Source organism: Paramormyrops kingsleyae, chromosome 18 (assembly GCF_048594095.1).
Source record: "Paramormyrops kingsleyae isolate MSU_618 chromosome 18, PKINGS_0.4, whole genome shotgun sequence".
Classification (NCBI taxonomy): Eukaryota; Metazoa; Chordata; class Actinopteri; order Osteoglossiformes; family Mormyridae; genus Paramormyrops; species Paramormyrops kingsleyae.
This window is the reverse complement of record NC_132814.1, coordinates 20164040-20236128: the sequence shown is the minus strand read 5'-3', so window position 1 is coordinate 20236128 and position 72089 is coordinate 20164040. Positions and strand designations below refer to the sequence as shown.

The 72089-nt window shown below is 46.3% G+C and overlaps 2 protein-coding genes across 8 annotated transcripts; one reads left to right on the top strand and one right to left on the bottom strand.

The window, feature by feature from the left end:
- Positions 1-14042: 14042 nt before the first annotated feature.
- Positions 14043-26716, top strand: calcoco1a (calcium binding and coiled-coil domain 1a). Of its 4 annotated transcripts, none has more exons than XM_072702292.1 (15): positions 14043-14212; positions 16049-16214; positions 16501-16603; positions 17350-17552; positions 17702-17914; positions 18007-18134; positions 18239-18308; positions 18406-18561; positions 19866-20099; positions 20290-20415; positions 21287-21382; positions 22221-22308; positions 22841-23097; positions 23212-23330; positions 23536-26716. In XM_072702292.1, the coding sequence occupies exons 2-15, from the start codon at positions 16083-16085 to the stop codon at positions 23624-23626; spliced, it is 2016 nt and encodes a 671-aa protein (XP_072558393.1). In that variant the 5' UTR covers positions 14043-14212; positions 16049-16082; the 3' UTR covers positions 23627-26716. The 4 variants fall into 4 exon arrangements, with proteins under 4 accessions (XP_072558393.1, XP_072558392.1, XP_023654543.1 ...); XM_072702291.1 differs by having other exon boundaries at positions 14044-14212; positions 23209-23330; XM_023798775.2 differs by having other exon boundaries at positions 14045-14212; positions 23599-26716.
- Positions 26717-28609: 1893 nt separating this feature from the next.
- Positions 28610-70625, bottom strand: rarga (retinoic acid receptor gamma a). Of its 4 annotated transcripts, XM_023798831.2 has the most exons (10): positions 70268-70625; positions 61375-61416; positions 60776-61116; positions 36529-36677; positions 36084-36225; positions 34692-34855; positions 33968-34144; positions 32449-32653; positions 31750-31908; positions 28610-31162 (listed from the first exon to the last, which is right to left on the bottom strand). In XM_023798831.2, the coding sequence occupies exons 3-10, from the start codon at positions 60942-60944 to the stop codon at positions 30828-30830; spliced, it is 1500 nt and encodes a 499-aa protein (XP_023654599.2). In that variant the 5' UTR covers positions 60945-61116; positions 61375-61416; positions 70268-70625; the 3' UTR covers positions 28610-30827. The 4 variants fall into 4 exon arrangements, with proteins under 4 accessions (XP_023654599.2, XP_023654598.2, XP_023654601.2 ...); XM_023798830.2 differs by lacking the exon at positions 61375-61416; XM_023798833.2 differs by lacking the exons at positions 60776-61116; positions 61375-61416; positions 70268-70625 and adding an exon at positions 52286-52518.
- Between the last annotated feature and the right edge of the window lie 1464 nt (positions 70626-72089).

Sequence of the window (72089 nt, the reverse complement as noted above, 5' to 3'; positions counted from 1 at the left end):
AGTGACATTGTGATTGTGTGACAGTGAGTATGTGTGAGTGTGTGACAGTGACAGTGTGTGTGTATGTGAGTATGTGACAGTGACAGTGTGTGTGTGTGAGTGTGTGACAGTGACAGTGTGTGTGAGTGTGTGACAGTGACAGTGTGTGTGTGTGTGAGTATGTGACAGTGACAGTGTGTGTGTGTGACAGTGACAGTGTGTGTGTGTGTGAGTATGTGACAGTGTGTGTGTGTGAGTATGTGACAGTGACAGTGTGTGTGTGTGAGTATGTGACAGTGACAGTGTGTGTGTGTGACAGTGACAGTGTGTGTGTGTGTGAGTATGTGACAGTGACAGTGTGTGTGTGTGTGAGTATGTGACAGTGACAGTGTGTGTGTGTGTGTGACAGTGACAGTGTGTGTGTGTGTGACAGTGACAGTGTGTGTGTGTGACAGTGACAGTGAGTATGTGTGTGTGTGTGACAGTGTGTGTGTGTGAGTATGTGACAGTGACAGTGTGTGTGTGTGACAGTGACAGTGTGTGTGTGACAGTGACAGTGTGTGTGTGACAGTGTCCTCCAATCTGTTAGCAGTGGACTCTGGGCCTCTGCCAGAACTAGCATCAGACTGTAGGGAAGTAGCAGTAGCTAATTTACGGTCACAGGAGCGATGGGGGGGAGGGGGGGGGACCCAGGGGCCCAAGGAGGCAGCTTGATCCATGATTAATATCAGCTGCTTTTGAAGATGCTCATCAGAAGGGGCCATTGGCTTAATGGCTTCATTACAGCTTTAGCGCTGCTGGTGGACGGTGCTGGACTGGAATCTGCTTTATAAGAGAAAAATGAAAATGGGGTGAAGGAAGCTCTTACAGATTCATAGGTGTCTGAGGCTCCTGCATCGCTGTGGGGGTGGAGAGTTGGCCCTGGCAACACCGACCATGAGTCCTTGGGTAAATCATACTGACTTATGGTCCATGAACTAATGCTGCAGAACCTGTGCTATTTAGCATTCTCATCACGCTTATTCCGGCATTAAGAGACTGGGAGCCTGATGGAAATGCAATGAGAAGGGATGTGACAATGGGAGAAGTCACAGAAACACATCCAAAAACTGAGCTTCACACATCTCAACCTACAGAAACAACATTATGCAGTATGTGTCACCTTCTCTGTCACCTTCTCTGTCACCTTCTCCCCACCTTGGCCTGTCACCCTCTCTGTCACCTTCTTGCCACCTTGGCCTGTCACCTTCTCCCCACCTTGACCTGTCACCTTCTCTGTCACCTTCTTGCCACCTTGGCCTGTCACCTTCTCCCCACCTTGACCTGTCACCTTCTCTGTCACCTTCTCCCCACCTTGGCCTGTCACCTTCTCCCCACCTTGACCTGTCACCTTCTCTATCACCTTCTTGCCGCCTTGGCCTGTCACCTTCTCTGTCACCTTCTCCCCACCTTGGCCTGTCACCTTCTCTGTCACCTTCTTGCCACCTTGGCCTGTCACCTTCTTTGTCACCTTCTCCCCACCTTGGCCTGTCACCTTCTCTGTCACCTTCTCCCCACCTTGGGTTGTGTCACCTTCTCACTACCTCCTTGCTGCCACATTTGAAAAGTCTTTTTGTTTTAAGTCCATTCCTCATTCAAGTGAATATTATTATGGAGAAATGGAGAGATGAAGAAATGTGCTGGATCCTTTAAACGGGCTCTTTCATGAGAATCGTTACTTTTTGCAGTTCCCCAGAGACTCGTAACCCACAGCCTACACCAAGAGACGTGGTGCTGTGGAGATTCATCTCAGAGCTGAAAGGTCAGCGAGCCAGAGGACTGCAAAATAGAGGGATGAGAACGACACACCGAGATGAAGGACGACAAAAAACTAATAGAGGAAGACGAAAAGATGCTGGTGTGAGAGATGAGGGAAAGGCTTAGTAAGGAGCGGAGTAGAGAAGGAGAACCATTAATGCACCTTCACATTTCACTTCATTGCTGGTTTGTATATAACAGTTCAGCCTGAGCAGCAGGCTGTGGCGAAAATGCACAAGGATGACATCCTGCAGTCCCAGTTCAAAACAGAAGGGGCACTGCGAACAGGGGCACTGCAAAACACAGTTTTTCCAAAACACCAAAAGAACAGTTTATTATTAGAACACAATTAAACATGAAGAATAATACTATGCATGTAAACAATGAGTTTGTACTTCGACCTCAACTTGAGTCCACAGTCCTGTAATTTATCAAAAACAATTTAACACAGGAAGAATTCAGGATGAGCCCCCATTCGTCACAGTTTGCCTCAGGACTGGGGCAACCAGGAGTCACCAACGTTAAGTTGCCAACCTCCAGAATACTTTTATTTAAAAAGGAAGACTAAGCCAGTCAAAGTCAAAAACACAAGTACAGGATCAGAACTGGGGACCAGCAAAAGGCAGGGAGTGAAACACATCGCCACTTTCATCCCGCACTGGTTTAAATGGGTCCACTGGCACACTGGTTCAGGTGTGTCTCATACAACCATCGAGCAGAGGTGGAAAGTTCAGGTCCGGAAAGCACAAATCCAGATCATGATTTTGTTCCAACCAACCAACCTAACCCTAACCCTAACCAACTAACCCTAACCAGTGACTGTGACTCATTATGCTCAACTGGTTGGTTGAAACAAAAACTCGGTCTGGATTTTTACTGGTGAAAGAGAATTTCTTAAAGATGCAATTAGCTGGGCAACTTATTTAACTAGCATAACAAAATAAAATCAGGAGAAATCAAATTAAATTACCAAACTCCCCAAAAATACTGAAATCACCTTTTATGTTTTCTAAGGAATGACGTAAATCTTTCTCCCCGGCCTCAGTAAAGTACATCTTTGTTCTGGGCCACATTCCTAGTGTTTTGATTGCCTATAAAAACTACAGCTTCTCTGTTCCTCATGCAGTCATGGGTCACAGTGGTTGTGTATTATATAGAGGAGACCAGAGTGGTTGTAAACTAACATTTGTCAGATAGCATGGATACACACATATAGTGCTGCCATTAAATACTATTTTTAGAATTACCACAAAATGTATTATGTATGAATCGTTGGGTGAACTAAGTGACTGTCATTAGTACTAGCATACTGATTATATTCTCACTAATAATGTTCTTACTAAAAATAAATATCTAATGTATATCAGCTACCAAGAGCACATATATAGTGTTTAATTTCTAGCATTTCATTTCCGCTTCTGACAGTGTCCTGGTTATTTTTGCTTGCAAACACTAATGATGTTATGGAGCGCCCTCTAGAGTTCAAAATGCAGATCGGCTAAGATGAATCACCGCAAGTGCGCAGTGAGCGTATTTGAATCACACCCTCACAGTGCCAGGCTGCCTGATCATGTTTTCTACCAAAGGCTACAGGACACTGCAACTCCATTCCGAAAAAGCGCTTATCGACAATAGGTCAAAAATCCAGGAATATTCAACCTTCATTCTATTGGTCAGGTCATTATGCTATTAAATGTAAAATGTAACAACTAAGTATCTTGCAGCTATTTCATCTGCTACTCCTGCGGATATTCGTCAGTTCTTATGTGAATATGAACTAAACATATGTAATGTGTGTCTGTAGAACAGCTATTAAGATTAAGCTGGATGATATAATGCATTCCAGAGCGATTCGGCGTTGTGTGCACGACTTGGAGAGCTTCCTTTAAAATGCCTGAACATCTGAGATATATAAATTGCTGACAGGATTTACTGCTTGCCAGAAACCACCTGAAATGTTTATTGCAGGAGCTCATCAATTTCAAGAAATATTCTCTGATTTTCCGGAACAGAACGTTTTCTATTTAATTGACAAAGTGCCTAATATATATTTACTCTATTTCAGTTTTCATTCATTTGAAAGTTGAGACATAATTTTGGTGCAGTTTATTAAAACTGATCGATTCATTTCCTGTGTTCTTCTTGCATCCCTGCTCTTGCGTCACTGCTCTTGTTGCCCCTGCTCTTTTTGCGCCTATTCTTGTTGCCCCTGCTCTTGCGTCACTGCTCTTGTTGCCCCTGCTCTTGTTGCCCCTGCTCTTGTTGCCCCTGCTCTTGCGTCACTGCTCTTGTTGCCCCTGCTCTTGTTGCGCCTATTCTTGTTGCCCCTGCTCTTGCGTCACTGCTCTTGTTGCCCCTGCTCTTGTTGCCCCTGCTCTTGTTGCCCCTGCTCTTGCGTCACTGCTCTTGTTGCCCCTGCTCTTGTTGCCCTTGCTTGTTGCCCCTGCTCTTGTTGCCCCTGCTCTTGTTGCGCCTATTCTTGTTGCTCCTGCTCTTGTTGCCCCTGCTCTTGCGTCACTGCTCTTGTTGCCCCTGCTCTTGTTGCACCTATTCTTGTTGCCCCTGCTCTTGTGTCACTGCTCTTGTTGCCCCTGCCTTTGTTGTCCCTTCCCCTGCTCCCCTGCTGTTGCCCCTGCTCTTATAGCCCTGTTCTATTGCCTCCGCAGCGCCTCCACTTGGTAAGTCCCCTCTTCCTACGGCACCTGTGTGTGAAGCGGCTTGCAGCGCGCTGATCAGACACAAGCTTTGATGCACCCCCAGACGGCTCGTAAAGAGCGATGGCTGCCTGCTTGTAAATGCTGCAGCCTGGGAGGCAGGCGGGGCTGGTGGGGGCAGGAATCCAATTCCATCTGAAAATAAACCCCCACAGTTAACATCAATTCCTGCTCTTTCAATCTAGAGTTGATGCCCAAATTCTGTATGAGGTTGCAGCTGCACTACAGCCTCCCCCCCCATTAAAGTCGGCCTGGTCACAGCACCACCCCCCCCCCCCCCCCCCCGAGAAAGCCAGTCCGGCTACAGCCGCTCAATCCCCCCCCCCATTAAAGCTGGCCTGGTCACAGTTCTCCCCCCGCCCAAGAAAGCCAGCCTGGCTAAAGCCCCCCAACCCCCCCCCCATTAAAGCTGGCCTGGTTACAGTTCCTCTCGTTAAAGCTGGCCTGGCTAAAGCCCCCCCCCCCATTAAAACCGGACTGCCCACAGTGCACCTCCCACAGCACGGGCACCAGGTATCCGATCAGATGGACGATCAAACACTAATCATTCCCTGCCGGCCCATCCTGTGGAAAGCCACCATTAATTCTGCGGAATTACATGGAAATCGGAGTCATCCTTTACGCGGCCGTGCTGCCGAGACAGTTATACGACGGGCCCGCTGCACATGGCAGATGGACCGACCCGGCTGTGCATATTAAACACCTCCCCAGCGAAGATGCCCTTGCGCTCCGGTACATCCTCTCTCTCCTTCTCCTTCGCTCCCTCCTCTCCTTTGTCTTCTCTCTCTTCCTTACCCTATCCGAAATTCCTCCTAGTCTTTCTGGCATTTAAAGCTCCCCCTGGATCTTCGTAATGTTTCTAATGCATATGGATTGTTAATCTGCATGATAAAAAAGAGCCATTATTTTTGCTGTGTGGTAAAAATCGAGGTGATCTGATGTTGCCTTCAGGACTCGTCGCCTTTCCTCCCCCGATTCCCCTCATCATAACTTGTACATGTGCTGACATGTCGATCCAGCCCCATGGTAAGATGCTTCTACAATGTATCTGACTTCTCTGAATATCACTATGTGTGGAAATGCTGGATAAAATATATTACAAGTCACAAAATCAAAAACAAACACTATTTTTCTCTGTGAAACTGATTCAGGACAGCAGGAATAACATGACAAATACACTCTCCATGTAACTGAAAATTACTAAACAAAATGTTGACGTTCACATACTGATAGACCTACCCATTTATTGTAACATGAATAAACATATGTGTAAAAAACAAGAAATAAAGTCATATTTCGCTGGCCCAGCATCACTGTGGCCCTGCAGGCCAGCGGGTCCCCGGGCTGCCGGCCACAGCTCGGAGCCGTTTCTCTGATATAATGAAGGGCTTCATGTTTCAAGGTCCAGCAGAAGGAATTCCAGCCCGTTTTTATTGCCGCTTATTTTCTCTGCAGGATCATTTACAGCAGCAGTTCAGACAAATCGCCGTGGTCAAGGGTAGAAATTCCAGAGACCCTGGATGACAGAGGCTCACGGCATCTCCTCATGGGTCCAAGACAATCAGCCAGAAACAAGCTGTGACATACGGTGACACCCGGTGACACCCATGATGAGCCCGAGAGATTAGGTGGTGCAGAAACATCATTTCAGGATCTTTGTGTCCCACTAAAAAGCAGTGCGACCTCTGACCCTGTTACCAAATATATTGAAGCAGAAGATTGGATATCTTCAGGATTAGCACCAGCTCTCTGTATTAACACTCTTAAAATTGAATTGTGTTGGAATAGAATGGCAAGCAGTGATAGATGGTGATTTTTAACCAGCTGGCAGAATGACCAAAATAGTCGGTCAGCTACTTTTATGCAAATTCTACTCTCCTTTCTTTTTGTAAGAAGTGATCTATTACCCTGTCAAACCAGCATGGATCCTTCTCATGTGATCTGAGCTGACGCACACAGCATAGCTGGAAAGCTATCAAACAAGCAAACAAGTCTACTTTTATTGAAAACTACACAAACGATCAAACTCAAAACTCAGTACTAATGGCTATTTACAATATGTACAAATGCCAATGGCAAAAGATCATATGAAATAATAAATTAGCAATCTGGGTTGAAATAAGATGCTTCTGTGCTCCTGCATGTGACAGAATGAATGAAAACTGCACTCCTGCAAAATCGTGCGAAACTTATCAGTCGTGAGCATTATCATTAAAACCTTTGTACGACCCCATTTCCAAAAGAGTTGAGACGCTGTGTAAAATGTAAATAAAAATCGAATGCAATGTTTTATAAGTCGTATAAACCTGCATTTAATTGAAAATAAAACAAAGATAACATATCAAATGTTGAAACTAAGAAATTTTATTGTTCTATTTTTTGCTTCAGCAAGACAATGGAAAGCTTCATTCTGCTCATCTTACAACAATATGGTCGACCCCGTAGTAGAAGAGTCCAGGTGCGAGACTGGCCTGCCTGCAGTCCAGACCTGTCACCCACGGAAAACATTTGAAGCATCGTGAAATGAAAAATACGACAAAGGAGACCCTGAACTGTTGAGCAGTTAAAATCCAATATCGGATAAGATTGAGACAACATTTCACTTTCAAAACTCCAGCACTGGTCTCCTCATTTTGCAGAGAGCTGATGCAACGCAGAGGTAAACATGGTCCCAACATATTTGAAACGTTTTGCTGGTCAAATTAAATTGAGCATATATTTGTCATAAACAATAAAAATTCTTATTTTAAACATTTGATATATTATCTTTGTTCTATTTTCAATTAAATTATAAACATTATGTGATTTATTATATGATTAAAAATGATATTATTTGCAAATAACTGCTTTCTGTTTTTATTTACATTTTACACAGAGTCGCAACTTTTTTGGAAGCGGGGCTGCGTGATGTTCTCTCTGCCCAGTGCAGCACGATGTCCAGGGTGGGCTCTGGAAACACACAATCACAGCATATTCATCAATAAGCTTTCATCTATTCTCCATGTAGACAAAAAATACATGAATCTTGCATAGACTTACAGTGAAGCACTGCGTCAAGGGGCGTCTTTGGGCTGAATTTAAACTGGTTTCAAAAGGAAAAATTAATGTATACGTTGTCAACAGCAACTCTAGACTAGGAGAGATACTGTAGTACTATAAAAGGAGCAGGACCGATGTCAGGAGACAGGAGGACAGGAGGCAGTTGGACTCACCAGAGATCAGTACGACTTACCAAATGACCAGTGCACCATGATTCCTGGCCATAAGTGGCCAGGAATCAGGTTTCCTGTCATTTATATATATCGGGCTTCTACGCTGGGGAAATGCACTGCCTCAACTGGCTTTGTGGAGCAGCCCCTTGTAAGGAAATCTAGGTTGGTCTTGGCTAACTAACACTATCTAACCATCCCACACTTTGTCTGTAGAACACAAGGCTCATCATGGATGTCTTTTAAGAAACGCCAGCACTCTGAAAGGTGTAATACGATGAGGAGTGAACACCGTTTTTCTGTATTTCTTAATAAATGCTGACAAAAACTTTACAGTTAAAAAGAATGTAAATGAATGATTCAAAACACTTACTTAATGATTAGTCATCACAATATATAATTTGGTGTGATTTTACCCAAAAATCCAACATCATTGATATGGAATGACAATCGCAAATTCACATTTCAGAGCCTGGATTCCAGCTGTTTCGGCGGATTACAGAGTTCCATTTACATCTCTTTTCTTTAGTTTTCGGCACTCTGTAAAAAGAAAGCTCAGAATTCTTGTTAAATCGATTGTACAATCAATGGCACGACAGCTCTTTCCCATTTTAAATGTGTTTTTGCGACATTCAAGCTGAACGCTAATGCTGCCACTCAGTGTGAGCGCAGTGACTTCCCCCTGCAATGACTTCCCCCTGCAGTGACTTTCCCCCGCAGTGACATCATGTGCATACCCTTTATTGGCCAGCTCAAGGCTCTAAATCAAGGTTCTTCAAATCTGGACCTCGATTCCAAATCCAGGCCTTGTTTTCAGTTCTCCCAGGTAGTAAGTGTAATAACTACTGATTCTGATTGGTCAGAGGCTTCACACCTGGCTCACAGGTAAAGGAAGGCTGGAAAACCAGCAGTGCTGGGACCTTGAGGACCGTGATTTGAATAATAGGGCTCTAAATGCATGCTGGTCCAACTTTCTAAGGAGCTTCAGGTCTTTTTATGTGTGTGTCAAGCTGCCGAGCACGTTTTATCAGTCTGCAGTGGCCAGCGTGCTTTTCTACACTGGGACCTGCAGGCGATGCCAAACACCTCATCCAACACATTAGGAATGTCATCTCCATCACAGGACTGACCCTGGACACAGGAGACAGCAGCAAAAGAAGAGGATGTTGGCAAAACTGGACAATATTATGAACAATTCAGCCTGTCTGCTTTAGGGGACGCTATCCTTGAACACATTTAACCACCAGCTCATTCCTAGAAAACGCTACTGGGAGCCGTGTCTGCCACCAGTCACCACAGCGCCTCCGCCTTGCATGCCATCGCCCGCCATAACATGTCAGGAAGCAGCTCATCTTGCAGTAGTAATGTCCGGTGCTATCTGCTTTCTGGCACATTACCTCCACTGATTTATTTATGGATTACTGTTTCCCGTCTTAATATTTATTTCATTAATATCTGTATTATCCTGTTTCTCAGGATTCTATTTCTGTGTATCATTAAATCTGTTTGCACGTTGCATGTAACTGTTTCTTGTTTTGTTTGCACTTTGTATACTGTCTTGCACCTTGTCGTTTCCACAGAATGTATGTTTGTCTGTGCTCTACATGCTCACTGCTGAATGCACTAGAATTTCCCTCTGGGATCAATAAAGTTAATTGTAATTGTAATTGTACTTGTAATTGTAAGTCTAATCCGACGCATTCCCGGCTCACACATGGCATTCACACCGTCCTCAGCCCCTGACCAGCACAGTAGTTGTAGGATGTCCTACTTACCTCGTCAACAAGCTGAATGGAGGCTGTCAGGTCTGGGTCTCCTTTCATTTGCGTCTAAATGCGGCTTCAATAATAATAATAAAAATGTCACACAGGGGAGATGTTAACAATGCAGTTAGTTAATACTGCCAATATGATAATATACTGACATAGCTGGATGGCAGTGAACCATAATCCCTCAAAGAATTTCCACTACACCGAGACGTCCTGGTCATAAATCATGATACAGTCAAATTAAAACTGCCAGCATGTTTGTGATTTTTTATTAATTATTATTATTATTTTTAATTTAATTATTATTATTATTTTTTTTTTTTTACTGAATCACAATTACAAAGAAGGGCTCCATCAAAAATGGACCCATAACATGAAAGTCAGTGGTGTTTAGTGGGCTTGGAGTGTCTGCATCAGCAATGTACTGTAGAAGCCCACCAGCACGTCATACTGGCTTATATCCACAGTTTGAGAATAACTCAGATTTTAGCAGATAATTTGGCAGACACACCTCAGTTGCTTGTATTTTTTACCAGCATATATGCTAACTTATCAGGATATATCCACATATTTTCTCTCTATCCCAAAGGCTATAGACACAAAGCAGGGAACAACCCAGGATGGGGTGCCAACCCATCACAGGGCTCGCTCACACATGCACACCTATGGGCAATAGCCTCAGCAATTTCCTGCAGGAAACCCCACAATGACATGGGAAGAACATGCAATCTCCACATATATGGAACCCAGGTAGAGACACAAACCCAAGACCCAGAGGTGTGAGGTAATATAGCTAACCAGTGCACCACCATGCCACCCCTTAATGGTATGCAGATATATTTTATATGTGTGTGTGTGTATGTGTGTGCTATGACAGCATGGTACATTTAAAATTTCAGCAAAGGAGCACTGGGACCCTCAGTAGTTAGCTGAGTACAGAGTCATCGATTCTTCACATATAGTTATACTCAGCACAATACTGAATACAGACACTCCTCTACTTACGAATGCGATACGTTCTGAATGGCTGCTCATAACTTGAAGTGTTCTTAAGTTGTTATTCAACATCATTTTAAGGGTATACACAAGTACAAAGAACTAGGATGCTGGGAGTACGCACGCTACGCTGCTGCGCGGCGGGAGTAGCGGCCAGAAGTCGTGCCGGGCGGAATTGGTGCGCAGAAAAAGAAATTGATGTTGCGGACAAGAAACGGGAGCCCAATGAACACAATTTGGACCTGCAGTCCTCTTCGTTCGTATGTCTGAAAGTTCGTAAGTAGAGGAACGTCTGTATAGTGCTTGTTTGCGTAACTGCAAGAACTGCAAAAAGTATCAAGCGATAAGACATTAAATGGTAACACTTTGCGGGGTGGCACAGTGGTGCAGTGGTTAGCGCTGCTGCCTAACAGCAAGAAGGTTCCGGGTTGGGTTCCGGGTCGGGTCCCGGGTTGGGTCCCAGGTCGGGTCCCAGGTCCTTTCTGTGTGGAGTTCACACACTCTCCCCGTGTTTGTGTGGGTTTCCGCCGGTGGCTCCGGTTTCCTCCCACGGTCCAAAAGTGAGCAGGGCAGGTTGATTGGCAAGTCTAAATTTGCTCTGTGGTGGCAACTGCCCAGGGTTGGTTCCCACCTATGCCCTTTGTTCGTGGGATAGGCTCCTGCAACCCCAGTCGGGATTAGGCAGTTACAGTGATGGATGGTAACACTTCACTCGAAGGGGCACAAGTAACTTCATCAGTTACTACTGAAACACAAATATAGTAACTGCATGAAATACATGAAGCATTACCACTGATTAATCATAAACGAACATGGGATCAGTATATAACTAACACTTAGTTTCTGGTTAATTAATGCATTAAGTAAGGGTGTGCTCCTACGTTATTTGTGTCCCCTCAACTAAAGTGTTACCAATCAAACAATAAACAATAATCAAATGTAACCTTTCGCAGTGTGCATTGGAGTAGTAGGGTGTCAGGTGGTATGCAAAGAGTCTAATGAATGAGTCAGTATTTCCATACATGAGGTGCACTATGGCAGTAGATATGGGACTGGATGTGTGCATGGTGAGCAGGCTGATGTTAAGTGTGGGTCGTAGACACTCAACTCATGGAGGCCCCAAATTGACCGGAGAATCAGCTGTTCCTCAGCTTTGCTGTGCTGGCTTTCAGGCAGTGGTGACATTTAACATTTACGCCACACTCTGGCTGGGGGGGTGTGGATCAGAGGTTCCTGTTCACGTATGACCCCTTCTGTAAGAAGGCCGGTTCGCACAATTCTCTCCATTAAAACATACACAAACTGCTGCTTTCCATGTCAGGTTACATTAGAAAAAAACGTAGTCTGTAAACTGCTCAAAAATAAAATGCTTTGCTGAAATTTGTTACACCGTATATTTACTGAAGATGCAATATTATCAGGCCATGCTGTGATTAATGCTGAATTTTAGCCTACAGCTGCATTGAGGGTGCTAAGCATTCTGGGAAACATCTACATATTTCAACAGCAGCCAGGTCAATAGAGCGTGCAGCAGTGATATCAGTCAGGCTGGAGCCCACGGTAGCAAAGTTCCTACCTACAGCTTGGTGTATTCAATAGGTCAGTGTGCCTTTCCCTGATGTTTACATCAGGATATCGTTAAGTATCTGTCATACTGGAGAATGGGTTGCTCATAAGTGTAGCGCATTAGTCTTATTAATAAAAAATAAAGCTGAATGTAGAGATGCCAGAGATGCACACGTGCATATAGAGACAGACACATTCTGTCACGCAGATTTCTTTGGCCAGGAAAGCTGCAAGCCAGTCGTTGCCAAGAATGTGTATTTCTTACTTTCATTTGGTATTTGGGTTGTTTCGTGAACTAAGTGAAGCAGGGTTTTGGTCATTCTTACTGTTCTGTTACAAAAATACATCTAAGTTTCTTGGTTCCAGTTCATGGAAAGGAGAGACACATTCCACTATGTGTTTAGTAACTGGCCACAGAAACCAAAACACAAAGCAGGCAATGGCCAAAACCTTACAAACCTAAATTGGAAAGTTCAAACATTATAAATGGCCAATCCATGGCACTTTGCCTCCAAGAGCCCCAAGGAACAAAGAAACAAATAAGAAATGAGTCAGTTACAAAAACCTCAAACAATTAAACAGTGAACTTCAGCTTTGAAACTTATTGTGCACAGATGATCCAGCCATTTTGTCTCTACAGTTGTAAAAGTATGTAATTGACATTTCAGATTAATATAATGACCAAAAGCTATGACTGAAGCCAAACTTTAATGAAAACAAAGGCTGGTCCTCCAAGTATTTACAATCTCCATACAACAACAGATTAAAGCAAAGCTGTAGGTGGTAAACATGAAACAATCTATGGAATTTGACACTGGAGCTGTATACTATTTAATTCTATTGTCAGACCGCTGACCTGTTGAGTTACAGTGAAGGTATGGCATGAATTACCCATTGATTAATGAGTAATGAGTTTCAGCTCAGGACGGACAAGGAACGGGCCAGATGCACTTTTATCAACAACAGCAAAATGGAAAGGCCCTACACAGCATTATCAGAACTGTGTATGCACTAAATCAACACCAGCAAAGCAGAACAGCACCACCACACTTCTCGAAGATTCACATAGTTGCCATGCCGCAAATCTTTTATTACCGGGTGTCAAGCAAAGATTTAAGCGCAGCGCCATCTGGTGGCCACATGAGAAAATATAACTTGGGAAAATATAACAATTTATTTAGGAAAATAAACGTTTAGGGTGCACGCATTGCAAAGCAAAGGGGAAAAAACAGAGAAAAGCTCTGAGTATTCATTCTTCTAGCCACAGTGATAAGTATACAATTAATGGCCCTAAGCATACTGAATAAGGCAGACGCACTTTGCCGTTTGAACTGGGATACACGCTGTGGTCTGAAAAACAGATGTGGACGCATTGTTCTTTGAATAACAGACATACATTCACTGGTCTTTTAAAAACACACAACTGACAATGAAAAAATATGCAAGACAGAGACACGTTAAGGTCTGAATAACACACGACAGAGACATAGAGACGCAGACACTCGGTGCCGCGTTAATGATGAAATCCGGCGGCCCCCCCACTCTCCGGTCTCAGGTTACCGAGCGTCAGCTGCAACCCGACACGCTGTTTACCAAGGTCATGTCTCTGCTTTGATTTTTTATTCGAATTTAAAGCTGATTTTTGTTTTGACATTTAAGGATATATTTTTTATAACGGTGTAATTTATGATGACGATGGTGTATTTCCAAAAAAAATGCATTAGTTTATTGTTCGCAGCTGCTAAAGTGGTTAAGTTCGTTCTCTGAGAAAAAGGAGAACATCACGTTTGTATTAAACTTCACCCAGCGTGAGTAACATTAATTCGGAGGGTACGTAGGGGATAAATGCACAGATCACACTTCATACTCCAGAGACGTCAGGGCCGGACACAGCACTCTGCTTCCGGCCTTTTGCCTTACTTGGAAACTGTAGTCTTTATAGGGATATTATATACGTCCTACGGCTAATTTAAAACTACATTTCCCATTCTTCCTGAAACGCACAGTGCCGTCATATCAGTGTTTTTGTTATTGTTGTTATAGGCGCTGAGTTAGAGCAAGTGATACTTCGAGGACGAGATCTGCTCATTTTTGTTTATTCTGGAGAAACCCTGAAACAAAGGATCATTTATAGTGTTGAATGATTTTACTTGTAGTTGGTTTATAAGTCTGTCTACGACGGGTGAGTATTTCGTGATCTTGTTAACATTGCTTGTATGAATTTTGTAATAAGCTGCAGTGAGGTTATATAAGGTTTTATGCATCTCAGAGATTGCTGTTGGTTGGCGTAGGATTTTGGGAGACCACCGGCAGATTCTAGCTTCGTACCGTCCCGCCGGTGCGGAGTAGGACTGGTCGTTGATGTGCATTGATAAGTGAGGATACCGGTGGCATTTTCCTATAACAACGTCATGTAACAATTATAAAAACTGTGCTGCCGCTGCTCAGTCCTCCCGGTAGAGTGACCGGGCAGCATCTCCCCCCGTCCTACCGAGCTTCCCACACACATGTGTGTGTTTATCAAGGTCATCATGGCAGATCGGGCCCAGAAATCTAATTGAAGTATAATGTATCCGTTTTTAAATTCCTTTAGGCTGCATGATTAAAACTTCGTATTACTGATTTAGCTGTGGCCCATGTGATCCCTGTTGTAACGTACCGGCCGGTCATCCGCGGGCTGGTGTTTTGGGCCGATCTGTTTATGACAGACGTGGCTTCTCGGTCATATGGCAGAAGCTCGATGATCTTCTCAAGTTGCAGCATCCCCCCTTACTCCTTCTCAGAAAAAAACACCCCAGGACTCCTGGGAGTGTTTCCCAACACTTTACCTTTCACCCATTTTCCAACTGTTCTTCCCCTCCTGATGGGCTGCATATGGACGCTGAGCCGCTTCTGTGCCGTCAGCAGCCCAGAGTAACTGAGCACCATGAAACAAAGTTAATATAAATAAAAACATCAGTTACCTGAATCAATGAGTGCTTTGACCACCATGAGACCAGGGAACATAACCATCAACTGCAAGCATCAGTACTATATTGCTTTTTGGTAATCATAACTTGAATCTGAGCTCGTTACTGAATCAGATTGGTCTTTTACCCAGGATTGATGAACGTGTGTATGAAGATATATTATTTCATCTTTTGTTGACTGTAAACAAACTTCCCTGCTGTCCTGCATTATCTTTTTGGCTGTTTTGTTTCTTTTTTGAACAAATACATGAAATGACATTATAGGTGATTAACAGTGTGAGCAGAGGTACCGTACCTTCCCTCTACCGTGATAGTCATCGACCCCAAAAGTGTTAGCCGTTAGCCAGTAAGCGGTTAGTGAGATTGTGAAATGAGCCTTCATCTTTTGGCTGCTCCAGCCATTGGGAATTGCCCACAGCTTCCCCTGTTGGATGTTCAGCACTGACAATTTAAGTCGGATGCGCAAAAACAGGAAAGTTGAATTTTTTGCTTGTAAGAGTTTTACATACACAAAAATATTCTGAGAGCAGAAGAAAAAATGATTGGTTCAGAGAGATAACCAATAAGATTATAGAAGAGGTGGGTCCAAGCAACTAGAGTAGGTGCGACCAAGACATCTGATTGCTGATCTATTTGCTTGGACCCACCTCCTCTACAGTCTGATTGGTTATCTCTCTGAACCAGTCATATTTTGTTCTGCCCTCAGAACACTTTTGTGTAAGCAAAACTCCGATGGACTTTATTTGTGTCTTTATTATCGGTAATCCTTACTCAGGTTCGTGTGGAGTCTGTTTGGGGGCAGGTGCTAGATGGTAAAAGTTGTCAACTGGGGAGGTGTGGCGATTTTGGAAGAAGCACAAAATGGGCACAAGATGCCTTTGAAAGGAGGCTTTAGTGCTCAGGTCCCCAGCACCACCATCTGCTCCCATCTTCTTGTTGCTGCATTAATTGTCCTGCCCTATGATAGCTGAGTGTGTGTTTGCTTGCAGGGACGGCATGTCTGTTGTGTGAATGACTGTGTTTATTTCTCCCCTTCCTCCCTCACGCAGCTGGAAGTGCCTGGGCTCAGGTTGCATACTCACCATGGAGGGGACCTGGAAGGTGGAGTTCAGGAACGTGGGGCGGACCTACTTTCCCCAAAGCCGAGTCGAGTGCCATTACAGCTTAGGGGCCCAGCATCTCTGGAGCAGCAGTGACTGGATCGGGCTTTTTAAGGTATGGATCTTTTGTGCTGGCTTGCTCAGATGGAACGAAAAAGACGCTGTTTGGCTCGACATGGCGGGCCTGTGATCAGAAGGTCGCCGGTTCAAATCCCAGGAAGCTCCAGGAACTGTCTGACCCTATTTTCTCAATAAAAAATATTGCTTTGGATAAAAGCATTTGCTAAATAAATAAAAATGTGAAGTGGATGGCATTATGTGCTGGTCTGTTCAGTGTGGAGGCATTACTGTAATGGAATATTTGGCTCGTGAGGCTGACAGTGTCCCTGCGTGTCCCTCAGGTGGGCTGGTCATCGGTGAGGGATTACCACACGTTTGTCTGGGCCCTGGCTCCGACTGGGTACCAGGCAGGAGCGGCTGTGAACTGCTGTGTGCATTTCCAAGGTACTGCTTCGCTTTACTCCAGAGCCGAAGGCACTACCGGGGTTAGAGCACCACGGGAGTCTGGCTCCACGCTGATTGAGTGGTTTTAGATTTCGCTCTTCATTGAGGGGTCTGTGCAGGGCTCGTTAAAATGGCTCTTGACTCATAGAAGGTTTCCTGTGGGACATCATTAGATGGCATGTGGTAAAGGTGGCCGACGACTTTATATGCAGTGCGAGTCGTTCGCCGCTCCTCCGCCCGTCCGGATTAATGTGTCTTTGTCAGATGATAAATGGAATTTGTCAGTGACGGGATCCGACTGAATGATTAAAAGCAGAAAGAGAAGGACAGAAGCAGTCGGAGGAGCGGGTGGAGGATGGACGCGCTGCCGTTACGGCGAGACTAATTAGACAGCGAGGCCTGCGGTCTTAACGACCTTGTGAAAACGCGGCCCAGGAACTATTGTTCAAAGTTCAGTTAATGAAGCTGTAAGTCACAGAGGGGAACACGAGCCGTTTGTCAGTCAGGACAGGGCAATCGGTGCCGGGAAGAGAACCCAATACAGCAATATGTCAGTGTGCCGTGTGCCTCACCTTAACACCGATAAACGTCTCTAAGTAAAGATAAGGCTTGATTACTAAAGGTAATCGGAAAAGATACTTAACTGTGTTTCCTACTAGATTACAGTCAGACCGGCCTGCCTGTAGATGGTGTTTGTCACCATTCTAACCCTAACCCTAACCCTAACCCTCCCTATCCCGCCCCAGCGTCATACCTGCCCCGCTCTGGGACGGACCCCTTCCAGTTCGTGTACATCGATGGGAAGGGGGAGGTTTGCGCCCGCAGCTCGCCGTTCACGTTCTGCGCCCCCAAACCACTGGAGGACCTGGTGACCCTCGAGCAGGAGGGGTCTGGCGAGGACGGGGGGGCAGACCTGCTGCTGGTGGTGCCGCGGGCTGAGCTGCTGCAGGTGAGGGCGGGGGGGCACAGCAGTAAATGGGGGGTAATAAAAGCCACAGGCAGGGGATTTGGGGGAGGATGAATGGAAATGAGCCGCTACAGGTGTCTAGGAATCGCTCAAGCAGTAAATTGGATCTGTTCTCCTCCTCCTGGGGAAAGGGCCGGCTGGAGGACCTCCTGCGGGAGCGCTCCGAGCTGCTGCGGGCCCGGGATGCCGCAGAGCGCAGCCGGGAGGTAGAGAGGGAGCTGAGGGAGCGGGTGGAGATGCAGAGTGGCCTGGCCAGGGCGGAGCTGGAGGGCAGCTTGGCGGAGCTGAAGGAAAGGCTGACACGGACAAAGGAGAAGGTGGAGGAGTTGGAGAAGGAGCGGGAGGTGAGTAGGAAAGGCCCACACCGGGGGGGGGGGGGGGGGAGCTGAACTGTGAGCCATTAGGGGGCTTTAAACTGCATCCGTCTGCCCCCCAGATGATATCTACAGAACGTGAGGGTCTGATGGTGGACAAAGCAGAGAACCAGAAGAGGATCTGGGAGCTGGAGGAGCAGGCGAAGAGCGTCATGCTCAGGGGCTTGGAGAAGGAAGCCGAGCTGGACAGGTGAGAGCCGCCTCCCGCCCCCCCCCCCCAACATGCTGCACATACCGCCCCCACATGGTACCATGCGGCATTGCAGCCAGCTAACCGGCTCCATCCATCTGCAGGATGAGGGAGCGCATGCAGAACCTAACGGCACAGAAGAGGGATGAGGATGAGGAGATGCAGTGCCTGAAGGTTGGAACCCCCCCTCCCGCCCGCATGTCCTGCGTGCCGCATGATTCACCCAGAACCTTCAGCACAGCCTCCCTGCCCCTCCCCCCCTCCCCCCCAGGCCCAGCTGGAGCAGTCGGAGGCAGATCTGCGCACCCTGGGGAGCGAGTTTCAGGAGCTGCGGAGCTTGCTGGCACAGAGGGACACGCAGGTGCTGCAGCTGAGGGGCACCATCAGCACACTGAGTGGCAAACTGCAGGCCGCGCAGAGGAAGGAGGTCAGAGGCCGGGGGGTGGGGGGGGGGGGGGGGGCAGAGGGGGAATGTCTGACGTGCCTCATCAGGACTCAGCATGACTTTCTCATGAGCCTGAGGAATCACAATGAGCGTTTTTCAGCTGCATCAGGTGCCACACTTTTAGTCAGTAGTTTGGCACTGGTGCTGAATGACATCATCACAACATGAGGCAGGATATTTTGTACTGAATTTGAAAAATGGCTGTAGTATATTGTAGCGCTGGGTAATGTGCAAAATAAATGTCATGTTAAACACATGTAGTTCTCATATTGCAAGGACTGTGATAGTCAGCTGGGTTGAGATCAGGCTTTTTCCTACTTTCATACTGTCCAGACATTATAGTGCAGGGGGAGTTTAAGTTTTGCTAAAACATTTTTACTCCATCATAGGAAACAAAACTTAGCAAGCTTTGTAATTTGAATGAATGTTCCTTTTCAAGATTACCTAGTATATGTTTAAAAAATCAATTCGAAGTTTATCTCTGGTGCTTTTGCCTTGAGCTCTACATGCACTCTGAGACAATCAAAATCTTTTTCATCCTTGCTGTTTAAATCATTCTTGGATGGGGTTTGTGAGAAATGTATTTTTAATTCCTTTTTTGCTTTGCAAATATCCCTATAATATTATTGTGATGTTATAATATTATTGTAACAAAATCACATGGCGATATTTGAAAATTTTCTAATATCGGACAGCCCTAGTATATTATAGCAAATACTGCCATCCATGTCTCATTGAATCTGTTATTCCAACCAGATCACAATTAGAGCTTAGGTCTCTTCATTTGTCCATTCATTCATTATTACTTTGTTTATCGTTTATTTATTTTCTGAATTCATTACTATGCTTTTTTAGTGTAGCTGATGCATTTTGTGTTTGAGAAGCAGGATATTTGCATAAACAATAAACATGTTTACATTTTCTGCCCCAAAGTACCGAAAAAGTACCCCAGCTGGTTTGGTGTTACAAGTACTGGTGCCTGACTAGAAATCAATGGAAAAGGGAAACTGAATTTTTAGTACCAAACGTTCGGTGCCTGATGCAGTGGAAAAGCATCCTGAGACTCTGTGATGTGCCAGAGACTCAGCATGACTCTGTGATGTGCCAGAGACTCAGCATGACTCTGTGATGTGCCAGAGACTCATCATGACTCTGTGATGTGCCAGAGACTCAGCATGACTCTGTGATGTGTCAGAGACTCAGCAAGACTCTGCGATGGGCCAGAGACTCACCAATACTCTAATGTGGAAGAGATTTGGAGTCTCACTATGACTCTTTCCCCTCAGGGGGAGTGTGAGGCAGCCCTTAAGGACCTGCAGGAGCTGCAGGGGCGTCTGGCTACCAGCGAGGGCACTGCTGAGGGCCTGAAAGTAGAGCTCACTGCTATGGCGGCCAGATGTGACCAGAGCCGCCTGGAGGCTGCGCAGCTCACCCTGCAGCTCGCTGACAGCAGCCTGGCCCTCCGGGAGAGCCGTGCCGCATGGGGGCAGGAGAGAGAGGCGCTGCAGCAGGGTGTCCGGGTGAGGGCACCATGCTCAGACATGGGGGATTGGGGGAGTCAGGGGAGGAATGGACAAAGGGATGTGTCCTGTTCAAGAAGGAGCCATGGAGCCCAGAGGCGTTGGCTAAGCTAACAAAGGAGAACATGGATGCTGTAATGTGTGGCAGGTGGGCAGAGTCCTCAGACTAGATCATCTGTCCCTCCTCCAGCTAGAGAAGGAGCGGGTGGAGAAACTTAGCAAAGAGCTGCAGCAGAAGGAGAAGTGCCTCCAGGTGGAGAAGATGGAGAGAGAGAAGGTGGAGGTGGAGCTGGGAAGAGAGAGAGACTGTAGCAGGGTACAAGAAACCATAGAACTGGAATGGTGGATGTGCATGCATTGAGAAACACACAGGGACCCAGTTGGAATGGATGTGTGTTTGTATACATAGAGAAGCACACAGTAACAGAGCTGGAATGAAGGATGTGTGTCTGCATACAGTGAGAAACGCACAGTGACCGAGCCGGAATGGAGGATGTGTGTCTGCATACAGTGAGAAACGCACAGTGACCGAGCCGGAATGGAGGATGTGTGTCTGCATACAGTGAGAAACGCACAGTGACCGAGCCGGAATGGAGGATGTGTGTCTGCATACAGTGAGAAACGCACAGTGACCGAGCCGGAATGGAGGATGTGTGTCTGCATACAGTGAGATACGCACAGTGACCGAGCCGGAATGGAGGATGTGTGTCTGCATACAGTGAGAAACGCACAGTGACCGAGCCGGAATGGAGGATGTGTGTCTGCATACAGTGAGAAACGCACAGTGACCGAGCCGGAATGGAGGATGTGTGTCTGCATACAGTGAGAAACGCACAGTGACCGAGCCGGAATGGAGGATGTGTGTCTGCATACAGTGAGAAACGCACAGTGACCGAGCCGGAATGGAGGATGTGTGTCTGCATACAGTGAGATACGCACAGTGACCGAGCCGGAATGGAGGATGTGTCTGCATACAGTGAGAAACGCACAGTGACCGAGCCGGAATGGAGGATGTGTGTCTGCATACAGTGAGAAACACACAGTGACCGAGTCGGAATGGAGGACGTGTGTCTGCATACAGTGAGAAACACACAGTGACCAAGTCAGAATGGAGGATGTATGTCTGCATGCATTATTATTATTACGTATTAGTATTACTATGTGTTTTAAGGTTGTTCCTTGTCCAGGTGCAGCTCAGTGAGTCATGGCGGGGGCTGGAGGATCTGAAGGCCAGTCTGAGGATGGTGCAGAACGACAAGGAGCAGCTGCTGCTGGAGAAACAGGCAGGGGCCACAAACACACATACAGTCCCAGTCAAAAGTCTGGACACACCTACTGAAAATCAGCAAGATAAGGATGTCTTTGGTTATGTAGTGTGTATATTAACTTGAGAACCTGACTGTCGGTGGCTTCTTCTGGAAGCTGGTTGAAAAAATGCTAAGAATCTGCAATGTTGTCATCAAAGCAAAAGAGTCTAAAATGTCATTGCCTTGAGCTAAAATATAAACAAATGCTTTAAAAGCAGGTGTCTCCAGACATTTGACTGGTACTGAACATATATACACACACATTTAATATATAATATACACACATAGACGTACAATATGTAAACATAAAATCTACAATATAACACAAACATATACAGTATACACATAAACATAAACATGTGTGTGTGTCTGTATGTATGTATTTATTTTATTTAACCGTTATTGCAGCAGGCAGTACATTAAGGGCAGCTTCTTATTTTCCAATTCTGTGTTCTAATTATGGCTTACCAGGCAAGTGCTTAAAAAAGAAAGGGAAGGAGGAAAAAACCTTATGAGATTGAACTGAAGTAAAACATCTGCAAGTATCATTAAAACATCCATAAGTAAGCCTTAAAAGCCTCAAATTTATCCAGCGTTAGTGCTTTTTGTAGCAGGTTCCAATCATTGACCGCCGCAGACTGGAATGACAGCAGGTCTAAAGATGTATCAGATTTAGGGGCTTTTACTCTAATGTAAAGAGGAGGCCATGTATTGTACTTGGCCACAGATATTGGCTGCAATAACCGACTTAGATACGGGGTTGAATATCCAAGAAGAGCTTTATAAATAAGCATAAACCAATGCATCTGTACAGGAGATGCTTGACTACATGCGGCAGCTTGAGCAGAGGCTTGATGCTGTGGCCGATGCCAAGTGGAGTGAAGCGGCCTTCTCCTCCAACAGTGAGTGTACCTGTTCAGGGGGCTATGCCCCACCCACCTAATCATGCCCCGCCCACCTCATCATGCCCCACCCACCTAATCATGCCCCACCCACCTCATCATGCCCCACCCACCTCATCATGCCCCGCCCACCTCATCATGCCCCACCCACCTCATCATGCCCTGCCCACCTCATAATGCCCCACCCACCTCATCATGCCCCGCCCACCTCATCATGCCCCGCCCACCTCATCATGCCCCGCCCACCTCTTCATGCCCCGCCCACCTCTTCATGCCCCATCCACCTCATCATGCCTTGCCCACCTCATCATGTCCCACCCATCTCATTATGCCCTACCCACTCCATAATGCTCTGCCCACCTAGACTCCACCTGCCTTGTCATGCCCCACCTACCTCATCCTGCCCCGTCCACTTCCTCATACCTCATCACCCACCTCATCATGCCCCACCTACCTCATCATGCCCCACCCACCTAAACTCCACCTGCCTTGTCATGCCCCACCCACCTGCCATGCTGTTTTGTGCCCTCAGGTCGCCCTGACAGCCCCGTGTCTGATTTCGAGGATGATGCCCTTGAGGCCGGACTCCACCACCCTCCCCCTCCCCTGCCCCCGCCCCTGGGCCCCTACGGCCTGTGCGAGGCTCCACTTTCGGAGGCACTGCTTTTGGGCACACCCCCCCCTTCGCCACGGGAACAGTGCCGGGGGACCGTGGTCATCAGCCAGCCAGCGCCTCTCTCATCCCCACGGCAACCAGGCAGCGACATCGCTACGCAGAGCTTGGACTCGGTGAGGAGCGCAGCACGCGCTTTCACACAGAGCACAAGCAGACATTGGTCGGAAAGCCGTGCTTTGTGCCTCAGTGCTGATCTCTCCTGTCTGCTGTGTTTCTGAAATGAGGAGGAGGAGCCTGAAGTGGCCCAATCAGAAGCAGCCCAATCAGAAACGGCCCAATCAAGAGGTCAGAGTTCCAGAAAAGGGGCGACCTCGCTCCCTCTGGACCAGCGGGACTCCGCTCCAAGGTACCAGCCACTCTTACACCCTCAGATTCCCTCCTGGGCAAGCATGGAGATATTGGGATGTTTAGAGGTTTGAGGGAGGGAGTGATGGTTGAGGACAGAGTGTGAGGCTGCTCTGATTAATCATGGCTGCACAGAACACGCATCAGCCAATTTTCTGCCCCATTAAAGCTGTCGCTTCCTTTGTCTCCCTCAACACGTCCCCCAGATCCTCCTTTCTTCATGCATCCGTCCTTCTTCCTGACCCGCTGCCCTATTTCTCCTCTCACAGTGACTTTGCCGGCGCCCCCCTCTGGTAGTGCGTGGAAGTGCAGGAGCCGTGCTGGAGCCTATTTTCCCCAACATCCTGTGCATTACACAGTTTTATACACATTGACTTAGAAATCCACAGAGCACAGCCGGTCCCCACCTGCATAATTCACGTGAAATGCAAAGTACAGGAATAAGGGTTAGGGTTTTATTGCCAGTGTGAGTGTGGCTGTGTGTGTGAGTGTGTGTGTGTGTGTGTGTGTGTGTGTGTGTGGTCATGTGTATATTACATTGTGGGGACCAAGTGTCCCCACATTGTGATAAAATTTTAATGTTGTGGGGACATTTTTTGGTCCCCACAAGGGGAAACTTAATTTTATAAAAATCTGTAAATGCAGTCAAAAAACTAAAAATGCCAAAAGTCTCGTATCTTTTCTGCTTACTTTCGGTTAAGGTTAGGGCTGGGTAGGAGTTGATAATGCCCATTTAAACGAATGGAGAGTCCCCACAAAGACATAGATACCTAATCTGTGTGTGTGTGTGTGTGTGTGTGTGTTTGCAGTTTTAAAAATGGTTTGATTCACTGCAGTAGGCAGCACCATACTTTACTTTATTGGAGTGTCTTTGCAAACCCCAACAGGCTTAATGATACTAGTCCAGCAGTACAAATGTGCACTTTCTGTCGCCTCAGACTGATCGGCAAAGACCAGTTTTTTTGTCACACCACCCATTTACTTTTTTGAAACCATTCATATCTGAAGGGACGACATCATGTCGACATTAGCAATATAAAGGCACGTGTTCGAAAGGGAGCAGTCTGTCTGGACGCCCCCCCCCCTCCCCCCGCCCCCCACACTCTGGTTATACATTGTGACGGCTGGCCCTCAGTCTGACGCTGCAATGGACAAACTCTCGGTCGGAGTCGGAGAATCGTTGCTTCACTGATGCACTTCACACACTTCACACTGATGCTTCACATTTCCTGTGTTTCTGTAGGCAGTCAAGTGAAACCAGTCAAGCGTTTTTCTGCCGAGACATTTTCTTTAGTTCCTTCTGTCCTTTCGTTACCTGGGCAGTGTTTTTCTGTTACTCTAGCTGATCACCTGGGGCTCACGCTCTATTACGCACAGCAATGTGCCGCACAGACCCGCAGTGCTGCTTTTGGTTTTTGCACCTGCACGTGTTACTTCTGGATGATGGTGTGCTCCGAGTTGTGACTGCATTGGAGTGTGTTGTGTGGTTGTGTGTGGCAGGACACCTCTGTCCGTCCGTTGTGGTGAACTGATCATGTCCAATATTATTCATTAAGTCAAACTGTGTCTTTACATTTCAGTGCATGTTTGAATCATTTCTTTATATCCTCCTCAGCTTTTTAGTTTGCTTTATTACACTTTAACCTTTTTGGCCCTTTATGCTTGCCGTTGGCTGATTTCACGCCCGGTTCCTCTCTGATGCTCACCTCACCCAGCGGGGGAGATCCCGGGTCTGTGTTGTTCTCTCAAGCACCTTTCCCATGTGCGTCTGCCCCCCACTCACCCCCCCATGCTGCTGGACTGCGCTAGACGCCAAAGCTCCACCTTGTTTGATGGTTTTTGAAGTTCTATTTTTGGGTTTCTCTCAGTTATGCCTCAGCCCCAAATGTATTTCATACGTCTATATCTCACAGTGTACAGTGTTTTCTGTAATAAAATGTGTGAATGTCAGACTCGGTGTATTTGTGGTGCTGTGATGGAAATCGGAAACGTTTTTTCCTCATGCACAGGCAGTGTGGGCTGTTCTGAAGAGCTGAGCCTTTGCCCTTCCCTCCTGTTTCTCCTCTCTCATTTCACTTCCTTTTGTCTGGGAGCCTGCATATCCCTCCATCTCTGGGATGGGGAGGTAATGACAAAATCAATGGCTTCGGTTTCCTGTTTTATGACCTCCTCTAAAACCTTAACTAATAAATGGCTGTGAGACTGAGGACTCCCCCATTCTTTATCTCTTTTAATTAGAAATGTAAAAAAGAGAGGAGGCAGGGCCCGCTGCACATCTCTCACTGCCTTTATTACCCCCCCAGCGAACCCGTGTCTGTATCTCACAGTCCGTTTGGGTCTCTGTCTGCACCCCCTGCCTCAGACTGCCGCTCAATCCCAGACTATTAATATTTAAGGCAGGTTCTTCTCTTCTCCAGGGAAGCTATAAAATTTATTGTTTTATTGCCTGCAAGCACAAACCCTTGGGAAGACCTTCCTCTTCCTCTACTTCACTGCCTTGGTCCAGACCTTTCTCTTCCTCTGTTTCATTGCCCTGATCCAGACCTTCCTCTTCCTCTATTTCACTGCCTTGGTCCAGACCTTCCACCTACCAGTATTACACTGCCTTAGTCCAGACCTTTCTCTTCCTCTTTTCACTAAAAAATTTATTGTTTTATTGCCTGCAAGCACAAATCCTTGGGAAGACCTTCCTCTTCCTCCATTTTGCTGCCCTGGTCCAGACCTTCCTCTACTTCACTGCCTTTGTCCAGACCTCCCTCTTTCTCCTTTTCACTGCTCTGGTCCAGACCTTCCACTCCCTCTATTTCATTGCCCTGATCCAGACCTCCCTCTTCCTCTCACCACGCTGGTCCAGACCTTCCTCTTCCTCTATTTCATTGCCCTGGTTCCAACCTTCCTCTTCCTCTCACCACCCTGGTCCAGACCTTCCTCTTTCACTATTTCATTGTTCTGGTCCAGACCTTCCTTTTCCTCTATTTCACTGCCCTGGTTCAGACCTTTCTCTTCATCTCTGTCACTGTCAATATCCAGAGCTTACCTTTCCTCTATTTCACTGCCTTTATACAGACCTTCCTCTTCCCTTATTTTAGTGTACCCTCGTGTTTCTTGTCTAGCTGACTGCTTTAAACCTCTGTCAGGGTACAAATGCATAAAATAGCACACTGGCTCTTTAAAAGCTGCAGCGTTGCATGGTGTTCCCATGGTGATGATGTATTGGGGGTGAATATACAAGGTCATTTAGCATATATAATGAAACGTTGTAATCCCAGTTCTGCTTGATCAATTTCTTTTTAATGAATGTTAATTAACGCAATAATTTAATTAATAGAGCACTATCTCTGTTTATCACCTGCTTCCCTTCGTTAATAAAATTGCTGTTTCTGAAAAGACATTCATCAATTAGAGCGTATGCATGTGTATGATAGTGTACCTCTTACTCTGACTTTCTTCCATCTCTTTTTTCACTGAATAGCCCCCTTGTTTTTTTCATTTGTCTAAATATATCACTCTGTCGCTAAAGAACTTGAAACAAACAGCCAGATAAAGGTGCTTTGGCTCCAGGTGAAGCTGAGTTAGATGCTTGCAGATGGATGGATGGATGAAACGGCTTCCTTTTTTCTTTCTAAAACTGACACCTTCTTCATTGGTATCACATTACTGCCCCCTGGTGACTCCCCCCTTCAATGACCCCCATATTTCACACCAGTATAATTGAAGGTCAGGATTCATTTCAAGGTTTTGTCTCAACATTTATTGCAAAAGACACAGATGGAAAAAAAAAAAAAGCCAAAAACAAACATGAATACATGATATTCATGATATATTCGTGAAATATGACATAGATACAATGTATTCATGATATACTCATGACAGACTCAGTTTTTGACGCTGTATACAATCCTCGACATTTGTAAAATCTGGATGTTAAGGAATAAAACTTTCCTAAGGGATGATGTAAGGATGCTTTGTGACTGGGCACTCAGAAGCACACGGATACAGGGGGGTTGGGCTGCGTGTGCAGAGACGGCAGCATTTCCGGCATGCAGAGGGTTATTATTTATTTACTCTCAGACCCCAGAAAGGATATACGTCACCTTTTGCTACTTTTCTGCAGCTGAAACCTCATCATCAGAAAAAATAAGTAGTCCAGTAATGACGCAAATCTTAAAATCAAATATAAGTCTGGAACATTCGCATATGTGACACAAGCCCTTTAGAAAACCCAGAAACCCCCTTCAAAACAATCAAAAACAAGGCTAGTGTAAAACAGTCCATGATCCCAGAGGCAACAGGCTGGGGGTGAAATGACAGTCTGTCTCAGCACTGCCAGAGCGAACATGCGATTGCTGCATGAGTGCTGCAAGCCCAAGCAGGAAACATCAGGACGGGGTTTGCATGTGGAGACTCCTGAGCTGTCCTGTTTGTTGCTACATGTATGGATGACCTCACCTGGTAACACAGGTTTTTGATCACTAAAGCACTATTGCCAAAATGTTCCACTATTGTCATAATGCCCGTGAATATAGGAGGAAACTGCATTAACCCTTAAAGGAGGCAGCACGGAAATCACACAGATGCACACTTCAGATGCACAAACTGATAACGTGATTCTACACTGGCTCACCATCCAGCACTTTTCTCCCACACAGGTTCTGTCAACCTGAAGGTCTGTACTGAGAGAGACAGATTGTCTGTGGAGGACAAAACTCCTGCATCCAATCTTCAGTCCACTTTTTTCCTGCTGAAGTTTGCAGTCTCAAACATCATTGTGTCATACTGTAGAGTTACTGTGTTTAAACATTTTCTACATTTTCACTACTAAGAGTCCATGCTCATAAAAATATAGAGGGTCCTTTAACTTCAAACATTAAATTGTTGGTTTATGCTCCATTTACAAAAAAACTGATTCAATATCAAAGGTTCTCTTGAATGATGCGGAGGTATACTGGATGATGAAAGGCTATTAAGAACATAAGAACATAAGAACATAAGAACTATACAAACGAGAGGAGGCCATTCGGCCCATCGAGCTCGCTTGGGTTTGGGGTATTTTCATGGATGGGAGGATACTGTGAAAAACAAGAGACTATCCTGATGAATGGTCATACTGAAGGATGAGAGGCTATCCTGGATGATTTATGGATGATCAAGGAACATACAAGAATGCGGGTAAATGCAAGTTGTATCATGTTAACTAAAACAAAAAGTCATTGTGGGAAATGGCCATAAAATATCCCGGGTAAAGGAAGTTATAATGTGATTTATAAAAAAAAAAGTGGGTAATTGTTTATTCTACTTTTATTTTTATGGCAGGTACTGTAATTGTAATCTCAAGAAAGCAGAAGAACTTTATGAGCGAATGAAACAACAATAACAACAATAATAATAAACAATAATAAAAAATACTCACAAAGGTAGAGTTAGTTGCCCAACCTCTGCCTCAGCATCAGTAAACAAGGAAATGAGAGGTACCCAGTATTTGGGTGCAGGTAGACACTCAAAGCCGACATCCTCTATAGTAAAGAAGTCAGTGCACTGACCAGCCACTAGGGGGCAATGTTACAAAATGGCTGCTTTTTTTATCATGCCATAGTACTATTCATCTGACTGCTGGAACGAGACAAAACAGATACACTTTGGCAGAGGTTTACTTCCGTTATGCTCCCAGGAATGAAAAGCATATTCCATTCCGGTCATTTATGTGCATTTCTTGGTTCTGTCATTAAGAACTTAACAAAGAGAACACCCCTGAGATTACACAGAGATGAATGGCTTTGACAAGGGATGCTCACTTTGCCTGTTTTCCTGATGTTGTATGACAGACAGACAGACAGACAGACAGACAGACAAGGAGACAGACAGAGAGGCTGCATTGTTTGACTGTCTCTGGGTGCCAAAGGTAGCAAGGATTTGGTCCTTAAAGAGCCTGGAGTGTCATCAACTAAAATGGTGTATGTGTGTGTGTGTGTGTGTGTGTGGGCGGGCATATATATATATTACATTGTGGGGACCAAATGTTTTTCCAGTCCCACAAGGGGAAACTTAGTCTTATAAAAATCCATGACAATCAAAAAACCAAAAATACCTTGTATTTTGTGCATTTTGTATTTTGCTTGGTTACTTATGGTTAAGGTTAGGGCTGGGTAGGAATTAAGGTTGTTGTTGTTGGGATTAGGGTTTTTGTCATAGAAATGAAAGGACGGCCCCCACGACGATCTGAATGCTATCGTGTGTGGATGTGTGTGTGTCTGTGGGTCTGGATGTGTGTAGCTGTGTGTGTCTGCAAGAGTGAGAGACAGAAAGAATAAGTAACTGAATCCCCAGAGAACGAGCCGTCAGTCTGCCCCCGCGGTCACCTCTGAGAAAGCTGTACACGTGCCTGCTAACTCCATACACACTGCAAACAGCCAATGGAGTGGCAGCTAAGCTCACAGGTGGAGCTGATTGAGAGCTGGCTGATGTTCTGTGCACGTTGGCTGTGATGTATGGTTCTTCGTGTCCAGCTTGTCCTTGTGTGAGGCCGCGAGAGGCCACGTGAGGCCGCGTGAGGCCGTGTGAGGCCGCGAGAGGCCACGTGAGGCCGTGTGAGGCCGCGAGAGGCCACGTGAGGCCGTGTGAGGCCGCGAGAGGCCACGTGAGGCCACGTGAGGCCGTGTGAGGCCGCGTGAGGCTCTGCATGCTACCCGCGTCCCTCACAGACACCCTGATTACCTCACATTGCAAAGAGCCGCTTTTGGCACAAACAAAACACTGTCCACCTGGCAGCATGAGTCGTGTCCATGTGACACAATATGACAAATAAAGACTTTGAACCATGAAAGTCATTGCAGCCTCTATTTAAGATCTTCCATCATGCATTTTCAAGCTAGGTCCCTCACTGTTAAGTCCTCACTGAGAGCGTAAAAGAGCTCGACATCAGATTGAAGAGGTTTGTCGGTTGTGAATTGTCAAACTGTGTTTGGAAAGACTGTAGCCAGAGACTGATTATTGCAAAGATAAACCAAGCCATACATGACAATCGAAGACAATAATATAAAGATATATAGATATATGGGTAAATAATATATCATGATAAACGAAATAGAATAAAGGAAATTAAACAAATGTAAGAATCATGAACAACAGACGATTACCATGTTCAGTTTGGTTGTATGGTATGTTGTGGGTTCATTTTACAAATGTCTTTAGTGGCCCCTGGTGGCTCCCTGAAGCACTGCACCCTGAAGAAGACCTTGTGAGACATCTTGTGCTTTCCCTTGAGTCCAGTGCACAGCGCTGGTGTTTCTACATTTTGGCATTATTTCAAATAAAATAGATTAAAAAAACTGTACTGTTATTTTTTCTGAGAAAGCTCATCATATTTGCACCCTCATGAAGTTCAGGAGGGGAGTGCTGTTTTCTTCTCTCACGTGCTGGGTCTGCTGTTGGAGTTGCTTGGGGCAGGATCAGCACCCCCTGCAGGCTGAGGAAGGATGAGAGTTTTCAGGGGTAGCTGGACTCATTTACTGCCTTTGGGCACCTCGCCAGCGCTCTCTAGCGCCCCCCAGGCCTCCAAGTCACTGTCAGCTCCCCTTTCCCTCTCTTCATCTACGTCGTCCTCATCCTCGTCATCCTCCTCCTCAGGTGACGGCTCGCTGCTGTTCTCATTAGCGACGCTCTCCTCCTCTTCCTCCCGCTCCTGCTTGATGGTGATGGCGGGCGGGGCGGCCGGGGCGGGGCCATCGCCGGCCTCGGACTGCTCTTCGAACGCCTCGGGGTTCTCCAGCATCTCGCGGATCAGCGGGGGCATGGGTCCCGGGATCTCCATCTTCAGCGTGATGGCCCTCTCGGCTCCTGCCCGGCCCACCCAAAAACGAGGCTACGTCAGCGACCAGCCACCCTCTGCATGCTCACAGCCTCTGCTCTGCTCTCAGCTCCAACACGCTCACGTCTGCTTTAATACTCCTTAATGCTCCTGCCGTTTATCACTCTGCTGTGAATCACGTTTCTCTCTAATCGATTGTGAGCTCTTTCCCCATTTAAAGAGTCTCTTGGATTGTTCTAAACAAGTGCTGACATCATAATCACCTGCCAATATTTAATATGCTCTTGGCATGATCAATTTAAAGTCAATTTAATTCAAAACAACACTGAATTTGTTGGCATAACTGCCTCACACCCTGTGAGTCATGCAAGATCATCGCTGTAAAATTATTTAGGCATATATTGGAAGACACAGGAGACTGTAATGCTCAGGAAATTAAAAAGTTAAGCAGCCAAGGGGAGGCCAGAAACAAGCTGGCCAGACTCAGTCATGGCGACATGGAACGTGTCAAGGGGAACCTGAGGAACCTGGAGGAAGATGGACCAGGCCGCCTCCTTGTGCAGTTGAATGATGGCTACAGGAAGCAGAAGATCTTGGCTCAGCAGGCTGTACTCACCCTTAGTGCTGATACCACGGAGGTCTGTGATCTTCATCAGCATCCGTGGGAACATGTGCGGCTTGTTGGGGCGCCGGCGCCGGGCATAGATCTTCAGAGCTTCCAACAGCGGCTCCTGTAGCTTGTCCACGCGCTGCGGTTCCTCCAGATCCATGCGGTCTGGGCAAAAATATCAGCCAATCACATACACCATTTCAAGGGTTTCATTTGTCACATGCAAGCTATATAGTCACACTGCAACCTGCAGCAAAATTAATCGCTCTTTCTCTTAACGATTCAAGGATTTATGACGCTACCGGTTCCACTGGAGTTCAAACTCAGAACATTCTGCGTGCAAAACAGGTGTGATAATCACTACCACGGTGTATTCAATCAGTCACATAGTACAGAGAGGACAATAATAGCCAATCACACATGCGGTTATAGTCAGTCGGTTAAAAGGTCGACAGAAAAATGACAGCCAATCACATGTACTGTTAAAATCAGTCACTTAAAATACAAGGAGGAAAAGCCAATGTTGCGAATATAATGAGGGAAATTGCAGCCAATCAGGAAACAATTTTACAAATATACACCTAGTATCAGAGTATAAAATGGTTTTTTTTTAATCATAAAATTGGGAGCTGAATCATAATTGCATCTAGACCAACTGGAGCCGGTCTGTGGTTCACTGGTGCAGTGGGGAATTCACTGCAGTACCTCCACAGATGAGGCAGATGGCGCTGAGCAGACCCGTCTCTGTGTCATCCATCTCCAGGGGGAGGAGCTGGCCGGCGAAAGCAAACACCAGGTCGGTGAGCGGCCCAAATCCAGCATTATGCATCTGGGTGCGGTTCAGGGTCAGCCCATCTGAAAAGGTCATGGTATCCTGTTCCGGTGTGTATCGGGTGCAGATCCGTAGCATCTGCAGACCAACAACAGGGGGTGACAGAGAGCATGGTGTGAATCATGTGTAAGCTAAATAATGATAAACAGAGAAGGAAGTAACATGAAAAGAGCCTGTGAACCAAGGGTAGGCAACCCTAATCCTGGAGAGCCAGTATGCAGCAGGTTTTCCATCCTACCTGGGGTCTGTACTACGAAGCGGGGTTACTGGCTTATCGGGGTAACTCGTCAGATTTAAGGTAGTCTGGGCAAAATGTAAGTGAACGAATATGAAGTCCATTTAAATTGTGATACCTTAAGTTCGACAAGTTACCCCGATAAGCCAGTAACCCCGCTTCGTAGTACAGGCCACTGGTCTCTGATGAACCACATCTGATCTCAGGCAGATTGTAACTCATCAGGTAGGATAGAAAGCCTGCTAGATACCAGCACTCCAGGATCAGGGTTGCCTACTGCTGCTGTGACCAGTTTGTGCTGTATGCAGTTAGCAGTCTACCATACTGGTCAGTAATAGAACAATCTGGTGCGTAGAAAGCAGTGAAACTCACAATGGGGAGGAAAGTCCTGCACCACCAATCACCAATGGGAGTAACCAACAGGAAAGTAAGCAACAGGGAGTGGAATAAAGTCAAAACCCAACATGATTCCCCAATCACTAGTAGAAAGACAGCGATTGCACTGTCTTGTGTTTATTTTGAATAAAAATTTAGTTTGGATGACGCACCCATAGGCAACAACAGACCAGTCCACTAGGTGTCAGTACTGTCTTAGCTGAAGCTAGGTCCCTATTTCATGGTATGTATGTATATGAACATGTCTCAATATGTGTGTCTGGTTCATAGCCGACATGCAACCCTGTAATAATAATACTCTGTTTCATCCTCCAAATGTGACTCTGGAGTAACGGAATTCTACTTCATACTCTGAATGTGAATCCTCAGTAACACTTTAGGCTTCAAAACAATTTGTAACTCACTCGTGACTTTTTTCTGGGACATATCCCATGTGTAACTTATTTTGAGTGCACATATATTCTGACCACAGTCCATGGTGTAGACTGATAGGAAGCCAAATTAAATATTGGGGGGTACATGTTCCCTCGGCCCCCCCTGGTTCCAACACCCCTGACCGTAGTGTCAGACACAAAACTCCATTTCTTACAAATGTTTATGAATTATATTCAAAAATCGTTTCACCTAATCCTTGTGTTTTGTAACTCAAACCATGAAGTCTGACCCGGCCATTATTTGGCTTGGTGAAGCAACTTCAGCTTTGCTCAATAGAAATGGTCAAGGAAACTGTTGAAACGCATCAGAGTACAAGAGGCAATTACCAAGATATCCAGACAGGCCGACTTGAGCAGAGTGATCTGATCAGCGATGGTGAGCGAGGTGAATCCAGGCAGGCGCTTGGCAAACTCCACGATCTTGATGATGCACTTGGTGGAGAGCTCACTGAACTTATCCCAGAGGCCCAAGTCCAGTTGCACCCGATGGTCTGAGCTGGAATTCTTGGGTAGAGGAAACCCAGGGGGCAACAAGAACAACGAGGGGGGTGGTGGAAGGGAGACAGAGAAGAAAAGAAGAGAGTCTTCAAATTTGATGCCTCAGGGCTAATCCCTGAAGGAAGACAGCTCATGGCTGTTCTCCGATGAGGAAGATACCTCATGGAACATCCCCAATGAGGAAGACACCCCATGGAAAATCCCTGATGAGGAAGACACCCCATGGAAAATCCCCGATGAGGAAGACACCTCATGGAACATCCCCGATGAGGAAGACACCCCATGGAACATCCCCGATGAGGAAGACACCCCATGGAACATCCCCGATGAGGAAGACACCCCATGGAAAATCCCCGATGAGGAAGACACCTCATGGAGCATCCCCGATGAGGAAGACACCCCATGGAACATCCCCGATGAGGAAGACACCACATGGAACATCCCCGATGAGGAAGACACCCCATGGAAAATCCCCGATGAGGAAGACACCCCATGGAACATCCCCGATGAGGAAGACACCCCATGGAACATCCCCGATGAGGAAGACACTCACGGTGGTGTATTTGCCGAGCTGGCATAGCGACGGGAACGTCTCCTGGTGGGCCTTGCTCACTTTGTTGACCAGCTCCTCCAGCTCTCCACTCAGCTCATAGCTCTCCGGCACCACCACCTCCTCTTTCACCTCCTTCTTCTTCTTGTTGCGGTCATTGCGCACCGCTGGAGGAGGGCAGGCGAAGCAGAAGATGAGGGGCAATTCCATGAGGTAAGGTGTGGAGGTAAATGCAAAATGCATTAAAACTTTTAATCAGATGCTTCACAAATCATACACACTCTTTTTAAGGTAAACAGAAAGAGAGGAATGGATGCATTGTGGTTTGATCTCTTTTGTTAGGCTCTCCTGGTATGAAAATAACACAATACCAATGATTAGCATATTTTGCTACACTATAAGCAGATCATGTCTGTGATGCTGCCATTGCTTGTCTTCATCTTTGTGTCATGCAGTTAACTTCTGGCGCCACATACACATAATATACCATAATATATCTCTTACTTTTCTCATCCCCACTGGATCCAGTCTGTCAATGAGAGAAAATGTCCCAAAGTCACCATCCTCCCCAGCCCACCCAGCCTTCCTTCCTCTCAGGATATCCAGTTATAGCAGAGGCACAATGTGACCTCGTGAAAACGCACACGCTTTCACACAAGAACTCAGAAGACAGCTGTAATGTCAGAGGCTGGCCACTGGGGGGCTAACAGCTGCAGGCTTCTCATGGAGAAGGTTGGCTGGGCTGTACAGCACCTGAGGTCCACACGCAGTGGAAAAGCCCAGTAACGATGGCAACATCCCAGAAAGTAGGTACGTGACGACAGAATGATGGGGATGATCAAATACACCGAGTGTAGTCCACAGACTGACAGTACAAATCCACCCCAAAGTCACATTGCAGAATTGTGGATATACTGTAATTAAACAGTATATCCAAGTAAACAAGTATCTCAGTCTTTCGTGAGAAAGCAATTTTATGATCATTTATCAAGCCAAATCCCTCTGAGACACTACCTTCCTCTGCCTCAAAATCCCTAACCAAACTCGCCTCCAAACCCTGCCTCATTCTGTTTTCAAACCCTGTCCCATCCTGCCTCCAAGCTCCACCTCAGCCTGCCTTTCATAGCTCTGCCTCACTCTGCCTACATACCCTGCCTCCCCCATTTTGTCAGACTCAGAAATAAATGCTTCAATGCAGTTTCAACTGCCAGACATATTAAAACATGGATGGCAGCACCAAAAGTAGGAGATCCCTTTAAGGAAGTGAGAGACAGCCTGTATCCCAGGGATACGCTGTGCAGTCATATACAGTCATATACTGAATGAATGCTGTGCTGTAATAGGCTGAGTGCTGGTCACATGACGGGGGCGCTGAAGCGGCAGTGTTGCCCTCACCTTCCTTGGACATGCCGACCTCGAAGCACTTCTGCAGCCGGCAGTACTGGCACCGGTTGCGGGTCACCTTGTTGATCTGGCAGTTCTTGTCGCGGTGGCAGGTGTACACCATGCTCTTCTGGATGCTGCGCCGGAAGAAGCCCTGGACCAGAAGGAATGCAGCACAGGGGTGAGTGCCCACATTCAAGCAGCAGGGGGCACTGCGTGCTATTCGCTTATATCTTACATTTGCTTTAATCGCATGTGAGACTCCAGCAAAGCTGTCCCTGCTTGCTGCTGCTGTGATCTGCTCCCTTTGCTTCTATCTTAACAGATTAAATGTTAATATGTCTCCTCTGCTTGACCTCTGTTCCTTTCCCTTTCAGTATCATCCTGACACCTCTCTCTGTTGGCTTGGAGTGCCTCTGTATGTGGCAGCCTGTGTGTTAGCATCCCCGCGCCTCACCTTGCAGCCCTCGCAGGAGCTCACGCCGTAGTGGTACCCTGAGGACTTGTCCTGGCACACGAAGCAGGGCTTGTAAATACGCGGCGGAGGAGGGGGCGAAGGCGAACTGGGGACCATCTCCTCAGAGCTGGAGCTCTGAGTTTCCACCGCTGCATCAGGCAGAGAGAGAGACAGCGATCGTCAAACCTGTGTGTGTGTGTGTGTGTGTGTGAGCTCCTTAAAGAGAGGCAGTACACATGTCAGATATCTGAGCAGCAGGGCGATATGGGCGCTGGATTAGTGTAGATTACTTAAGAATGATGTAGAGACAGTGCAGGAGAGATCGGCAGGGACACTGCGGTAAAAGCAGGAGTGACAGACAGAGCAATGCACAGCCTGTGATAGAGACAGATAAACAACAAAATGTGATTTTCTGAATGAAGGTTGGAAATGATGATTAAAGAGACGCCCCCGTGACTCAGCAGTAGATAAGCGTTTGGAAGATGTACAGCTGGATGGATGGATGGATGGATGGATGGATTACAAAGAACTTGACGTAACAGAAGGAGGGGGAGAAACAACAGCAGCCTGAGGCAGTAAAGGCTGTAGGATGCTGGCTTTGGGTGGAGGCCTAATGGTCGCTCACTTAAGACCCAGCAAATGTTCTGCTGGCCCCTCAAAGAGAAGGACTTAATGGGAATAACATGAACAGGCTTAGGGCTGTGTGAAGGTATGAGCCAGTTATCGTATCTGCTAAGTACTGACAGGGATATAGACTGGGCCACTCACCCTCCCACCCACCCACCCACACATACACACACACACACACACACACTCACCCATATACACCCTCCCACCCACCCATCTTCATGGGGACCACTCATTCATTTCTATGGGAAAAATGCTAATGCTAACCATGACAACCTTAACCCCTACCCAGCCCTAACCATAACAATAAATAACCAAGCAAAATACAAGAGTTTTTGCATTTTTAGTTTTTTCATTGCAGTCACAAATTTTTTATGAAATTGAGTTTTTCCTTATGTGGGCTTTTGGAGCCTCCTGGTTTTCTGTTTTATTTCCTTATCTTCATTATAAGGGAAAAAAACGGGCATTCATCACATTATGGACACACACACACACATTCACCCATACACACACACACATTCACCCATACACACAGACACACACATTTTCACACACTAACACACTCTCACACACTCACACTTACACACACTCACCCATACACACACACACACACACTGTCACACACATACACACACACTCTCACACACATACACACACACTCACCCATACACACACACTCTCATACACATACACACACACTCTCACACACATACACACACACACATAGACACTCTCACACACACAAACACATTCTCACACACTTACCACATGCACACAACTCCCTTTATCTTTCACCTCCCGATCACCCCGTCCAGCCTCTGCCCTCATGCCCTACACCCTCTGACACATAAACCCATTTTCCTCCTGCTTCCTGGCCCTAAATTCCTCAGCGTGGCCCTGCCAGGTTTTAATAGGGGCCCGGGCTCGTAAGTCGGCCTATAAAACCGGTCCCATGGCTGGGAAGGGGGCCCTCATCTGGTTGGGGGGCGCTTTATTGGGACCTGGTCACCTTGGGCAGCTATTCACACCAGCAGCTGCAGGCCCATTCTATAAGAACACCCACCCCCCTCCCAATCATAAAACAGAAAACCAGGAGGCCCCAAAAGCCAAACTTCAACTGTGTCACCCCTTCAATGGGAAGGACAGGGCTGCAGGAGTCAACCTGTCACACCCAATGGTGACACCAGGGCTCCGCCAAAACACCCGCTCAGCATTTAACAAGGGCAAGGAGACGTCAAAGGGCACGCAGAGGAGACCTTCATAAAACAAGGAGCGAGGGAAAGTCAAGGACAAAGGTCCCATTCCAGGCTGAAACGTTATCGCTGAGTCCCGGTGCATCAGACCCCCAGCTAAGCCTTCATTCATGGACATGACTTTATTTGACACCTTATATCTCTCAGGCTCAATGGGCTCCAGGATCCTCACTGAGGCACCACAGCTGTGTGGAGACACACGTGGTGAGAAGCTTAAATCGGCCACATGTGAGACGGTTCAGGGCTGATCTTGAGCCTCGGTCAGATTAACATGACAAAGCTCACACAAATTAAAGGACGAAGGCGCCCAACATTTCTCTAAGTGTCCTGGCGTGACAGAGACCTCTCGATGCTGACTGATGTTGCAGTAACGACTCACGAGAGGCGCAGGGCAGGAAGCTCTCGGCAAAATGCTGACTGGCCTCCTAAAGGAACGAAATGTCAGCCTCGGGGCAGCGGAGAGATAAGGAGAGAAAGGAACAAAGGAGAGCGAAACAAGCGACCAGCTTCTGTCAGCAACCTGAACCAGGTGCTGGGTTTGACCCCTCACTGCATTCACATACCCATCTGAACATCATTCAGCGCTATACCCACCCACTGAAAGAGAGAATAAATCTACCCCCACCTCCTGCCTTTTACTCTGTTTAGTAAACAAGGCCTTATCAGGCCTGGGGCTCGATTTCATGGTATTGCCCAGCCTGAGAGCTTTTAGCTGGCCGATGATAGACTGACAGGCTGAGACGGCCCTGAGAGGCAGGGTGTTTGCCAAACTCAATCTGTACACATGTGTTTATATATGTATTTGAACAATGCATGAATGTATACTGCATATACAGTACTCTTTAGAAATCTTTTTAAATTATGTGTAAATGATGTCCATCCAACAAAATATTATTTTATTGGGAGAATATAAATTCCAGATATTTGATTGTGCTATTGTTCATTTGCATGTGTATTTATGGGTTAGGGTTTATTTAGGGAGATGCTGAGGGGGGGGGGGTGTATTTTCAAAGGGGATTTTTCCCCACAAGAGGCATGATGTGCATGAGCATGGCACGGAAATTCAGCCCAGGTCATCAGGACGCGTGTCGGCTGTAGCAGAGGTCTGACTATCAGCGCTTTGAGATGTGAGTATGAAAAGCAACATGAGGCAAAGGACAGGCAGCCAAAGAGGGCAAATATTAATGGCCTGAATTTACAGAGTGTAAATCACAAAAATGATTTAATGTATCAAGAGGAACAACCTGAAAAATCTGCACATGCAAACATAGACAGACCGCATCTGCAAAGAGACCCTGGAATACCTTTGATAGGGACTGGGTGGATGGATCCCACTATGACATGCTGGATCTGACGGATCCCACTATGACATGCTGGATCTGACGGATCTCGCTACGACACACCAAATCTGACCAATCCTGTTACGACATGCAAGCTTTGATGGATCTCGCTGCGAAGCACTGAATCTGATGGATCCCACTATGACATGCCAGCTCTAATGGATCTCGTTGTGACACATTGAATTTGACAGATCCCGCTACAATGCGCTGACTCTGAAAGACCCTGTTATGACATGCCAGTTCTGATGGATCTCCCTGCGGCACACCGACTGTGATGGATACCGGTGCAACACGCCAGCTCTGATAGATCTGCCTATGACATTCTGGCTCTGACGGATCCCACTACAGCAGTATTTCTTCCGAGTGGAGGTGTAGCCCGGCCTGCATGACTCTGTATGCAGAAAGACAGCATCTGGGTGTGTCTGTGATGGTTTGTGTTTTTGTGTACATCTGCAGGCAGGAAAAAGGCATTTTAAATATGTTTGGCTGCGACATGACAAAATAAAAGCATCTGAATTTTCATTCAAGGACGTATCTGATCAGAAATTTGAATAAATAACAAGAAAATGTACTATATCATGATAAAAGTACCGTTTTTGTCTCTGGGGTTACACTGAGTGTAGTGTCTAAGAATATTTAAAGTGCCCAGCCTTTCATTCTGAAACTTGCGGTGTTAATATGGGGGGGGGCATTTAAGACCACGTGACCATGCAGGGGGGCCCTGCTGGGAGGAGCTGCGGTGGGGCGACGCCAGAAGGGGGAACAGATCGTGCAGCTTTTGGGAACAGCAAGACCGACAGACTGAGCGGCGCGCGGGCCCGGCCCTGGCTGGGCATGGACCCCCACCCCCCCCGCCGAACAGGAGGCCGCGCAGCAGGCCCACGATGTAGCACAGCGGAGGGGGAAGGTGGTGAGTGGAGCCAGGGTCAGCGGCTTGTGCAGGGCGGCCGGACGCCTGGGAATCACGTCACTGCAGTGTGTTGGATCCAACCCCCCCTGCCTGTCCCTCTCGTGGGCTACACTTCCTCTTTTGGCATCCATCCTCCCCCTCCATCTCCCTCATCCATTCACCCCTGGTTCCCTCAGTCCAGGCCCATCTTTCAGTCCATCAGGCCCAGTTCCCCCAGTCCAGACCCGTATTTCAGGCCTTCAGGCCCAGTTCCCCCAGTCCAGGCCCGTATTTCAGGCCTTCAGGCCCAGTTCCCCCAGTCCAGGCCCGTATTTCAGGCCTTCAGGCCCAGTTCCCCCAATCCAGGCCCATCTTTCAGTCCATCAGACCCAGTTCTCCCAGTCCAGGCCCGTATTTCAGACCTTCAGGCCCAGTTCCCCCAGTCCCGGCCCATATTTCAGTCCATCAGGCCCAGTTCCCCCAGTCCAGGCCCATATTTCAGTCCATCAGGCCCAGTTCCCCCAGTCCAAGCCCATATTTCAGCCTGGTTCCCTCAGTTCAGGATAAGTGTTCGGAACATGAATGGGTAGACACTGGGGGAGTAAAGTACCTGATTGTATCTAAAATGCTGACAGGATGCTGGATTTCACTTCCACAAAGCTGGATATGAATGTGCAGGCCTGCTGGGAAGGTTACAATGGGTGGCTTTGACTTCCCCCAAGTGACCCCACAGGAAACAGTCTCACCATGTGCCTTTGTAAACAATCCCAAAGACTGCAGTTTGTGAGTGTGTGAGTATGCGAGTGTGTGTGTCTGTGATAATAATGATCAATAAAAGCAGGCTGCCACCTCCTCATAAAGCCCAATATTTATTTATGCTTCCAACGAGACTGAGACTGAGCCAGCATTTGGCCCGATGCCTGGCAATGACCGGCTGTAAGACAAAGCAGGATTTCACACAGCCGTAAAATGACAACAGCCAGAAGCTCAGCGTTGCTGTAAAAGGCTCCCATACAGCCTGTTATGTCTGACACCCTGCAAGCTGCTGTTTTGTAATCAAAATGTGACTAAAACCCTGATGATGACAAGTCTGGTTACCAGACGGCTTGATGTCTGTGAGCCGATTGCTCAACCTGCAGTTCTGCAAGAAAAATATCCAGTTGTGTGATAAAGTTTTTAGCTATAGGCTGCCTAAATATAATCAGTATCTGAGGAAATATGAGTGTGTCCCTGTAATGACACAGAGAGCTGGTCTCAGTGTGTCGCTGTAATGACACAGAGAGCAGGTCTCAGTGTGCTCCTGGAATGACACAGAGGGCAGGTCTCAGTGTGCTCCTGGAATGACAGAGAGCAGGTCTCAGTGTGTTCCTGTAATGACACAGAGAGCAGGTCTCAGTGTGCTCCTGGAATGACAGAGAGCAGGTCTCAGTGTGCTCCTGGAATGACAGAGAGCAGGTCTCAGTGTGCTCCTGGAATGACAGAGGGCAGGTCTCAGTGTGTCGCTGTAATGACACAGAGAGCAGGTCTCAGTGTGTCGCTGTAATGACACAGAGAGCAGGTCTCAGTGTGTCCCTGTAATGACACAGAGAGCAGGTCTCAGTGTGTCCCTGTAATGACACAGAGAGCAGGTCTCAGTGTGCTCCTGGAATGACAGAGGGCAGGTCTCAGTGTGTTCCTGTAATGACACAGAGAGCAGGTCTCAGTGTGTCCCTGTAATGACACTCACCAGTATAGCTCTCCATCTGAGCCTGAGTGAGCTTTATCCGCATGGCCAACCAGCCGGTACATGCTGGGACCCAAATGCCATTGCCAGCGTGGTCCAGCATCCTGCCGCGCGGCCCTACAGCCGCCCTCCCCAGGCCCGCGAGCCGTATGCTGCGATGCTAACCTGCCTCAAAGCAACATGCCACCCCTCAGCGCTGGAGCACCAGTGCTGAAAGGAGCCCTGTGTCTCTTCCTGCCCCATGGCTGCTCTCTCCCTGTCACCTCCAGACATTTAAGCAATATGCAGGAAACAGGAGGTGTGGAATGGAAAAGCCGACACTTCATTTTCATCGTTCCCAGCTCCGGTTGGTTGCACATGGTAAAGTAAAGTAAAATACTCTGCAATGACAGAGTAAAATATTGTCAAACACTCTGTGGTGATGGCATAGAGTAAATCACTCTGTAGAGACGGAGTAAAGTAGAGCAAAACACTGAGTGGTGGTAGAGTTCAGTAAAACACTCTGTGGCAATGGAGTAAAGTAGTGTAAATCACTCTGCAGTGACAGAGTAAAGTAGAGTAAGTCACTCTGTAGGGATGAGGTAGAGTAAATCACTGTGGTGGCAGAGTAAAGTAGAGTAAGTCACTCTGTAGGGATGAGGTAGAGTAAATCACTGTGGTGACAGAGTAAAGTAGAGTATGTCACTCTATAGGGATGAGGTAGAGTAAATCACTGTGGTGACAGAGTAAAGTAGAGTATGTCACTCTATAGGGATGAGGTAGAGTAAATCACTGTGGTGGCAGAGTAAAGTAGAGTATGTCACTCTATAGGGATGAGGTAGAGTAAATCACTGTGGTGACAGAGTAAAGTAGAGTAAGTCACTCTGTAGGGATGAGGTAGAGTAAATCACTGTGGTGACAGAGTAAAGTAGAGTATGTCACTCTATAGGGATGAGGTAGAGTAAATCACTGTGGTGACAGAGTAAAGTAGAGTAAGTCACTCTGTAGGGATGAGGTAGAGTAAATCACTGTGGTGGCAGAGTAAAGTAGAGTAAGTCACTCTATAGGGATGAGGTAGAGTAAATCACTGTGGTGGCAGAGTAAAGTAGAGTAAGTCACTCTGTAGGGATGAGGTAGAGTAAATCACTGTGGTGACAGAGTAAAGTAGAGTAAGTCACTCTATAGGGATGAGGTAGAGTAAATCACTGTGGTGACAGAGTAAAGTAGAGTATGTCACTCTATAGGGATGAGGTAGAGTAAATCACTGTGGTGACAGAGTAAAGTAGAGTAAGTCACTCTGTAGGGATGAGGTAGAGTAAATCACTGTGGTGGCAGAGTAAAGTAGAGTATGTCACTCTATAGGGATGAGGTAGAGTAAATCACTGTGGTGACAGAGTAAAGTAGAGTAAGTCACTCTATAGGGATGAGGTAGAGTAAATCACTGTGGTGACAGAGTAAAGTAGAGTATGTCACTCTATAGGGATGAGGTAGAGTAAATCACTGTGGTGACAGAGTAAAGTAGAGTAAGTCACTCTATAGGGATGAGGTAGAGTAAATCACTGTGGTGACAGAGTAAAGTAGAGTATGTCACTCTATAGGGATGAGGTAGAGTAAATCACTGTGGTGGCAGAGTAAAGTAGAGTAAGTCACTCTGTAGGGATGAGGTAGAGTAAATCACTGTGGTGGCAGAGTAAAGTAGAGTATGTCACTCTATAGGGATGAGGTAGAGTAAATCACTGTGGTGACAGAGTAAAGTAGAGTATGTCACTCTATAGGGATGAGGTAGAGTAAATCACTGTGGTGACAGAGTAAAGTAGAGTATGTCACTCTATAGGGATGAGGTAGAGTAAATCACTGTGGTGACAGAGTAAAGTAGAGTATGTCACTCTATAGGGATGAGGTAGAGTAAATCACTGTGGTGACAGAGTAAAGTAGAGTATGTCACTCTATAGGGATGAGGTAGAGTAAATCACTGTGGTGACAGAGTAAAGTAGAGTATGTCACTCTATAGGGATGAGGTAGAGTAAATCACTGTGGTGACAGAGTAAAGTAGAGTATGTCACTCTATAGGGATGAGGTAGAGTAAATCACTGTGGTGACAGAGTAAAGTAGAGTATGTCACTCTATAGGGATGAGGTAGAGTAAATCACTGTGGTGACAGAGTAAAGTAGAGTATGTCACTCTATAGGGATGAAGTAGAGTAAATCACTGTGGTGGCAGAGTAAAGTAGAGTATGTCACTCTATAGGGATGAGGTAGAGTAAATCACTGTGGTGGCAGAGTAAAGTAGAGTATGTCACTCTATAGGGATGAGGTAGAGTAAATCACTGTGGTGGCAGAGTAAAGTAGGGTAAGTCACTCTATAGGGATGAGGTAGAGTAAATCACTGTGGTGACAGAGTAAAGTAGAGTATGTCACTCTATAGGGATGAAGTAGAGTAAATCACTGTGGTGGCAGAGTAAAGTAGAGTAAGTCACTCTGTAGGGATGAGGTAGAGTAAATCACTGTGGTGACAGAGTAAAGTAGAGTAAGTCACTCTGTAGGGATGAGGTAGAGTAAATCACTGTGGTGACAGAGTAAAGTAGAGTATGTCACTCTATAGGGATGAGGTAGAGTAAATCACTGTGGTGACAGAGTAAAGTAGAGTATGTCACTCTATAGGGATGAAGTAGAGTAAATCACTGTGGTGGCAGAGTAAAGTAGAGTATGTCACTCTATAGGGATGAGGTAGAGTAAATCACTGTGGTGGCAGAGTAAAGTAGAGTATGTCACTCTATAGGGATGAGGTAGAGTAAATCACTGTGGTGGCAGAGTAAAGTAGAGTATGTCACTCTATAGGGATGAGGTAGAGTAAATCACTGTGGTGGCAGAGTAGAGCGAAACACTCTGCAGTGATGGCAGTACAGATGGGTGTCATTTTACCGCACTGAGGATAAAGCCACTGTCACTGTCACCAAAACGATGGTCATTAAAAGACCCTCATTTCATCTGCTGCTATCTCACACTTCATGTCGTTTGTGTGATTTGTGGTTGTTGGCATGGAGTGATCTGATGGCCTGCCAGTGAGGGGGGGAGGGGGGCGGTAAGCGGTGCCCTGTGCGGCAGGCTTTGTGTGAGGGATTGGCAGGGGGGGGGCTGCAGAGACGAGGTCATATGTGCCGGCACCCCCCAGTAGGTGTCAGCCTGCCAAGTGATGCAGAAGGTGCTGTGAATGAAGCTCTTTGCCATTCATCCACAACTAAAGCTGCGTCTCCAGCAGAACATACACTGCCTTCCCGAAACCCTCCCATTCAAGGAGCTGTCATAATAAAGCAGAAATGCCAGCCGCCAGCTTGCATACAATTCACACTTCAAAATGAAGTAAGTTAAAGAACAGAGAGAGAGAGAGAGCGTAAACTGACAGAGAGATCAGAGTGAAATAAGCTAAAGGACAGAGAGAGAGTAAACTGACACAGAGATCAGAGTGAAATAAGATAAAGGACAGAGAGAGAGAGAGTAAACTGACACAGAGATCAGAGTGAAATAAGCTAAAGGACAGAGAGAGAGAGTAAACTGACACAGAGATCAGAGTGAAATAAGCTAAAGGACAGACATAGAGAGAGTAAACTGACACAGAGATCAGAGTGAAATAAACTAAAGGACAGAAAATAAATTGACACAACTAAGTAACACAATGTGTATGTGTGTGTGTGTTTAAGTGTGTCTGTGAGGGTGTGTCTGTATGTTTGTCTGTGTATATGAGTGTGTGTATCTGTATGTGTATCTGTATATGTGGGTGTGCATGTCTGTGTGAGAGTGTGTGTCTGTGTTTGTGAGTGTGTGTGTATGTGTCGGTGTGTGTGTGACTTCAGCCACACTCATCAGTCTCTCCTGACTGTAATTTAGACAAGCCTGAGCTTTTTAAAGCACACAGTACAATTCATCACCGAAGCATGTCTGGGCTCCATGATAGTGTCAAAGTAAGTACAGCTACTAACAATACTAACAATCCATCCTAAAAATCAATGCTATGCACAGAAGCCTCTGTGTCTTATCAGAACTCCTCAAGGGAAGAACCTGCTTTATTCCTCTGGCGATAAGGCTGCTTTGTGTTGGCAACAATAAATACATTGGGGTTTAATTAATAAAGAGGAAATAATTATGCTACTAATGTACTCATGCTGCTACTTCCTGAATAATTGATAGCACCAATTTTCTTTGTGATATGGAAAGCTTGGGAGGTCATGGCCAGAACATTTTCAGACACACATTCTCCCGAACAGGCAATGTCGTCCCAGTATCACAACAGACAGGGAGCTGAGTGCTGGAACCTGACGAGAGGGATCATCACAGACAGGAAACTGAGGACTGGAACCTCACAACAGGGGTCATCACTGACTGGAAGCTGTGGACTTGAATCTGACAACAAGGATCATCACAGACAGGAAGCTGAGGACTGGAACCTGACAACAGGGATCATCACAGACTGGAAGCTGTGGACTTGAACCTGACAATAAGGATCATCACAGACAGGAAGCTGAGGACTGGAACCTCACAACAGGGATCATCACAGACAGGAAGCTGTGGACTGGAACCTGATGAGAGGGATCATCACAGACAGGAAGCTGAGGACTGGAACCTCACAACAGGGATCATCACTGACTGGAAGCTGTGGACTTGAACCTGACAACAAGGATCATCACAGACAGGAAGCTGAGGACTGGAACCTCACAACAGGGATCATCACAGACAGGAAGCTGTGGACTGGAACCTGACAACAGGGATCATCACAGACAGCAATGTGACACCAGATGGGATTGTCACAGACTGACTGCTGATGCTGCATTCTATTTATCTCGGAAGCTGAAAGTCGGAGCTGGAAACGACGTCATACCTGAGTTAACCGCATTCCAGTGCAAGAAGTCGGAGAGCCATTTAGCAACGGCAGGTCAAGCCAGGTTCATTATTATCCATTGTTAGCAATACCAGTTGATAACAATGCATTATGCGATATGTGTGCATACAAACACCTTAGCAACATATACACAGAAGGATGTCCGACATTACTGTGTGTATGACTGATTTAATTAGAGATAAATAACACATAAGTGCTAAAAACACAGTATATAACTACACTTCTGTTGATAATGGGTGCAGCCATCTTGAATTCTGAGGTCGGGGTTGTGGAGGTCCCTTGGACTTTCCGAGTCAGAACTCCAACTTCAGGGGCGGCTCCAGCTGAACATTCTGAGCAGGAACTCAGGCGTTCCCAGTTCAAATGGAAAGCACACATGTGTGTATTGATCTGAAATGGTGATCGTGAATACACACGAAATAGTGAACATTACGGCAGCGTCTGAAATGTCAGACCTGCGAGATCTGACCTTGGGAAACTCAGAAACATAAGCTGACGGGTCCAGAAACTACTCTGAAACCGTCAGTGTCAACTCCAGGAAAGCAGCTCAAAAGCTGATGGACTGACAGCTTATTTAACAAATTGTGAAGAATATCCTGGCATAACACAATTTATGATGCAAAGTAAAATCAAGAGAATCTTTAGACAGTGCAGCAGTCAGAACTGCACATAGCCAGTCACGGCCCCCCCTGTACAGGGAGAGAGCAGGCAGACTGCCCCCTAGTCCTGGCCACTCTGAGACGCTGCTGTGTTCATACACAGTCATGGCCCAGCCCACCCCCGCCCCCCTACCCCCATACAGGGAGAGGGCAGACACAGCACCCCATCAGAGGGTGAAACTTGACACCAGACCTCCCTAAGGGCACTACAGTGAAGCTACACTTCCATCTCCTTTATTTCCCAGAACAAAAAAACTTTCAGAGAGACTGAGTACCTTGAAAACAAAGAGAGAGGCTGCTGGGGCCTGATTGATTAAATAAACAAATCCCATCTCGTTATCCCGGGAAGATGGTGTCTTGCGAGCTCGAGCTGACTGGATTCCTGCAGCTTGCCCGTCAGCCCTGTGTGACAGGAGATCTGTCTTCATTAAGGCAGACACAGAGCGCCTGACAGCCACAGAAATGGCAGTGTCTTCACGATTAATGAAGATAAACGACCACTTCAGGCTGGAAAAAAGGAACAAAAAAGCAGAAGGTACAACAAATAGAGCTGGAGTGAGAGAGAGAGACAGAGTCGGTGGAAGGCTGGGGTCCGGCATCGTGGAACCAGGGGCTTTAACGTGAAAGGCTGGGGTCCGGCATCGTGGAACCAGGGACTTTAACGTGAAAGGCATTGAGGAACGTGGATCTTAAATGTGAAAAGCTGTAGTCCGGTAGCTTTGGGATTCTGATGATCACCAAGATGACCCCCAATCCCCAAATTCACAGAGTCTCATAGACACCCCCAGCACTGAAGTCAGAGTCCCAGAAATGAATGAGGGGACCAAAATAAGAGAGAGATTGAAAGAGAGAAAGCAGGTGGGGGTAGGGGTACAGCCTGGGCCCCCCACCAATGTGGAGAGCCTCTGCCATTCCTAAGCACACTCCGACTGATTTACTGACCCCAGAGAACGTGTAGCAAACTGCTGAACACTAACTGCTGAACACTGAGGAGGTGCCATAGCAGAGGCATGAGCAAAAGCATGAACACTAACTGCTGAACACTGAGGAGGTGTCATAGCAGAGGTACGAGCAAACACACGAGCACTAACTGCTGAACACTGAGGAGGTGCCGTAGCAGAGGCATGAACAAAAGCATGAACATAAACTGCTGAACACTGAGGAGGTGTCATAGCAGAGGTACGAGCAAACACACGAGCACTAACTGCTGAACACTGAGGAGGCACTGTAACAGAGGCACAAGCAAACACATGAACACTAACTACTGAACACTGAGGAGGTGTCGTAAGAGAGGCACGAGCAAATGCATGAAAACTAACTGCTGAACACTGAGGAGGTGCTACAGCAAAGGCACAAACAAATGCATGAAAACTAACTGCCGAGCACTGAGGAGGAATTGTAGCAAAGGTATGAGCAAACACATGAACACTAACTGCTGAACACTGGTATCTATGTAGCAGCCCTGGTCTTGGCCCCAGAGCCTGCAGGCCCAGAATCCTGTACACCTGAGTACTGCACAGAGGTTATGCGGACCGGATCCACTTACAAGGAACGCTGGCGGCGCCGGTCCAGGTGAAGGACTCCAGTCCCAGGAAGAAGGGGGCGCTCTTGCGCAGGACACAGGGACCCCTGTCAGTGACATCGTACAGCTGCCGATGCCCCATCCCCAGGGTCTCCATGCAGTCAAACATAGTGCCCCCCTGCCGAAAATTGAAGCTGTCGGCTCTCCTTGGTGCTCCAGACCCCGTCTCAACTCCGTCGGCCCGTGTGCCTGCTAAGCCCCTGGCACTGGTTCTGTTCTGCCCTTACCCTCTACTTCACTGCCCTCCACTGCCCTGAGCTGCCCAAGCTGCTGTACTACCCACTTCCCTGAGCCTTGCCTCAGCCTGCCCTCCGCTGCCCTGCCCACGCTCCTGAGCCCTGCCTGAGCGCCGCTTCAGCCCTGCCCGCCGGCTGTTCCTGGTACGCTACCTTCTGCCTGCTGTAACAGACCTAAATAGCAGCTCATCACAGCGTTGTCTGCCTCGCGACACTGCGGAGCAAACCAACTGCTGGGGGGGGGGAGGGGGGGGGGAGGAGAGGGCAGGGACGGAGGGGAGACAGAGAGAGAGAGAGGGGGGAGAGAGACAGGGATGTGGAGAGTGGCCTCGGGGCGGGTTCATGTGCTCACGGGAGTAGCTTCAGTTTGCCTCCCTTTCTCTGTTTCTCCGTATCTTTCTTCTTTATCCTCCATTACAATGACAAACAAACAGCCTCCTCCCAGCCATCCATCACGCTGCACCCCCGCCCATTTCCTTGTGAGAGTCCCCTCCCCCAGCACTAATCATAACCATATTAAAGTGCACCCACAGGGTCCCAGGACAGGGCGTGTTCAGGCTATGCGCAGAGGAGGCGCGCAGACTGGCAGGAGCGTCGCAAACACAGCAAGTATGACCGTGTGCGACCAGGACCGCATGAGGGGTTAATGCATGCTTACCACCCAGAACATTCCCCTTTATGCTTCAGTCACTGCCAGAGAAAAGTCTGCAGACATGGACCAGTGTTAGCAATGAGAGTATCTAAAACTCGGAACAATGGGGGTTGTACCTCTCTGGGTCTGTCGTTAAGAGGTCATATATAAATGTTACTTACGGAGATCATATATAAATTTTACAGGCATACACACACACACACACACACACACACATATGACATGTAAAATTTCATGGATTCGATTAGCCTTGTGTGAAGCACAGCTTTCGAAGAAAAAAAAAGCCTATGAATCCCTTCACTCCCCCCCCCCTCCCCATGACAGACTCTCCAGTGTCCTGAAGCTGTTCTGAAGATGTCTCCCCCCATTAGCTGGGTGAAGGTGGTACAGCCCGGCAGCGCCAGCAAAGACACCATTTCCTGTCAATCTGTGCTTCTGGCAAGACTTTCTATAAACACTCTGCCCTCTCTCATTTTCTTTTGCTTTTTGTTTTTTTTCTTTTCATGTACCCACCCTCCATTTCATTTCCCTTTATGAACTTTCCTGTAGTTCTTCTTTTTCCATATATTTTGAAGCTGTATTACCTTTCCAGGTATTCCCACTGAATCAGTGTGTAAAAATGGGCTTTACTCAAGGTAATTTGTCAATTCTTCAATAAACTTGATATATTTTATTTAATAGCATTATGTAGACATTCACAGGCATAAACAAAGAGCAGCCCTCCTGCCAGAATTTAAAGCTGCACGTCAACAGTGCTTCACAGACAGAGGGAGGCAGACCTCCTGCAGAGAGTCACAGAGAGAAGAGAGTCAAAGGTCCTGCAGAGTCACAGAGAGAGGGAGGCAGACCTCCTGCAGAGAGTCAGAAAGAGGGAGTCAGAGCTCCTGTAGAGAGTCACAGAGAGATGCAGTTCAAAGCTCCTGCAGAGAGTCACAGAGAGAGGGAGGCAGACCCCCTGCAGAGAGTCAGAGGGAGTCAGAGTCAGAGAGAGAGAGAGAGAGAGTCAAAGGTCCTGCAGAGAGTCAGAGAGCAGGAGTCAAAGCTCCTGCAGAGAGTCACGGAGAGATGAGAGAGTCAAAACTCCTGCAGAGAGTCACAGAGAGAGGGAGGCAGAGCTCCTGCAGAGAGTCAGAGAGCAGGAGTCAAAGCTCCTGCAGAGGATGAATGATGGGGAAAGGTGTTGATCAGTCTTTCTAAATTCAGCAAGTCTGTCAGCTTAATAACTGCTTTGTATATTATTGCATTATAATGCATATTTACCAGAAGCCTTTATACATTTCTAAAGTAGTCATTCTCTAAGTGAATATTTTGATGCACCAATAACTCCACCCCCCAAATCACATGCCAACTGCACAAAACACAGTTTCATAACTCATGGGACCATTTCAAACGCATTGCATGGTATGTAGTTTAAAAACATTTTTTTTTACATTTTTTTTCTAATGTCAGAAAGTTGTTCTTTAACCATCAGTACCCCCACCTCACCAAGCTTTATGGATTATACAGAAAATTTTCAAAATCTGTGGGTCGTAAGGTGAAACCAACTGAGATACACATATTACTAATCAGCCAATCAGCTTCACCTGAAATGTCCCCGATACACCTACACCTGTGGTTCCTCTTATACAATCTCATGAAAGATTATTAAAGGTTTGATCTAAATTTGGCTGATTCTCTTCCTTTATGTGATAATTTTATGTGGATTCATTCTTTAATCGAAACAGGACTCATATCACAGTAGGTGTCTCTTCCATGAAGCCAGGAGAGTCAGTACAGTAGGTTTCGATATTTAACACACACGCTCCCTCCCCCAGTTCTGACCCCCCCAGAATCCCTCCTTCCCCAGGCTGAACTCTCTGTGAAACCCCCACTGGATCCCTAACTTTCCCCCAAACTCCTCTTGGCCCCTCTCCTACTCGCTTACTTCCATGCTTCTCTTGGTCCCTCCTCTGGTTTTCTCGCTCTACTCGCCCGTTGATCCCGGGGCCCGAATCATGTTGTTTTTCTCCGCACACGATAATTCAGCCTCTTTTTCCTACCATCAGCAAACCCCTTCTCTTCCACTTGTCTTGTATTACACGCAAACAGCTTCTTTTCTGCTTCGTGCCGTTTCCATCCCCCTTGCCGACTTCCCCCGTTGCATTTCCTGCTGTTTTCTTTCCTCTCTGCTGTCTCCTCGTCTTCTCTCCCCCCCCCCCCCTTTACCTCAGCCATACCTACTCCTCTCCTCTTGTCTCCCTCCCTCACTCTGTGTGCACAGAGAGGAAAGCAGGGCTGTATTCTGGGATAAACAGGCTCTCATGTTTTCTTACTTTGTGTGTAAATTGGAGTCACAGTGCAGAGGTGACAGAGCCTCAGCTCTGTGTTTTTGCTCCCATTCCTGTTGCTGGTAGTTCCCACGTTCCCCAGTTCTGTCTCCCTCCGCGTGTGGCTCCCCCCTGGCCTCGCTTGGAGGGCAACTCATGCTTTCCCAGCAGCCTCCAGCTCCCAGTCGCCGAGGCGTGACCGTCTCCCTGACTCCGTCTGCACGCTCCCAAAACAGACCACATTCCATCACCGGCACATCCATCATCCCAGGTGATCCTGGGAGGGGCTGCGACAGATCCTGACCATTAAAAAGCACCTGATCTTATCAGCAGGCTGAAATGCATGAGCCGTCAGCCTACAGCTCAGGCGTGCCGCGTGGCTTCGATGGGATTCACACCCAAGACAGAGCGGGCGCTGCAGAGACCTGGCCGGTGAGATGGAGCCCATTTGAAGTGAGGGATCGTGATCAAAGGCTAGTCACAAAAGCACTAATCTGTGCAGCGTCTCTCAGCACTATCAGCCTTGGCCATCGCCCACAGTGGCTCTTTTCGCTCACATGACTTTATGCTGAGGTTATTCAATACCGGCACACATGGTTTTCAGCAATCACTGCGTCTGATTTGCAAATCGCCATCTCCCCCACTGCTGTGCAAGTCCCGCCCCCTGCAAGGCCACACTCCTCCCCCTTCCCTGCTCTCCAGTATGGCACCCTTCACCACACAGCGGGCTCACAGTTCACTCCTACCAGCCAATGGACGTCTATACTCGTTGGCCCCCCCTACTGGATAAGGGGTGCAAGGTGGAATCTTTTTATTAATATAAACCAGTTTATACCTTAAAGGTGGGGGCTCTGGAATGGCCACATGCATGTTTCTCATTGACAAACCGCCTGCAGCTTTGCTGGGGTCCCCACAATGATGGCGTCTTAACTGACCCTTGTCCCTTGATGCTACAGATAAAGGTGACTGAAGAATGAAGGTAAAGACAGGAAGCAGAGCACAGGGCCGAGGGATGACAGACGGGAAGATACACAGGCAAGCAGATGCGAGGAGCGAATTCCCTGCGTTTCTCTGCATGTTGTTTTTCTCTGGTGTGAGTAAGCGAGAATGGCCCGTGCCGGCAGTTAGTTGGTGACACATAGAGAAAGAGCCGTTTTCGCCACCATGATCAGCTCCGTACCAGTTGCCTGCTCACAATGGCACTTTCACAATGACTGTATGAAAAGTGAGTGTAACTACACTTTTCTCAGGAAAGCCAGAGAATAGAAACGGTCTGATGGAAGACACTTTAGGTCCGGAAGGGGCTGGAGACTGGTGAGCCAATCTGAGAGACCTGGCCAGGAGAGAGGCGGCTAAACGCTAGAGCACACACACACACACACACACACACACACACACCCCTAACGTTAACCATAAGTAACCAAACAAAATGCAAAACTGAAGACTTGTGGGTACTGAAAAAAAATGTCCCCACAACATAAAAATAACAGGTTTTTTTTAATCACATTGTGGGGATATTTGGTCCCCACCATGTAATATATCCATGCCCCCCCCCACACACACAGAATCATCCTTCTCACTAACACACACTCAGGCTTCTGCCAGTTATGGAGACCCGGGCTTCCACCCAAACTGTGCACTGCAGTTTCATATAAATAAATAATTACGCACAATGAGCTGTTTGTGCTCTTCACCATCAACATTACAGTAACCTTTATTTCACTCCTGCCTTTTTCCATGTGGCATTCATTCCAGAATGTTCCTTTTTCCATTCCATCTTAAACCACTTACCACCAGAATGTCTCTAATTTGAACCCCCAGGACTCCTGAAGTCTGTCTAACCACTATGTGCTTGCATGTGTCTATCAGCTTAGGGCACGGGTGTTTTTAATTATGGCAGCATGCGTGAATATATTTGTGCTGGCATATATATCAGCATTTTGGCTTTGTGTATGTGTGTGTATCCAACATAAGGAAGGTGGATTTGTAGTACACTTTCCAGGGGGCAGTAGAGGGCAGATTCAGGGAAGTTACAGTATGTTCACTTAAAGCGCTGTGTAATTGCTGTTTTCATCTCAGATCATTGGTGAAAATGACCACATTTCTGTTCCAGAGATGTAAAGTAACAAAGTACAAATAGTTCAATACTGTACTTAAGTAGTTGTTTTTTTTCCGGATTTGTACTTTACTTGAGTATTTCAAGTTGTTCCAAACTTTTGATTTGCAATATTTCTGAACCAAATAGTGATTTTTTTTACTCTGATACATTCAGCACAAAACCATTGTTACTCACCCAAAAAAAAAAAAGATACTCTTTGAGAAAAGCATGCAGTGCACCTGAGTGGAACAGCAAGTACGATTAAAAACGGCACTGTGCTTCCTACTTATGCTAACCCTACACTACAGGACTGAAAAGACTCTGAAAAGACTTTTAAAGACTAAAGTCTGACACCCTCCCACATCTAAAGTCAATTTCTGATTAGCCATAGAGTTTTTTTGTCATAGACTATGATTTTACAGAGATTGGGGATGTGGCAGTGTCACTACTGGCAAGACTTCAACAATCGCAGAGTCCTGTTGCTGTACCTCTATGCTACAATGAATGTTTCTCTGCTATACATTTGTACAGCAAAGTGTATGAATATTTAGTACAGTGCAAAATGTTTATTCAGTTTTCTTTGCATAGAAAAATAACACATTAGACACCGTAGTGCAATACATAAGAGGAACTTAGAAGTGCAGTGCTGCATTCAAAATACTGTACCTGTCTACTGTAAATACTGTACCTGTCTACTGTAAATACTGTACTCAGTATTGTACTCACCTATTGGTTGTTCACAATGTCCACGTCACTATGTGCATGAACCAAGACTGAAGACCTACGATACTATTAAACACGATGGATTTTATTGAAATGCCAAGATGAGCAAAAAACTGACAGCTATCCTAAGCAGCTCATAGCAAACGATGAAGGAGATGGGAGCTCGCTCACTTCTAGCAAAACTCCCATGATTTTATCCCGATATTGGAAATTTGTCTGAGACAGTGAAATCGTTTAAAAAGTCATTTGGTGTAAGGCCAGCAGTATCAGGTTCCAGTGAGCGCTGTGCTAGACATGACAAGACACATTTATGCCAGATCTAGTGGTACTAGTTAGGGCTGGATAATGAAAAAACTTGCAATATTTTAATTTAAAAAATGTTGGGATAAACAATAATAGATCATCCATCATCGACCCCTCCACCCCCCAAGGACACACACACACATACACACAGACACACGCACACACACACACGTATACACACACACACACAAAGGGGGCACCTAGTGGGGACCTTACTTTTTTTTTAGGCTACAGAAAACCGTGAAAGCATGAAAAAACTGATATACAGATAATCTGCTAAACAGCAGATGTTAATACTTGCCGCTGATCATTTTTTTAATCTCTGTGAAAAATGGATCTATTGGTGGGATGATTTAGTTATGATTCTTACAATGAAGGCCTAAAAAAGGTCTAAAACAAACTTTATACACTGTGCATCACCATAATGACCCACATTTATATACACTGATACCTTTGTGTACCATATGAGGAGGTAAGAAACAATAATAGCAAAGTGGTATTTTTTTTACAGCATCGGAAATGTAGGCTCTAAGTCTTAACTTAAAGCCAAATCATAAATCTTTCGGCTATCTTGCTTTGCATGTAGCCTAAGCCGCCTTCCTCGACAAAGGCGATAATCACCGGTTTGTCACTGTCAGATATGAATACCGGGTCGCTAGTCTGATATTGTTGATTACCTGTAACATCATCATATCGCACAGGCGTAGTACGTTCCTGACATCGCAAATGACTCTGCAGGGTAACCTCCAGCTTTGACCAAACTGTCTACAAACATCCTACTTTGTGAATAAAAAGAAAATCGTGTCTCAGTTTTCCTTATTGTGATGCACTGTATCTTACACTTCACACCTGCCCTGAGTGAATTTAAGTGATTTTTTTTGTAAGATCAATAGATTTCAATATGTAGTACTTCTTACTATTGATACTTAAGTATTTCAAAATCAGATTTTTGTTACCGTTTTCCTGAGTAGTATTTTACTGAGTGATTATTTTTGCTTGAGTAACATTTTGGTGTGGTATCTTTAGTTTTACTCATGTATGAAAATTGAGTCCTTTTTCCACTACTGCTCTGTTCAGCGGATATCAGGGTTCCCCGATGACGGCTGAGTGCCCTAACCCTAAACCTAACCCTAAGCCTAACCCTAGTTCAGGTAGATACGACATCGGCTGCTTTTCTATCCATAACATCTTGCCTTCCCTGTTATTTGTCAGGGGTCTAGGGGTAGGCCTCTTTGTCAAAACCAGTTCTTCGGCCATGACAAATAAGGCAGCACATTATGAATCAAAGAGCTGTGCATTACAGTAAGTAAAAAAGAAGTACGAGCCTAACAAACCAATATGAAACTGAAGCATGATTTCCAACTAAAGGACTTCAAAAGCAACTTGACTGCATCCAAAGGTCCCAACACCACACCCATTACAACAAAAAGGGGAAAAAAATTGCACTAATTGGCTCCACCCCCCGGCCAGCCCACACAGATGGGCAGCCTGTCCGTCACAGTACAACTTTCTTCCTATGGACTATGATGTTTGTATAGATCAACCTGAGCTTTACTCTGATGTCTGCTTGTAAACAGTCCCTTGCTCACAAAATCAGCAGGTTGCTATTGGATGCTTTTAGTTGTCCTAGAAAGAGTCTGTCCAATCAGACAAAAGATGCTTGTTCCAGTGGGCGTTACTCCAAATGATGCAGCCGCAGTGGGGTCGAGAGGCACCCCCTTTCCTTACGGAGCTGTTTCAGCTCAGATATGCTTGTCAGAATACAGTGATGAAAGCTGTTTGCTCTGTAATTAATCTGCTGCGCACATTTTCCCTTCCAGCTCTGCTTTTACTCCTCAATGAGGTGCTTGGCTTGCAGAGACAGAAGAATAACAAGACCGAGGAATTTGGTCAATTCCCAAGTATAGCTTAGCTTGTTCCTGGAAGAGGTCTTTGAAATTCTAATAGGAGATGGAGGTGATTATTATGAAAATATGCATGCGTGATTATGTGTGCCTGTGTGTGTGTGTGTGTCTATACTCGTATAATCATACAATATTTGTTATTAATAGATATTAATAGATAGCGGTTAAGGTATGTTAGGATTTAAAGGTATACTTACATGCTTTTTATGAATGTCCTATGAATACATAAGAACATAAGAACTATACAAACGAGAGGAGGCCATTCGGCCCATCAAGCTCGCTTGGGGAGAACTTAACTAATAGCTCAGAGTTGTTAAAATCTTATCTAGCTCTGATTTAAAGGAACCCAAGGATTCAGCTTGCACTATGTTATCAGGAAGACTATTCCATACTCTGACTACACGCTGTGTAAAGAAGTGCTTCCTTAAATCCAGTTTGAAACGATCTCCCGCTAATTTCCACCTATGGCCACGAGTTCTTGTATTTGAACTAATGCTAAAGTAACTATTCGGTTGAACAGCATCCAAACCTGTTAGAATCTTATAGACCTGGATCATGTCCCCCCTCAGTCTCCTTTGCTTGAGGCTGAACAGATTTACCTCAACTAACCTTTCCTCGTATGACATTCCTCTAAGACCAGGAATCATTCTTGTGGCCCTACTCTGCACCTTTTCTAAGGCCGCAATGTCCTTTTTAAGATATGGTGACCAAACCTGCACACAATATTCTAGGAATTGTATAATCTTAGCATTACCTCCCTTGACTTAAACTCCACACACCTGGAGATATACCCTAACATCCTATTGGCCTTTTTTATTGCTTTCTCGCAATGGCGAGAATGAGACATGGAAGCATCAACATACACACCAAGGTCTTTCTCATAATCAGCTACCTTTATTTCAGTAGGTCCCATAAAATACCTGTACTTTATATTTCTGCTCCCTACATGGAGTACCTTACATTTGTCTATGTTAAATTTCATCTGCCAGGTATCGGCCCAGTCACTAATTAAATCAAGAGCCCCCTGTAGCTGCTGAGCTGCTTGTTCAGTATCTGCTACACCACCCACCTTGGTGTCATCTGCAAATTTCACCAGTTTATTGTATATATTGGTGTCTATATCATTTATGTAAATTAGGAACAATAGTGGTCCTAAAATTGAACCCTGCAGTACCCCACTATGAACGCAGGCCCACTGTGACATTGTGCCTCTTATAACTACTCGCTGCTTCCTATCTGTTAACCAGTTATCAATCCAGGTCGCTACAGTTCCTAAAATACCTGTCGCTTTGAGTTTAATAATAATAATGAATGTATAATGTAGGTATGGATAATGTAAATTGTTACCTAAAATTGTAGTTGAGACCTGAAAATTGTCAGCTCAACCTGTTCAAAAATCTGAAACAAACTTTCTTTAGTAAACTGAGAATGACACTTAGAGAACTGCTATTGATCCAGGACTGTATAAAAGAACAATAAGCCATCAAAGAGTAACTGCACCACAGACTTAGAAATAAAGGCAAATACATCAGGTATCTGCTTTGTACAGAATATCATCTGCAAGAAATCCCAGAGTCAACTTAGATATGAAAAGAGTTGACAGATTTCAAATCAAACCTGTAAATAAATATCACGCAGCACGACCCAAGTCAAATAAACCAGGATGAAACAAAACTATTAGTGAATCCAAATGTTTTAAATAGGAGATTAATGACTGTTGCCAAACTACTCAGTGCCTTTGCCTGACGGCGCTGTATTACGGCAGTCCTACTGCTCTGCTTTAAACAGATTCCACCGTATTTACAAATAACCTGTTTCAATACTGAAGGTGTCTGAAATCTTCAGAGTTACATGACATCATACAGACATCTGTGACATTCTTTCCATCTCTTTCTGTCTCACACACACTGTCTGTACTCACACTGCATCCTACACAAAGCCCTCACACACTGTCAGTATCACACACACTGTCTGTATTACACATACTGCATCACATACAAAGTCCTCACACACTGTCTGCATTTTACACACTGCATCACATACAAAGTCCTCACACACTGTCTGCATTTTACACACTGCATCACACACAAAGCCCTCATACACACCGTCTGTATTACAGACACTGCATCCCACACAAAGCCCTCTCACATGCTGTCTGTATTACACGCACTGCATCCCACACAAAGTTCTCACACACACTGTCTGTATTACAGACACTGCATCCCACACAAAGCCCTCACACACACTGTCTGTACTCACACTGCATCCTACACAAAGCCCTCACACACTGTCAGTATCACACACACTGTCTGTATTACACATACTGCATCACACACAAAGCCCTCATACACACCGTCTGTATTACAGACACTGCATCCCACACAAAGCCCTCTCACATGCTGTCTGTATTACACGCACTGCATCCCACACAAAGTTCTCACACACACTGTCTGTATTACAGACACTGCATCCCACACAAAGCCCTCACACACACTGTCTGTACTCACACTGCATCCTACACAAAGCCCTCACACACTGTCAGTATCACACACACTGTCTGTATTACACATACTGCATCACATACAAAGTCCTCACACACTGTCTGCATTTTACACACTGCATCACATACAAAGTCCTCACACACTGTCTGCATTTTACACACTGCATCACATACAAAGTCCTCACACACTGTCTGCATTTTACACACTGCATCACACACAAAGCCCTCATACACACCGTCTGTATTACAGACACTGCATCCCACACAAAGCCCTCTCACATGCTGTCTGTATTACACGCACTGCATCCCACACAAAGTTCTCACACACACTGTCTGTATTACAGACACTGCATCCCACACAAAGCCCTCACACATGCCGTCTGTATTACAGACACTGCATCCTACACAACGCCCTCACTCACACTGCATTCCACACACAATGCCTATATGTGTGCAGTAAGGAAGCATCACTGTATGTGCCACTGTAAAGATTGTGAAGTTGCAAGTACCCAGCAGTAACAGGATGTCACCATGAGAGTATGTCACACACAGAAATATCAATAATCAAAAGTTCACTTACAAAGTGCTGCCATCTCCTTAGGTAGGTCTGCCCCAAACCGGCCAAAAAGGCTGCTATTGGCTAGCAGGTCGAAGGGGGAGTGGCTTCTGATGGAGTTGAAAGCGAATGGGTAGACAGACGGTGGGAAGCCAGTCATGTGGCCCACCTGCCGTTCCCGATTGGTCGCCATGGCAAACGGAGAGTAAATCCGGCTCCGTGCAGCAGGAGCGTCAGTTTCCCAGGCCGGACACGTGGATCTCACACCGATTACCGTTGCCCTCTACTGGCTGCTGCAGCTGTGAGGCCTGATGTGAGCAGGACAAGTCGGTGGCCCGGCTCGCTGTGGGTGGGGCTTCTTTCAGCTGCAGAACCCAAAAGGGAGGAGAGAAGAGTGAAGACGAGGGTGAGAAAATGTAAGCATACCATCATTGGGCCATAATTATTGCTGCTTAATATCAGTTTCTTTAAGAATAAATGCAAATGCAACCGGCCCACATGGTCTGTACCTGAATAGGTCTTACATCTGCTCTTAAGCAAAAACACAGGAGGAGGAAGAAAAAAACAAGCAAAGGGAAGAGGAGGGAGGAGAGGAAAAGGAGGAATGTCTCATTTTAATGCACCTTTATGTGGTTGGTGAGGGAGGACTTCAGAGGGCATGCACACTGTGAAAAATAAACACAATGAACAGTACAAACATGCATTAAACCCCATTTTTTTGCGCATTCTGTGCACCCCGTCAAAGGCACAAATATAGCATGTATGGGGTTGGGTGAGACGCCAGAACATCATCAGCATGCCTCTCATCTCCACCATTTATCTCCACTGCTGATCTCCACCACTGATCTCAATCACTAATGTCCACCACTGACCTCCAGCACTGCTTTCAGAGGCACATGTAGAGCAACTGTAGCTTGGCCTGAAATTTGCCAAAACATATTCAACCCTGTGCACTTCAGCTGAGGGGAGAGGGCGGGATCTCATTTCTACAGTTTGGAAAGTCCTCCAGACTGTGATGTGATTCCATGCTTTGCCATATGATTTAAATCAGTAGAACTCTGCTATAAAGGACTTCAGTGCCAACTTAACATGGAGGCCAACCCATTCCCAATCGCCCTGGGACCCAAGGCCCAGACATGGGTTCGACTGGCCATCCGTGTAACACCTCCGAATGCCCTCCTCCGTACCGGTCCAGCTCAGATTCCCCATCCTGTCTTCTGCCTGGATCCTGCCCCGTCGGTTAGCCAGGGCTGAGGGCTATCTGTCTCCCGGCAGGAAGGCCCCCAGGAAGCTGCCCCGTTCACTTGCCCGTCTCCAGGGTGACTGTATAAGCGGATGGCGTCTGTGGCCTCATTTTCTAATGTGGTTTTTGGAAGACGGGAGTCCAGAAAATTCTATGCTTTTGGAACTGCTGCGGCTGGCGAATCGGGAAAACATATGAAAACTGCTGCTAATAAATTCAGAGAGGGGGGAAAAAAAGAGAGCAGGCAGCATGTGCAGCTGAACTGCTGAAGCAAGCAGAACAACTGGAGGTGAACTGACTCGGTTTGGGCACCGGGGGGCAGTATGGGGCGGCAGGGCATCAGTCTGCCCAGGACAGGAAGCACATGTACCCGACACACACGCGCCTCCGAAGCTCCCCTCCCCCTCTTCCTTTCCCTCCTCTCTTTCCACAGAGGCACTTAATTACAGCCTATGGCTGCAGGCAGCTTCAAACCGCCGCTAATTTCGACCTCCATTACGGTAAACTGTTCCACATGTGTGCCGCGGTCCAGCGGCCACGTTTCAGGAAGGAGAGGCAGGGCCAGCCCCTCTGCCAGCCCCTCTGCCAGCCTGCCCTGCATGGCCACACTCCTCACACTCTGCCTACTGCTCTCCAGCTTCTGTTCTCTTTCTCTGTTTCTTTTGTTCATGATGTTTCAGTCCATCTTCATTCCTGTCATCCATCCTCTCACCGGCCTTCTCACACAAGGTCTCTCTCTCTCTCTCTCTCTCTCTCTCTCTCTCACACACACACACACACACACACACATTTGCATTCATATCTCTGTGGGGATCATCCATTCATTTCTATGTGCAAATTCTTCATCTTAAGTATGATAACCTTGACACCTACCCAGACCTAAATTTAACCATTTGTAACCAAAAAAAATATATTTAAAAATACAAGACTTATGACTATTTTTTATTGCAGTCACAGATTTTAATAAATTCAGTTTTCCCATGTGGTGAGTGGAAAAATGTTCTCAAAAGGTCCCCACAATGTAATATATGCAAAACGACACACACACACATACAATGTCAGTACACACACACACTGTCACACTGCTACTGTTCACACAAGAACTGGCCACACACACACACACACACACATACACACATGCAGCTAAGTCTCCACTCTGATATGGAAGTTTGACTCTCTGTTGTCTTGTACACATTGTAATCTCTACAATAACAAGTTTCATCCCTTCATTCCTAGAATAACAATCCATTTTTGCGTAACGAATGATTACCTTCCCATCCTGCTCATCACTGTGCGCTTGTGTCTGTGTGCCTGCTTGTCTTGTATGTCTATCTTGAATTTTGTGAGCACATTTGGGTTTTAAATAGCACTGTATAAGTTTAATATATCATTATTATTCTCCTCCATTAAAGCAACATGACAGGGTATGAGTTTCTATGGAGACTGTTAGGGAATGTCGATCTGGATGGATAGTTCCTTCAGAAATTCACACAGCCAGATTCTGATGAGCAGAACAAACTGAGAGGAGAAGATGAACATCTCCCATCCCTGGTCTGCACTCACTTTCCTGCACCAGAGTCAGGTCAGAGATAAATACGGACAGCTCACCTGAGTGGCCGTCTATGAAACTCATAGATGATACACAGAATACATCCATACTAAGTGAAATAAAGAATTACAATGACAGTCTTAATCCTAACATACTAGCAGACTGGTGGTATCCCTATATATAACCACACATCTGATGGGGATGAGTTGTTAGAAGGTGGATGGATGTAGATACAATTTTCTTAGCATTGAAAAGGGCTCCTCTTCATCTGCTCTGGATCCGTGCATATAGAGCCTGGCAGATTTTTGAATCTGAGGTGGATAGAAAGGTAAACATTTCCCTGTTTGTTTTTGCGGAGTAAAAGAGATCCATTTAAGAATCCGTCATACCGCTCTCCACCACTTCCTCCCCTAAATGAGTCCCCTGCCCCGTCTGTGGGTACACCCCTTGCCCATGAACAGGCCCCTCTGTGTCCCACCACCTCAATGCCCCCTTCATGGTTCTGCTGCCCGTATTCTCGGCCCCCTGCCCCCCCCCCGACTTAAAATCTGTTCCAGCATGCTCGCCCCCAAGGGGCCCTCTGCAGGCGGAGCTGGGAGCCGCGACACTGAAAGGCAGGGACTTTCCGCATTTTTCCTGGAAGGCTAATCCCAGACTGGTTTGTGTGCTCGTATGGAGCGAAGATGTTACTGCACATCCTCACAGGACTGCTCACCAAGGGCAGCCATACACACAGTGAGAATGTTTAACCCCAACACCACCCAGGCCATCAGGGACCTGCTCGCTCTCTCACTGCTCTGTCTCCAAGTCATTTTCATTGTCAGCTGCCTGTTCACTCAGCACTACAATAATTCTTTCATTTATTTCCTGTCATAGTATCCAAGATGCACTTTGTTCATTCAGCTCCCAGCTTGTTTCTGGATTGTGTGTCATCAGCTAAAGAGGGTCCAACACGTTTGCTCTGCGTATGTTCTTCACTATTTCCAGAATTTGTCTGGTTTTGATGTTCCTGGTGTTTTTGGACTTGTATACTTCATCAGGACTGCGTTTTTTTGTGGAAAGCACAGGGTCTTAGACAAAGACGTCGCCACCCAGGCAAATGTGGAGAACAGTTTGACATCAACTGCGAGTTTCAAAAGCCCACAGATCCATCACATTAATGAACTCCATTCTAGCACAGATGCTCCGCAATCAGTGCTGCTTTCCCAAAAAGCAGCCGCGCTACAATCAGAAAGCTCACACACTCGTACCTGTTCCAGCACCATCTGCTCATGCTGCTCTACATTCGGCCTTCATCTGGATGCTGGAGCTGCGCACGCCTCAATAAGCAGCACAGCAGGCCCTGTCATTGCTGCTTCCTAAGCTATGTAAAGGTGTGAGTCTCGCAAGGCTCCTGTGACAGTTTTCTTTTTTTTTTTTGCCTGAGCAGTGATTTCAGTATAAACCAGCTGCAGTTTCACCATAAACAAGGGTGTGACTGAGACCCAACGAAACAGCAGCAAGCAAAACAGAAAGAAACAGGAAAGGGTTTCAGACGGAGGGGAGGAGGTACCAAAAGACCAACGGTTTCACTCATTTATGACTTAACTCTCGACTAAGAAGGACAATGGCCACAGAAGGCGCTCTACGTTGGCCATGATGAGCTTAAGAGAAACAAGGAAATGTGAAAATGAGACGTAAATCAAGGTGTTTCAGGAAGCTGTGGACCACAGAGCCAAAGGACGTGGTTAAGCTGTGAAGCAGAGTATAGCCGCCCAGCCCCCCCCCCCCCCCCACCCCCAGGCCGCATAGTGTAAAACGAGAGATTCAGTGTCGACTTGAGGTTCTCTCTACTAAAGCAGCCTGCTTCTGGGACAAAGACAGTTATTTTGTCGACTTCACTGTCACCCACAGTCCTCCGGGCCTCGTTACTGATTAAACCCCGAAACCCACAAACAGAAACGAGTTTAGGGGGGCACATCTGTTGGGCGGGATGACTCAGGAGGACATCCTGCACATGCCGGCACACCCCCCATTCCCCGGTGTTTGCGTGACCCCGGGAGAGGGTGTTATCACCAGCCTGCGAGCGCATTTCACCTCAGCCATACAGGCAAGGCAAGCCTCAGCATCGATTTACCTTAAAAACCGCCCCCCACATTTTAATGTGGTTATCGAACCTCCCGAACTGCCTCAAGGGCAGGAAGACCTGGCACCTTGCATGTGATCCATGGGAGGACGTGTCTCCCCCTGTTCAGAGCTGAAAAGCGGGATCTGTCCAATCCAGACTGCCACTGATGTGCACACGCAACATGCAACAACTGAAAAACACAGAAATCAAGGTCTTTCAGTGCAAACAGAAAATGGGCATCATTGTTCGAACAACGAGGATTACTTCATGAAAGCTCCCTAAAACGGGATCCAGATGTGCAAGATTGTGTGCGTTTTTGTGTCAATCGTATATCTGTGAGGGCAATGAGCAGAAATATCAGAGATTACTATCCGCTGACGGAAAGGCAGAGTCATATGCAGAGGATAAGCATTTGCTAGTGTATTGATTTTATGGTATTCACACAACCACACTAAAGGCAGGAAATTGCAGAATGAAAGGAGCCAAAATTAAAGTCAGACCATCAGCTCTGAAATGGGCTCCATGCCCTGGACCCGGATAATTAAACCAGCCAAAATGGAGCCCTGACAACATGCCACTCTGGCACTGTGTGAGCTGGACAGAACCGCTTCCTGTGCAGGCACCACTATGGCTCTGCGGATAATGATCTTTTGGCAGCACCGAGTCTCTTACCAAGCCGTGATGTTCCCCCTGTGTTCATCTGTGCAAACAGCAACCGTGCGAGATGGCTGAAGACCATCGCTAGCGACGAGGACACTCAGCGCCTGGCACCGTCTGACCCGTGGCCAAGGCAGTGATGGAGTGATGGACCAAACGGGTCAACGGATCCCGCCAAAGGTCACAGACGCGGGGCTGAACGATCTCACCTATCAGAGAGGTTTTCTTCCCCCTCCTCTCCTCAGTGTATCTGTCCTTCAGCCAATCGTTCAGAAAGACAGATTTGCGTGATTCTAATGGGGAGAATGCAGCGCTCAGGCTGGTTAATGGTCTGGGTGGCAGCAGTGGACACCCGAAATGTCACCCCACAAAAAAAGCCAAACCTCAAGAGGTCGGAGTGACTGACTGATTGATCGACGGATCACTTCAAGTATCGACTGATCAGGAAAACACTCATTTGAAAAGAAATACATGTAAAGACTTAATTCTTCCTGGAACTGAGACATGCAAAAGCTGTGCTTGTCTACAGAAACAGACAACAAAAATCAATCTTAAGGATAAGATAATGTTACGTGAAACTGGTTCTGTGAAATATGACCGCTAACCTTAAATAACAATGTGGCCAGGAATCAAGCGTGCAGAACAACAAAGACTGACATTCTCATATATGTTTAATTACGTTTAAATATATAGGCACAAGGCGTAATGGGGGAAGGAGACTGAGAGCAAATGAAGGAACTATCCAACAAGCAACAAATGAGATAAAGAGACAGAAGCAGGGAACTTTAATGCTATCGGGACAGTGTGTGATTCAGCAGGATAATGCCTGTGATTAAGAGGTCACCAGTTTGAACTCAGTTTGAATAGTGACATGTCCATGGGACTTAATAAAGTTTCATTATTCTATTCTATAGCAGAAGCAGAGTCAGAAGCAGAGCAACCTGAAACATGTTGGGTGTAGATGGACCTGGACAAAGGAGCCTGTCCCATACCACTAGGGCCACAGCAACCCCACCCACACCAGGAGCATGTGTTAGCATGAAGTAGCTGAAACAGCTCATTCTCTTTCGTGTGGCAGGCACCGGGAGTGCGTGAGTTACTGCCTTATAGCCTCAGGTGATGCAGAAACGGGCGCACAATGGCAGACACCTGCAGAAACACACAGGAAACAGTGTCCTGATGGCTTCCTGCTTAATTACAGAGCAGGGCCAGGGGAAGCCCCCGTCATGGCACCTCGGGCCCAAACAGGCGCACCGACCCCACCCTCAGCTGCCAGCCCTGCAGAAGCCGCCGGAGAAAGTGTGTCTGTCAGCAGATCCGTGCTTGATGCCAAAGTACAAGAAGGCTCAGGAAAGGCAAAACGACGCAGGTAAGAATTCCTGCGTGCTAGTCGGCACCGTGCATTCCAGTGTGCTGCAAACATGGCCTCCAGGAGGTGTGAACACTGCAGAAGCACCACAGTATCTCACTGCAATGGCTCCACCCAAACCCCAATAGCAGCCCACTGGCACAAAATTACACATGAGAAACGTGGAAACACATTCATCTGTCAGTCAAAGACACTTTTACTGAAACTCTGATCCTACACAGCTACAGACTAAGTGGTGGTGATGGAATTGTATGAGGTTAGGTGTTGCTGATAGGACAGTATGGACTGATACTGGAGAATGGGTGGAGCTAATGGGACAGTATGGACTGATGGACACTGGAGAATAGGTTGTTGGGACATTTATAGTGTATTTTCCGCTGTGAAGTCATTCAATCCGTTGCACTATTTCTAACCTAGATGAACTAATTTGTTTGTAAATCTGAATGAGTTTTACAGTCATCCCTCCAAATTAGTGAATTTGACGTTAGTGGTTTTGGTTATTCGCAAGGTGGCCGTGAACAATTAAATGTGAATATTTTTGGAACTTGCAAAAGATCGCCGAAACCCAAATGTCAAAGAAACTCACACGACGCACAGAAACTCACAGACAACACATAAGCCCAAAATATATAAATGATGCTGAAAATGACTTGGATCACATAAAACATACAATATATAATCATTAGTGTTAAACAATATTTGTTAGTATACGAGTACACCGTATCTTTAACATTAAAAGACTGGTGGAAAAGAAACATCACTGTGGGTTCTGCGAGTTTTACCCAGGTTACCCTGAGCGTCTTACCCTGGGTACCCTGAGCGTCTTACCCAGGTTACCCTGAGCGTCTTACCCTGGGTACCCTGAGCGTCTCATCCTGGGCACCCTGAGCGTCTCACCCTGGGTACCCTGAGCGTCTCACCCTGGGCACCCTGAGCGTCTCACCCTGGGTACCCTGAGCGTCTTACCTTCGACACCCTGACCGTCTTTATCTAGGCAGCCAGCCTCACTGTCTCTGTGACCGTGGAATCTCAGAGTAACTTTTTTAGAAATTAGTAATAAATAGACTTTTGATTGAATTGTTCAGGCTAGCAGACTGTTATGCGGGGAGGGTGGGGGACGGCAGAGATTTTCACACTGGCAGAGATCTTCCCCCCCTAACTCTCGGAAATGTGAAGGGGATACTGTACACTGTTATCAGGGAAGCTGGATATCAGTTTAGTGTCAATGGATATCAGTTGACTGCTTTGAATACACTGTCTTTAGGTGCCATTTCTTATGTCTGAATTGTTAAATGTTGCCTGTCTGATGGGTTTTGACCAAACCGGGAGCTCATTCTGCTTGCAAATCTGATCTGCTGCTTCATACCCAATATGTGTCCTGCGTGGCTTTTGGTTTCTGCACACAGCCTGATTCACGTCTGATTCACAGCTGCCTGAGGATAGCGAAAATGTTTTGCAATACTATGGCACACTATGGGTTTGGATGTTGGAAAATCAACCTTCAGGTTTCATAGACTCTACATCCTCCAACCTCCCTTCTGGAAAGACGCATCAGTACTTGCTAATTACTATAATTAAATTCATTAATGAAATTACTATTAATTAAAGTTAATTAAATTGTTGGTCATTTGTACACAATGTGAATTATATTTATTAACATTTTTGTCTCTGTGAGGTGGATTCTTCACATGCATCATAAGCACGGTCTTTGTTTCTGTTCTGTTATGAAAGAGGAATGATGCTTTTCGAGAAATTCCACTGAAAAGCTTCAAGTCCTTTTCATACCTGGGGAATCTGTCAGTCTCTCTGCACTACTAACCCACTAAGTACTCCCACACACTGAGAGCAAAATAGATAATAATGTCAAAACACTCAATTTATGAACATGCATTTGAGAGTGTCTGTAAAACACTATTCAAACGGCATGTCTCAGAACAACAGTTTTTCTGGAAGCGCTAAAGACCGCCTGCTTTATTAACACTCCTCTCTAACAAGTGGAACCAGTTCATCATTCATCTTTAACCCAAACAGAATTTTACACCATCGTTTCACAGACAAAATGACTTCCAGCTATGGAGAAATAGTAGGAATCTTGCTAAAACCTGCCTAAGATGCCACACTTTATCCAAAAACAAGCACGTCCCTAAGATCACAGCTTTTCACAAATGCCATAACTGAAAACAGAAAAAAAAAAAAACATTTCAGAAAGTTATTTCCACAGACCAGCAGGTCTGTGGGTTGCTGCCTCTTACATATGCAAAGCGCCACACAATCTCCAATGTGCTGTTAGGGCTGCCCAAGTTCAGAGACACGCGACTGACACTAGCGCCGCCAAAATCAGATAAGACACACCGTCTCACACACATGCAAAAGCACATGAGAACCTCACACGTGCCCCAGCACTGCAAAATGGAAACTTTCTCTTTATCTCCTCCTTGTGAAATTTCTGCCTGACAGTTTTTTAAAACTTTCTTTTTACAACAAAACTGCTTCTTTCCCTCTGTCAGTCCGGATTACAGATGCCCACAGGCCATAAAAATAAAACTAAAACACACGAACGAATCGCCGAGTCGCCGGTGACAGAAACTCACCAAATGAGAGCGGGTCTGCCGGATGGATGAATGGACAGACTGGCCACAATGGGGGAGAAAAGAGAGCTGAAGCAAGTCTGTATCTTTCTTCGGAAGCTCTTCAGCAGCACAGGCAGAGCAGAATGTATATTTCTGTCCTCCTTAATGCCTGTACACCTCCGCACTCTCCCTCTCTCCGTCCGCCTCACTCAGAAATCATTATGCACTTTGATTCATAAACCCAAGCTGGGTCACATGACCCAACACTTCAAATATACAGCACATTTTTTCACAAGCCTCAGAAGCCTGGAGGGAAGAAAAAAAGGAGTCAGCCAGCTAAAGTTTCTGTTTTTAATTCTCCCTCTCTCCCTCCCTCCGCTGCTCGCTCCTTCGCTCTGCCCCCTCTCGCTCTTTCTCTCACTCTATCTGCCTGTCAATGTTTGCCTTTAATGTCTTCTTTCCTCTACTCACTGCTGTCCCTCCCTTCTCAAGAATCAAAATCTGTACATTGTGACTGTGTGCGTGTAGCTGTGCGTGTTTCTGTGTGTAAGTCCCTGTGAGTGTGTGTGTCTGTGTGCGTGTTTCTGTGAGTGCATATCTGGGTTTGCGTGTGTGAATAAAAATGCAAACATGCATAAAGAGAGCAGCTTCGCTGATATATGTTTTTCTTAATTGCTGTGCAGAGAAAACACTGATACAAAATCAGTCTATGACATTCATTAACTGTGTACAAGACACACTGATACTGGATATCCCTGTGACTTTCATTAACTATGTACCAGACACACTGATACTGGACCAGTCTGTGACTATCATTAACTGTGTACCAAACACACTTATACTGGATCATTAACTGTGTACCACACACACTTATACTGGATCAGTCTGTGACTATCATTAACTGTGTACCAGACACACTTATACTGGATCAGTCTGTGACTATCATTAACTGTGTACCAGACACACTTATACCGGACCAGTCTGTGACTATCATTAACTGTGTACCACACACACTTATATTGGATCAGTCTGTGACTATCATTAACTGTGTACCAGACACACTTATACCAGATCAGTCTGTGACTATCATTAACTGTGTACCACACACACTTATACCGGACCAGTCTGTGACTATCATTAACTGTGTACCAGACACACTTATACTGGATCAGTCTGTGACTATCATTAACTGTGTACCAAACACACTTATACCGGACCAGTCTGTGACTATCATTAACTGTGTACCACACACACTTATACCGGACCAGTCTGTGACTATCATTAACTGTGTACCACACACACTTATACCGGACCAGTCTGTGACTATCATTAACTGTGTACCACACACACTTATACTGGATCAGTCTGTAACTATCATTAACTGTGTACCACACACACTTATACTGGATCAGTCTGTGACTATCATTAACTGTGTACCAGACGCATTGATACTGGGTCAGTCTGTGACTTCTACCAGCTACATGAAGTACAGTCATGCTGACTCGGTCTGTGCATTTTTGCTGCATTCAAGGACCTCAGATACTGACCACATGTGCAATTTTCATTAACTGTGTCCAAAAAAAAAAAAAACAGTGATACTGACTCCATGTGTGATTCTCCTGGTATTCAGAACACACTGGCAGTAATACATCCCAAAAACACTCAAGGAACAGCATATGTCACGATGTTAAAGTCAGTGACATCCCTCTAAATGGGCAGCTGGGTCTGAAGCCACAGTCTTGGTGTTTTTCTGCAGGTACCAGTGTCTGTTGACATGGCTGCAGCTGATCCCATGCTGACGGCTCAGTCTGAGGTAATACCATTATCAGTGTAATACGAACAT

Excerpts from the sequence above, each read along its gene's own strand:
- calcoco1a (XM_072702291.1), top strand. The coding sequence starts at position 16,083 with ATGGAGGGGACCTGGAAGGTGGAGTTCAGGAACGTGGGGCGGACCTAC. Across the intron at positions 20,416-21,286 it reads GAGAGAGAGACTGTAGCAGG|GTGCAGCTCAGTGAGTCATG; the intron begins GTACAAGAAACC and ends TTCCTTGTCCAG. Across the intron at positions 23,331-23,535 it reads CAGCGGGACTCCGCTCCAAG|ATCCTCCTTTCTTCATGCAT; the intron begins GTACCAGCCACT and ends CACGTCCCCCAG.
- rarga (XM_023798831.2), bottom strand. The coding sequence starts at position 60,944 with ATGGCGACCAATCGGGAACGGCAGGTGGGCCACATGACTGGCTTCCCA. Across the intron at positions 36,226-36,528 it reads GCTCCTGCGAGGGCTGCAAG|GGCTTCTTCCGGCGCAGCAT; the intron begins GTGAGGCGCGGG and ends CTTCTGGTCCAG. Across the intron at positions 31,909-32,448 it reads CATCTGCCTCATCTGTGGAG|ACCGCATGGATCTGGAGGAA; the intron begins GTACTGCAGTGA and ends ATTTTTGCCCAG.